General features: G+C 38.3%; 3 protein-coding genes across 3 annotated transcripts; 1 reads left to right on the forward strand and 2 right to left on the reverse strand.

Annotated features, from left to right (window-relative positions):
* Positions 1-451: 451 nt before the first annotated feature.
* LOC121725478 (transmembrane protein 164) lies at positions 452-4,101 on the reverse strand. The gene is made up of 6 exons (XM_042112484.1): positions 3,829-4,101; positions 3,486-3,668; positions 3,211-3,327; positions 2,863-2,941; positions 2,684-2,784; positions 452-1,156 (listed from the first exon to the last, which is right to left on the reverse strand). The coding sequence occupies exons 1-6, from the start codon at positions 3,961-3,963 to the stop codon at positions 926-928; spliced, it is 846 nt and encodes a 281-aa protein (XP_041968418.1). The 5' UTR covers positions 3,964-4,101; the 3' UTR covers positions 452-925.
* A 13,873-nt stretch (positions 4,102-17,974) lies between these two features.
* Positions 17,975-31,445, reverse strand: LOC121730945 (collagen alpha-1(IV) chain). The gene is made up of 12 exons (XM_042120183.1): positions 31,368-31,445; positions 31,175-31,214; positions 26,556-26,885; positions 25,839-26,081; positions 25,427-25,648; positions 25,041-25,343; positions 24,280-24,747; positions 22,986-23,369; positions 22,448-22,904; positions 20,406-21,923; positions 18,812-20,043; positions 17,975-18,525 (listed from the first exon to the last, which is right to left on the reverse strand). The coding sequence occupies exons 1-12, from the start codon at positions 31,385-31,387 to the stop codon at positions 18,265-18,267; spliced, it is 5,478 nt and encodes a 1,825-aa protein (XP_041976117.1). The 5' UTR covers positions 31,388-31,445; the 3' UTR covers positions 17,975-18,264.
* An 84-nt stretch (positions 31,446-31,529) lies between these two features.
* Positions 31,530-60,625, forward strand: LOC121730949 (collagen alpha-5(IV) chain-like). Its single transcript, XM_042120196.1, has 15 exons — positions 31,530-31,650; positions 48,674-48,859; positions 48,939-48,983; positions 49,345-49,629; positions 49,822-50,070; positions 50,805-51,588; positions 51,945-52,205; positions 52,479-52,701; positions 53,048-53,163; positions 53,574-53,974; positions 56,001-58,071; positions 58,709-58,886; positions 59,022-59,136; positions 59,778-59,998; positions 60,139-60,625. Exons 1-15 carry the CDS (start codon positions 31,558-31,560, stop codon positions 60,311-60,313), a joined length of 5,403 nt encoding a protein of 1,800 aa, XP_041976130.1. The 5' UTR covers positions 31,530-31,557; the 3' UTR covers positions 60,314-60,625.
* Positions 60,626-62,286: the final 1,661 nt, after the last annotated feature.

The raw sequence follows: 62,286 nt of genomic DNA on the forward strand, positions 1-62,286 counted from the left end.
GAATTACATTACCCATTAAGGCGGGGATTAATCTCAATCAAAAACGATAACCTTGCACACAACCAAAGACCAAGCGTATATGCATCTCAATAAGATTCATTTTAGCTTAGCATAAAACTATAGGTTCTCGGGCGGATCTTCTCTATTTTTGCTGTTTTTTTAAAATATCTTTGGAAATAAATATTAAGAAACAAAATTGTTCGGTTAAAGAATTTTTAATATAGATTTACTAACAATTTATTCAAATAAAATGTACAATTATCCTAGTTAATACTTATATTTCGATGAAATAGAGTTTTTTCGGAGGTAAGTTTGTAAATTAATTACAGCCAAAGTATTACGTTTTATTAAAATGTTTATGGTTTAAGGTATTTTGAATATTGTGCTTTATATCTCATATTTTTTAACACTTCGTTATTATATTGGAACTAGGTAAACCGGGAGTCACGGAATAACTAATTGGGGTTTATCCTCGCCTTAATAACCGACTTTAACAAGCAAAATTATTTCTGAATTATTCTGCAATCAGCCAGTAAAAGTAAAATGGGAAAAACATTTTGATACAAATATTTACTTACTTAAATGATATTTGAAATAAATTGCAGTATCATTCACCAAGATGTATACCTACTTACCAGAGGAAATTGATTCCTAGGCAGTTGACAGACCTACGTTGTTTGGTTGGCTTATGTCAATTCAATGTTAGCACAGGTATTTAACTGTGATCGGTTGGATGAGTTTGACCTAAAGCGACCAAATTACTTAGGTCCGCCATCTGCCTATGTGTCAACTTCTCTGATAGTACTACTTACTAGCTAGTTAACATAATTGATTTAGTTTGTGGGGAATGTGAAATTATAATTGTCACACATTAAAGCTAAGCTATGCATTGCTAAATTGATTATATAATGTAAGTAAACCGAATCTAATCATTTTGTATATGTGGAGCTTTGTCTAGTAAATTGTCCCTCATTTGAGGTTTAACTTTGGTAGGACCGAATTTTGTCAGACAAAAGTCTGATATAAGGCAAAACAGCTTACATAACAATGGACAAAGTAGCGCTTGATGTAAAACAGCTGCTATGCGGTACCACGGACCATCAAAAGGGTCCAAAATTGCAGGGCAGAGCATGTGGTTCAAATTAACTTGAGCAGGCTGAAATAAAAACAAAAAGGCTTTTATTATTATACCTCTATACTAAATCATTTATCTCATACGTATATTTAGATTATATGTATTTGTATAATTATTAAACTAGATGTTCCTCGCGGCTCCAATCGCGTAAATAAGGTATTTGCGGGAACCTTACATTTTCCCTTTCATCTTAGCATTTGTCCTTTCCTTTTTTTTTTTATGAAATAAGGGGGCAAACGAGCAAACGGGTCACCAGATGGAAAGCAACTTCCGTCGCCCATGGACACTCGCAGCATCAGAAGAGCTGCAAGTGCGTTGCCGGCCTTTCAAGAGGGAATAGGGTAATAAGGGAGGGTAGGGAAGGGAAGGGAATAGTTGAGGGTAGGGAAGGGAATAGGGTAGGGGTTAGGGGATTGGGCCTCCGGTAAACTCACTCACTCGGCGAAACACAGCGCAAGCGCTGTTTCACGCCGGTTTTCTGTGAGAACGTGGTATTAATCCGGTCGAGCCGGCCCATTCGTGCCGAAGCATGGCTCTCCCACGTATAAACCTGTGGTAGACCATCTATATCTGTACCTAATTACTAATATCATAAAGAAATGGTCCAGTAGTTCGTGTAATTAGCGTGTTCTAATAATTATTTTCCCTGTATATTTCACAAAATTGACCTCTGATTCTTCGCTTCTATTATTTTGATAAATCTCGTAGGGTTCAGCCTGTGTTTGCAATGTAAGCGGAAAAAATGTAATTATATACGACATCACATTAGAAACCCCAAAAATAACTGTATTTCTCCACTATCCAAAGAATGTTATTATACTTATAAACCTTCCTCTTGAATAACTCTATCTATTAAAGAAAACCGCATCAAAATCCGTTGCGTAGTTTTAAATGTTAAAGGGAACAAAGGGACATGAGGGAAAAAAGCGACTTTGTTTTATAATATGTAGTGATGTAACTGGATGACGCCCGCAACTCCGTTGCGCCAAAATTTGTTAATCGCGGAGCAAACAATTTTTTTCCAGTAGGTATAAAAACTATCCTATGACCTTTCCGTTGACTCCATGTATCTCCATGTCAAATTAAAAAAAAACGGTGCAGCGGTTTGGGCTTAAAAAGGTAACAGACAGACAGACAGAAACACTTTCGCATTTATAATATTAATAAGGAAGTATTGATGATAGGGCTAATAACATGTTATGGGGATGTAAAATAGTAAACATTCTGATAATTCTTATTTCTGATATTGATTATTTAATTATCAAATCTTAATTTTATCTGATAATTAAGGGGGAGAATTATTATAGCAGTTTAATGTGTTAATTATAGGTGATTTGGAAGCAACTTCGCATTTTTTTTCTATCGAGAAAATTGTATCCCATTGTATTTTTGAGTAACATAATCACTAGTGTTAGTCCTGAAGTTTGCTGCATCTTAACTTAACATTCAGTTTTTCATTAATATTGATATTATAGACGATCATGTAAAGCAATTTGATATTGCACGCCCTTAAATAATCAACAGTCAGGTAACAATAATTTTACTTACTATTGCTATTACTTGCAGTATAATGAAGTGATACATTAGATTCAAACAGTAGCTGAAGATGGCCCAGTTGAAATCCCAAAATGGTTCAACATTATACACACCTAAAATAAAGTTATTATAATATCACTTTCATTCTGGAATTTACAAAATTTTAGTTAGGTATTTTAAAAGTAACTTACCACCAATTCTTAACAAATAATATGGAATAACAAACATCATGCCATGCTGTATCCAGTATAGTGCAGCTTCTGCAAAAATCTGTAAAAAGTTAAAAAATATGACATTTCTCCGGAGGAAGATGAATCTGAATATAAATAAAATATTAATATTATGAATATAAAGCTATGTAACATTTGTTTTATAGTAAAGCTTCAAGGTACTTGTAGAGGTTTCCGCCTTCTAATATGGAAAGTACTACTCTATTGTCAAATAAGATAGCATAATATTATATAAAATATATAATTTTATATTAAGATGCAATGTTAAAATTGGTAACAACTCTTTTGTTATAAGTAAGGATTACTCACAGTTCTTGAAGCTGTTTCCGGAAACAAAAATGCCAGAAGAGGACCATTTAAAAGATTTAAATGTATTCTAAAAAGTGCTGTGACAGTTTTGCTAGGAGGAGCAGCTAAAAGGTAAATCTAAAACAGACATTAAAAGTATGTAATTAACCCTTAACCTACTATTAACACCTCCATCGTGGGTATCGCAGACACAATAGATATACAATTGTTACGCAGCTGCCGGCTGCCACTTGGGGATTGATGGGTTAACAATAATTATTCTAATAGTTACTTACTTGAATTAATGTTGTTACATGGCAGGGATTAAGCAAATATATTACAGTGCGTGAAGCGAATTTGAAACCAATTTCCATTCCCCATAATAATGCTAAGAGGATAACCAGAAGTCGTTTTCCACCTCTATCATTTTTTATATATGTAACTTCGTCGGAAATTCGTAATTTTAGGTATGTTTTTTTCTGAAAACAAAATCACAATGGAGTTATCAAAATTGTAACAAAGATTTTCTTGTTTTTGTAATTGAATTAGCTTCTTTATTGTTCAAGTACCCTTAGATCAAGAAAATCGTAAAACCGAAAGAAATAATTATATATTGTACAGAATAAATGAGATACTCACAATAACATATAAACAAATAGATGTAACAATAATGGTTTCAAGTATTTGTCTTTGGGGCGACAAAAAATAAGCACACTCAGGGCCGACATTTCTAGGGACGGCCTTATTAGCGCCACTATATGCCCACTCAAACATTGTATATATTTCTTGTTATTTATATATAAACCATGTTTTCGTAATTATTAATTCGCGATTAAAGCACTACATTTGCCATAAAATAGCCATCAAAATGAATAGATTTCTTTTCCCGCTAAATGACAGCCTTGGTCCATATTGACGTTTGTTCAATGACAAATGACAATTGACAAGTGAGTGTAACAAATGACCATTGCCAAAACACAGGAACATTACTGGACCGTAATACATTCCGATTTCCGTCTTGCCACTGCCCTGCGTCTTGGTGTCCCCCATGTCGTCCCCCATCAGTGTGTTTGCGGCGCGCGCGTTGACAGCTATGGTCACCACGGGTTGTGCTGCTCGCGAAGTGTCATGCCGGACGCTTTTCGCGGCATCACAGCTTGAATGACCTCATTCGTCGGGCTCTTGTCACTGCCAGCGTGCCAGCGATACTGGAGCCCTCCGGTTTGGCGCGTGACGATGGCAAGAGACCCGATGGAATGACCCTGGTCCCCTGGAATGTGGGTCGAGCCCTTGTGTGGGACGCTACTTGTGTCGACACATTCGCCTCGTCCCATATTCAGAGCACCTCGAGCTGTGCGGGCGCAGCCGCAAACCAAGCAGAGAACTTCAAGCGGCGCAAATATGAGAACCTCAGCGGAGATCTTATATTTGAACCGTTTGGGATGGAAACTCTAGGCGCATGGGGTCCGAGGGCACATAAGCTTTTTAGAGGAATATCTAAGAATCTTGTTGAAGCCACCCGAGACCCCACAGCTGGGAGCTACCTGGCACAGCGGATAGCAATTGCCATCCAACGTGGCAATGCTGTCAGCTTGCTGGGCACTCTGCCAGATGGGGATGACTTGGGCAAGTTTTTCTTTTTATAGTTTTATATTTAAAGTTTGTTTATATAATATATCTGTATATTTTAGATTGTATTTTAATGACCATTGACTTTTATATGTGGACTCGGCATAATGGTCTCTACCAAATCCAAATACTGTGGCCGGTCCGCCATTTTATGTTCCGGTTCTCCGGGGTACATAAACTGTCAAAGTGTCGTATTATAGGGATGTCGAAATTGAAAGAAAATATCGATATATCGATACATCGATATTTGAAAAAATATCAATATCGGTCTCGATATATCGCGAAAAAAATAGGCACTTGAAATGTTCACAAAATACTCAGTTGTATACATACTTACTTTAATAATAATAATAATTGATGGTAAAATTAAAATAAACTGTAAACACTTCGTGCGCGAGTACAACTAGTATTTGTCCGATTTTTTGGTAATTTTTGCCCGATATCAATAATTGCAACTTAAATAATAATTAATAAACTTAAAATAAATTAAATAGTTTTATTAAAATTAAGGAGGCTCCTATATAAAAAAACCATATTTTCCTGTTTTGTCTCTATGTACTATAATACATAGAGACAAAATAGGCAAAAATGATATTTTTTTATATAATACAAGCTGTTGCCCGCGACTTCGTCCGCGTCAGCAAAATGTGATGACGAAGATTATAAAAAAGAGAGAATTTTTCCGAACAAAATATATAAAAAAATAAAATATATCCTCCTCCTTTGTTGAAAGGCAGTTAAAAAGTAGCCTAAGTTACTCCTTATTACATCAGCTATCTGCCAAAAAAAAGTCCCGTCAAAATCGCCCAAGCCGTTTCGGAGATTAGCCGGAACAAACAGACAGACAAACAGACAGACAAAAATTGTAAAAAATGCTATTTTGGTATATGTATCGTAAGTACATTCATATGAATGTAGTAAGAAACGGTTCTTTCAATATTACAAACAGACACTTCAATTTTATTTATATGTATAGATAAAAAAAATCATTTTTGATATCAATATAATCTATACATATAAATAAAATTGAAGTGTCTGTTTGTAATATTAAAATAACCGTTTTTTTACTACATGCATATGAATATTTAGACGGTACTTACATCAAAATTACAATTTTTAGAATTTTTGTCTGTCTGTATGTCTGTCTGTTTGTTCCGGCTAATCTCCGAAATGGCTAGACCGATTTTGACGGGACATTTATTGGCAGATAGCTGATGTAATAAGGAGTAACTTAGGCTACTTTTTAACCGACTTCCAAAAAGGAGGAGGACATATTTTTACTTTTTATTTTTTACCTATGTATTTTACATTTTGTTGACGCGGACGAAGTCGCGGGTAACAGCTAGTATATAATATAACAGGACGCTCACTTATTAACATGTTAGTTTATCGATGTCCTCGACAAATATCAACCGAGTGTCCCATCACTATAGACCGCCATCTTTAGATCTTGGCAATATGGCGCCATCCACACTTTATTGTAGTTATGTCGCCTCCATCTGTTTCCTTATTCATTGCAAATGACCATTGAGGTACTATAGACTGGAGAAAGCCTTAAATAGGTGTTTAAGCGTCAAAAGCGTGTAATGTTATGTCCTACTTACTAGGACATAACAAGGAGTCGGTCTGCTTGTTTCATGCAATAAAAGTGTTAATAAAGGTTTTTAGTGAACATTTAATGCTAGATATTGTTGAGTTTTGTGGTTCCGCTAAATAATAAACCATAAGAATGGTCAAAAAATGGCTCAAGCACGTGGATTTAACATTAAATACGTAAGTTTTGGACAACGTTTTTTGGGCTTTTCAATAGGTATTTTTGTGAGCTAAAAAGATTTATATGTAATAATGTAAAGTATAATGTCACATCAATTAATAATTTGGCTATAAAAATTGCATAGCTTTTTACATGTGTTTACGGATTCTCATCACTTAAACTATAATTAATGGATATCTTGAACTAATTGACTTTCTTTCCTGTATCATATTAATGTGCTTCGAAATAATCGACAATTTATAGAAATATTCAAGAAAATAAACGCACACTACTTGTATGAAAATAAGCACAAAATGGCCACGCGATGACGGGCTAAGACTACATCTACCTATACTATAATACTTTAGCCGTGTTCGTTTCATTTTTTCGCAGTTTGACAGCTGACTGTCAACTTCATAATTGAGTGTCATCTATACTATCTATACTAATATTATAAATGCGAAAGTATCTCTGTCTGTCTGTCTGTCTCGCTTTCACGCCAAAACTACCGAACCGATTGTAATGATTTTTTTTTTACAGATAGTCTAAAGCCTGAGAAAGGACATAGGCTACTTTTTTACTGGAAAAAAGGGTTGTAAGGGGGTGAAAATACGAAAATTTGTTCAAATTAAGTTAGTTCCAAAAATTCATACTAGATGGCGCCGTGCGTCTCTTACATCGCGCTAACGCTTGCCCAACATCTTTCTTTCTATAAGAGGTGGTATCATCATCTGATTTTCGATTTTTTTCAATTGTTATTTCTTCTTTACGTTATTTAATAAGTCAGTACCTTATATTATATACAGTGACGTAACCTTAAACCTATCAATGATAAATAGTTTATGGGTAAAGTTGTGTAATTGGGGGGCTAAATGAGCTTTAAAATTTGGCATAAAATATAAAGTTTAATTTTAAAAAATTAAATATTATGTGCACACTGCATAGCTGTTTTGATTTAAGGGGTACCAAGGTTTTTTTTATAAAAGCTTTTAACACCATTTTTGTTGAAATTGCGCGCTATAAACTGAAGTCCACGCGGACGAAGTCGCGGGCAACAGCTAGTGTTCAATAAAATCCTAACTGCCGATCCACACTCGCGCGCGACAACGCGCCGCGGATCGCGCATTCTGCCAAATTTACTGATCCACACTCACAAAGTTCGCGACATATTCGCAATGTAGTCACTTTTTAATTTCTTCACTTTCTTGACGCACTATAGTTTGCGCTCTAGAGCCGTATTTATTTTACTTTATATTATAAACTAGATGTCCCGCGCGGCTTCGCTCGCGTAAATTATTAGGAATTTTACGGAAATCGTACATTTTTTCGCAACAAAATAGCTTATCTCTCTTCACGTAGTCTACTCTATATCTGTGCCAAATAACATACAAAATTGCTTTAGTAGTTCGTGAGATAAACCCTTGCTAATAATTTTTCGTTTTAACCACATTTCCTCTTTTTCTTCGGTCCTATTAGTTTGCGTGGTAAAATAACCTATAGCCTTCTTTGATAAATGAGCTATCTAACACTAAAATATTTTTTTATCGGACCAATAGTTCCTAAGATTAACGTGTTCAATCATGACTATGAAAAGTACCAATGGGTCACAATAGGCTCATAATCATGGGATGCATATAACTTTATAAGGTATAATATGGTAGTGATGATGAATGTAATTTGCATAGTAGCATATGCTTTCCGTTCTTAAAGCCATGCAAAAAAAAAGGTGAAAGTTTGTTTGGATGTATGGATGTATGGATGTATGGATGTTTGTTACTCTTTCACGCAAAAACTACTGAATGTATCTTAATGAAACTTTACAATAATATAGCTTATACATCAGAATAACACATAGGCTACAATTTTAACTGACTTTCAAAATGGGGGAGGTGTTATGTTCGTTTTTTATATTCAACGATTACTCCGCCGTTTGTGAACCGATTTTCAAAATTTTTCTTTTGGCGTACAGAATGTCATCCCAATTTGGTACTATACTCACAAAAGTGGTGATCTGATGCTGGGAGCCATGACTAATCGAGGGAACTCCTTAAAATTTATATGGAAACATGTGGTGACTTCGGTTTCATGGGAAGTAGTCTAAGCATATGCAATCAGCAAGTAAGATTTTGCACCAATGTATACCATGATCAGATTGGGAAGGTGCTGAGATCGGCATGGGCGTACCGAGCTGCCCCCCCCCCTGGATCATGTTGACTTCCCTACTAAGTATATTATCTAGTATCTATAAAAATATATTTTTTGCCATTTGTTTGCAATTTAAAATATTTTTACAACTAAAAATTATTAACTTTTTATTCTTTATAAACACCTAGCTTATAAAAAATCTAATTGCCCCCCCCTGGCCCAGAATCTGCGTAATTTACCCCCCCCCCCCTGGCCCAGAACTTGGGTAATTTGCCCCCCCTGGCCCAGAACCTGGGTACGGCTTAGAGAACTCCTTTGCATTGCTTTAAGAACGGAAAGCATATGCTACTATGCAAATTACATTCATCATCACTACCATAATATTACTATTGGTACTTTTCATAGTCATTTAGATCAAGATTCGTTTTCGTCAAGCGATTTAAAAAATATTTATTTGTTTGATTGAACACGTTAATCTTAGGAACTATTGGTCCGATAAAAAAATATTTTAGTGTTAGATAGCTCATTTATCAAAGAAGGCTATAGGTTATTTTATCACGCAAACTAATAGGACCGAAGAAACAGAGGAAATGTGGTTAAAACGGAAAATTATTAGCAAGGGTTTATCTCACGAACTACTAAAGCAATTTTGTATGTTATTTAGCACAGATATAGAGTAGACTACGTGAAGAGAGATAAGCTATTTTGTTGCGAAAAAATGTACGATTTCCGTAAAATTCCTAATAATTTACGCGAGCGAAGATAAATTTGGCTCAAGGGCGCAAACTATAGTGCGTCAAGAAAGTGAAGTAATTAAAAAGTGGCAACATTGCGAAAATGTCGCGAACTTTGCGAGTGTGGATCAGTAAATTTGGCAGAATACGCGATCCGCTGTCGCGCGCGAGTGTGGATCGGCAGACAACAATCGGGGAACGGGCCGCGAAGTGCGAAACATATGCAAAGCGGATCTCTCACTTATGTTTCGCAGGAATTTCGCGGCGCCGCGGCGTCGCGCACGGTTCGCGCGCGAGTAGGGATGCGGTCGGGGAACCAGCCGCGAAGTGCGAAAAATATGCGAACCGGATCCACACTCACGTTTCGCGGAAATTCCGCGGCGTCGCGCGTGGTTCGCGCGTGAGTGGGGATGGGGCCTAACAATTTCTGTCAGAACTGTAAGGATGTTATTGAATGTGACACTCAATTATGAAGTTGACAGTCAGCTGCCAAACTGCGAAAAAATGAAACGAACACGGCTAAAATCTATGCAAATGACAAATTAGCCAAGTGACAAATGAAATGTCATTTTTTTTTATTTAGCGCTACGGTACATGTTTATGTTTAATGGCCATTGCCTTGGATAGAAGGAAAATCAAAATTCTCGCGAATTCGCGATCAAGTCAAAGTAAATCACGCTTAGCTCAGGCTTCTAATGTTCGAGCCACACTAACGTCAAACGCCGTTAATTAACGCGTTGTTGGACGTTAGCCGTAGGTGTAGCCACAATTTAACGCGATAATTTTCAACGGCGCTTACAATGCCGTTTGCCGTTTGACGATAGCTCTAGTGGCGGTACATCAAAGAGATTAACGCAAGAATTAATGCGATGAAGCGGCCACACTACGTATCGTCACTTTGCGTTGAGAGCCCGACGGGATCACACGTGTTGGCTTAGACTTGTTTGCATTTAAATCGCACGTTTTTTAAATGTAAATACGTACTTTGGTAATGGAGTCTTCACTCCACTCTAGTTACTCCTAATGAGAAAGTAATTGCTTTATTTTGAGACTAGCTGTTGCCCGCGACTACATCCGCGTGGACTTCAGTTTATAGCGCGCGATGTCAACAAAATTGGTGTCAAAAGCTTTTATAAAAAAACCCTGGTACCCCTTAAATCAATACAGCTGTGCAGTGTGCACACAATAAGTATTTCATTTTTTTATATTAAACTTTATATTTTATGCCAAATTTTAAAGCTTATTTAGCCCTCCAATTACACAACTTTACCCATAAACTATTTATCATTGATAGATTTAAGGTTACGTCACTGCACAAATAAAGTACTGAGTTATTTAATACCGTAGAATAGATATAACAATCGAAAAAAATCGAAACTTAAATTTAAGATGATACCACGTCTTATAGGAAGACTTTTGAGCAAGCGTCAGCGCGATGTAGAAGACGCACGGCGCCATCTATTATGAGTTGTTGGAACTAACTTAATTTGAACAAATTTACGCATTTTCACCCCCTTACAACCCTTTTTTCCAGTAAAAAAGTAGCCTTTGTCCTTTCTCAGGCTTTAGACTATCTGTATACAAAATTTCATTACAATCGGTTCGGTAGTTATGGTGTTTGGCGTGAAAGCGAGACTGACAGACAGACAGACAGACAGAGATACTTTCGCATTTATAATATTAGTATAGATTATGTGCACACTGCACAGCTGTTTATGGGTATTTTGATTAATTAAGGGCCGCGCTACACCGGAATGGCAGCGGCGAGGCGAGCACTTTCAACGCTGCCATTCCGGTGTAGCGCGGCCCTAAGAGGGGTACCACTTACCAGGGTTTTAAAAAGTTTTTAAATTTGACACAAATTTTGTTGACGCCGCGCGCTATAAACTAAAGTCCACGCGGACGAAGTCGCGGGCAACAGCTAGTTATGAATAAAAACAATATTATATAGTAAAGTAGGTATGATTAGTTCTGTTACAATAATAAAGTAAAAAATAAAACGCCATCTGTTTTCATATATAATAATTAAAATGTTGATTGCATTGATATATTTTCTGGATGGAATATAGGCCAACACGGTACACTCGAACTCCTTTATTTTAGAGCGCTTTCTGTTGTCAACTTGTCACATATATTAGAAATGCAGTAGGTAGGAGTTCTATAAGATAGATAGATTATTATTATACCAAGTGATTATATTATTAAACATAATATTCTAACGTATTAAAAACTATAAACAAAAACATACTAACTAATAAGTATGATTAGTTCTATGTTACAATAAAGTAAAAAATAAAACGCCATCTGTTGAATCGTATTAGAACTAAAATGTTCATTGCATCGATATATTTCTGGATTTTTTATAATATTATACATAAATTAATACATTTAAGATTTTTGAAATATTATTTTAATACACATCCAAGACCCAGGAACATTGAAAACTTTTTGTTCCGCCTGCGGGACTCGAACCCAGGATTCCCGGGATGAGCGCTGGCCACACGCAATGCGAATTAATTTTCATCGATATTTTCATGGAAATAAGATATTTTCCCACATCAAAATGTAGCCTGTGTCCTTTCTCAGACTCTAGAATAACTGTGTACAAAATTTAATTGCAATCGGTTCAGTAGTTTTGGCGTGAATGCGAGACAGACAGACAGACAGATAGACAGACAGAGATACTTTCGCATTTATAATATTAGTATAGATTTTGCAAACCGAACCATGTTTGTGGGATCTGAAACTCAAAAGTTACAAGAATCGTGGAATGCAAAGTGATGCTTGACGACGAATAATAGAATTATTACCTTTTGAAGAAATGAATTAACATTATAAAAAGATAAAAGCAACTTCAAAATTGTACGTAATTTAGAATTAAATCGCCCTACCTCCAAAACTACTGAACCAATTTTGATGCAACTTGCACTATTCCCTAAGTTATATCTATATATATAAAACTCAAAGGTGACTGACTGATTGACATAGTGATCTATCAAGGCACAGCCCAAACCACTGGACGGATCGGGCTGAATTCATTGGCATGCAGGTAGATGCTATAACGTAGGCATCCGCTAAGAAAGGATTTTGATAAATTCCAACCCCAAGGGGTTCAAATAGATGATGAAAGTTTGTATATAATAATACTTCTTAACGGGAGCGAAGCCGCGGGCAAAAGCTCGTCTAGTATATATCTAGTACAACAAAAAAAGATTTACTGAAATCGCAATGGTAGTTCCAGAGATATACGAACACAAACATAAAAACATACATACATACATACCTACTTACATACATAAATACCTACTTTGGAAATATTTTGGCACATTTGTTCAGACGCTAATATACGAAAATTAGGCAGTTCTGGAATGTTACATACATACGCGTCGAATTGATAACCTCCTTTTTATGAAGTCGGTTAAGTAAAATCAACGCCGTTTTCAACGCCGTGTACAACGCCATTGGGCATTAAACGTTGACCGTTCAAGTGTAGCCACCCACTTTTACGCATTAAAATTATCGCAATAATTGTCGCGTTGTTGGGCATTGACGTTGGACGTTAGTGTGGCCCTAACAGTACCTACAGAAGAACGGGCAACGGCACGGGTCGACGCCCGACGGCACGCGTCGGCGGCAGTTGACGGCACTTGTCCGTGGCAGTCACTGACTTCTAAGTCAGGTCAGTCAATTTTTAACAATTAAGCTGTAATCCTCAATATATTATACAATTTGCATGATAATAAAAGCTTGTCGCGCAATTTGTAAATAAACTAGTACCAATTTGTGTTAAGTATATAACTTGTATAACTGAGTAAATTGATAAGTATTATATTTTTATTTTTATTTTATCAAGACGTACTGATAGATTGTTAAGTCTCGCGACAAGCTTTTATTATTATGCAAATTGTATAATATATTGAGGATTATAACATAATAGTTAAAATTTTTAAGAAAAAACTTAATTTCTTCTTTTTAGACTATTTAAATAAAAGCTTTTTTTCAAAAAGTTTTTGTTTATAATTTATTTTTTGTTTTTTAGTTATTCTGGCTAGATTTCTGCATGACTAAAAAGTTAAATTTTATTTGACAAAAGCGACCGGATTCAACCGGGCATTTAATGAAACCCGGCTGTCAGTCACGTCATTTTACGTCACGTCACGTTAAGTCACGATACGACACGCCACGTCACGTTACGTAATGTCACGTGACGTCACGTAAAGTCACTACACGACACGTAACGTCACGTCACGACACGACACGTGACGTCACGTCAAGACTCGACATGACACGCACGACACGACTTGAATATTATTTTTCAATTTACTCTCAATGAGCCCTTTTATGTGATACCCATATTGCAAAAGTGCTTTAAAATAACAAGTCCCCTATCTCGGCTAAGCTGCCATATTGGATATTTGGATATAGAATGCCATTACATTCCTTCCCCGATTTACTCTCAGTAAGTCCTTTCATTAAATACCCATATTGCGGAAGTGCATTAAAAATAACTATTCCCCTATATTGGATAAGCCGCCATATTGGATATAGAATGAAATTACTTTCGTTTTCGAGTTACTCTCAAAAAGCCCTTTCATTTAATATCCATATTGTAGGACTGCATAGAAAATAATTATTTCGCCATCTTGGACGGTCGGCCATATTGGATTTAGAGTGATGTCACATACCATATCGTGCATGGTCATCCAAAATAAACGCGTATGCAAAATTTCAGCTCAATCGGTTAAACATATCTACATTAAAATTATTGAGTTCCAAAATTCCGCCGTAACATACATACTTACATGCCGCCGACACGTGCCGTTCATCTGTAAGCCCTCTAAGCCACGCTTTCGGTGTAACTGATTTTACTGAGGGGCAGCAGGCTGCGGCTCCATATTATTCCAGACTTGTCCCACTCCCAGCAGTCATCTGAGTCATATCTCATAATATAATACCTATTAGTTTTATGCCCTGTTTCACTACTGTGCCGGATAGGCTATCCACAACTTTTTGACAGATTCTCCATACTCTATCTGTCAAGTTAAGTGGTGGATAGGCTATCCAGCACTTATCAGGAAGTGGTGAAACAGGCCCAGGAATTTAAACATTTTTTTTTTTATGAAATAAGGGGGCAAACGAGCAAACGGGTCACCTGATGGAAAGCCACTTCCGTCGCCCATGGTCACTCGCAGCATCAGAAGAGCTGCAAGTGCGTTGCCGACCTTTTAAGAGGAAATAGGGTAATAGGAGAGGGTAGGGAAGGGAAGGAAGGGAATAGTTGAGGGTAGGGAAGGGAATAGGGTAGGGGTTAGGGGATTGGGCCTCCGGTAAACTCACTCACTCGGCGAAACACAGCGCAAGCGCTGTTTCACGCCGGTTTTCTGTGAGAACGTGGTATTTATCCGGTCGAGTCGGCCCATTCGTGCCGAAGCATGGCTCTCCCACGTATAAACATATTTATTATTCAGTTGGGGACCACTGTGGGCTGCTGATTTATCACACTTTTTTTTGGAAATTGAAAGTTTGGAAGCTGTAAATCCATAATTTCCATAAGTATTCAGAAAAAACATTCTATGTAGTAGGCATTTATATCCTCATTGGTATTATAGTAGGCCTAGTTTTATTGACACTGGGTCTGCAACCTGTTACGAAGAAGTTGTTTTATGATGTCCAATCATGTGCGCAGTGCACAAGACGAGCACTCTAGCGTACGCAAGACGACTACTTTGTCTTCCTTTACAAAAGGGAGTGCCTCCGCTGGCGGCCGGCGCCGGCTACCAAAAATATCAGTAATGGGAACCGGCGATAAGTAAAATATAATATACTGCCTGCAGTCGAGATATAAAACAACGGCTGCTGGCGCTGGCACTCAAAATGGTAACCGGTGAAAATGTGTAAAACCCTAGGTTCCAGTGCCGATACAAAGAAAATATAATTATAATCTCCCTAAAATCTCCAATATTCGACTTCTTAACCGACTTCCAAAGGTGGATGTTATTTGTTCAGCTGTGGATATTTTAGTTTTTTTTGTGATGCATGTTCATCTACTTACTACATTTTTTCAGTTACCAAAAAGTAAGATTTTGCACCACAGCTCAGTAGATATTATACCCCATGTGGTATACTTCCGTAGGTACACTTCGGACTCCATATACATGTTATGTTCGGGCCACACTAACGTTTAACGTCAATGCCCAACAACCCGAAAATTATTGCAATAATTTTAACGCGTTAAAGTGGGTGGCTACACTTGAACGGTCAACGTTTAATGCCCAACGGCGTTGTAAACGGCGTGGAAAACGGCGTTGTAAACCGACTTCATAAAAAGGAGGTTATCAATTCGACGCGTATGTATGTAACATTCCAGAACTGCCTAATTTTCGTATAAAATGTGCCAAAATATTTCAAAAGTGTAGGCTATGTATGTTTTTATGTTTGTGTTCGCATATCTCTGGAACTACCATTGCGATTTCAGTAAATCTTTTTTTGTTGTACTAGATATATACTAGATATAACTTAGGGAATAGTGCAAGTTGCATCAAAATTGGTTCAGTAGTTTTTGGAGGTAGGGCGATTTAATTCTAAATTACATACAATTTTGAAGTTGCTTTTATCTTTTTATAATGTTAATTCATTTCTTCAAAAGGTAATAATTCTATTATTCGTCGTCAAGCATCACTTTGCATTCCACGATTCTTGTAACTTTTGAGTTTCAGATCCCACAAACATGGTTTGGTTTGCAAAAACTGAAAAAAAAGCAATTACTTTCTCATTAGGAGTAACTAGAGTGGAGTGAAGACTCCATTACCAAAGTACATTTAAATTAAAAAAAACGTGCGATTTAAATGCAAACTAGTCTAAGCCAACTGCACGTGTGATCCCGTCGGGCTCTCAACGCAAAGTGACGAAACGTAGTGTGGCCGCTTCATCGCAATAATTCTCGCGTTAATCTCTTTGATGTACCGCCACTAGAGCTATCGTCAAACGGCAAACGGCATTGTAAACGCCGTTGAAAATTATCGCGTTAAATTGTGGCGACACCTACGGCTAACGTCCAACAACGCGATAATTAACGGCGTTTGACGTTAGTGTGGCCCGAACATTAAAGAGTTTCAAATCATCATCATCACTACCATTAAAATATGCATTTTTTTTATTAAATAAGGGGGCAAACGAGCAAGCAGGTCACATGATGGTAAGTAACTACCGTCGCCCATGGACACTCGCAACATCAGAAGAGCTGCAGGTGCGTTGCCGGCCTTTTAAGAAGGAATACGCTCTTTTCTTGAAGGTTTGCAGGTCGTAGAGGCCCGGAAATACTGCTGGTGTAGGTCCGTTGCTGGTGTAGGTAGGTTTGGTACAGGTCCGGAAACATCCTCACATATTATATTTTGTAATTTTCATGGTCCTTTAGCTCAAGACACGTTTTTGATCATTATTCTGTCATTTGACAAACGATGTTTCCCGAATAGGCGCTGGCAGCCTATTCGGCAAACATCGCGTGACTTCGGCAAACTTCGGAAAACGGCGCCGGCAGCGGAGGCACTCCCCATAACAAAATGAAAATACACACATAGGACTTGCGTAGGACGAGTTAGCGAATGGCGAGAGATTTGTCGCAACTCTCAGAATATACTACCCGAAGCACCAGCCTACAGGTCATCTTTCTTATCAGGCAATCAGATAATAAAGTAGGTAGATGTTTCCTAATCATGGTACCTGATAAACTAGTTTTCATACATTATTATTAAATAACAAAAATAAATATTCCTTTAATTTTAAAATATTTATTTTAAAAACTAACATTACCTTAATTAAAATAATAATCTACATAATCTTCACCTTACAATATTATCTACATTGGCAGTGGATAGGAGGGTAGGTACCGTATAATAGGGTAGACATTGTACACTTATATTATATTTTATTGTAAGTACTAATTGGGTACCTATATTATTTAGGTACTTATGTATAAAATTGTTCAGTACCAAACATTCGACTTTTGTAAAGTTACATTAAAAAACGATAAACTGGCCATGCTGCGAAAGTTAAAAAGCTATAAAAATAAAGGTGTCTATAGTCTGTCAAGAAAGTGAAGAAATTAAAAAGTGGCAACATCGTAGTGTCTACTCTTTCAAATTCTAAGAAAAAAGGGATCTGACACTATGATGTTGCCACTTTTTAATTTCTTCACTTTCTTGACGGAGTATAAGTACGTAGTTATACCTAGATACAACGTTTAACGAAATAAGTTTTTAAAATATAACGTTATAATATATGTAATTGCTTTATGGAGCTATTTATCAGAAATACATGGATATAAAACATGTTTTTATAGTATTATAACTTGTTACGCGTGTAATTTACTTACATTTTTTTTTCATTTAACACGCATGCAATCTGATGTGACTAGCATAGCAGCGGCAATAGACAATAAATCGTAATAAATAATATGCTTATTAAAATTATTATAAATTATAATTTTTATTTTAATGCCGGCATGCTTCATATATTTTTTAACATTACACAGTATGAAGAAAGGTAGTCGTAAAAATATTATTATAAAGCATAGCATTATATAAACTTAAAATAATCTTATGGAAGGTACTTTACTTTGGTTAAATTATGTTAAAACGTTGTTTCTGTTTAAAATCAAAAAGGTAAAGACAACTTATGGCTCTTTGTATATTTTACTCATAAGTCATAATGGCACCGAATCAATATTTTATAATATTATGTTGAATTGAATATATTATTTTAACTTATCACCATAGCTTTTTCGTGGCTCCTTTGTACTAAATATTGTTACAACATTTATGTAGTATTCTTTATACATACAGCGCAACGTGAAACTCTCTCTAGAAGCTTTCCAGCTTTTAGTGTTTCACGTTCGGGCTTCGAAAATTGTTTGTTATCTTCTATGATTGTCAACCAGAAACTGAGTTTGTTGGCGAAGTGATGACACGTACCGCCCTCACCGTTACATTCTATGAACGGAGTCGCTCTAAAGTCTTCTAAACAAGATCCAGGGCTGGCCAGAGCCTGTCCACCGCCCTGTCCACCTGCTCCAGTGTGCTGAAAAATGTGTTATTTATTAATGAAAGTTCGTGCTCAAAACGAAACAATAACGTATTGTTTCTTATAAAGTCACAATTGTTTTGTTGCTAGTGCAGAAATTTCTTCTAATTGGTGCAGATTATTTTAAGGTTGTCTGGAAGACACCACTTTCAGTGGTAAGACCGCCTATTTGTACAGATTCTTTGAGTATTTTATTTCATAATGTAATTTAGTTTAGTTTTTGTACAAATAAAGAATTTTCTATCTATCTATTTACAGACATAAATAATAAAATAAATCTTACCATAATAAAACTGTATCCTATCCATAACGTACTCCAGCCACCGGGGCATGTGGGCACTTCTATCGTCTGACTATGTACAGCTATTACATTAGCGGGCACCTCACATACCACACATCTCGATATATATTTAGAAATTTCCTGATTTTCGACTGGCATCATAGGAATAGGTTCGTTAGTCGATAACCAGTAGCTTCTATCGTTTCGGCTAGCGTAGTTGCAAACGTCATTTAGATCACAGAACAAGAATGGCATTGTACTGAATTTTCTAATACAAGACCCGGCGTAACCTAAATCTTGGTTGTGGGCCCTTTCGTTGCCGTCTATGTAAAGAAGTGAATATCCATCCCACAATTTAACATGACCAGGTTCACAGTGCGGTACCATTTCCGTTTGACTATGTTTTACCAGAAGAATGCCATTCAGATAATCAGTTGTGACGCATGGCTGTCCAGGAGCTCCAGGCGAACCGGGCAATCCTTGTAAACCGGCCTCTCCTCTATCACCTTGCAAGCCGGCAAATCCTTGAAGTCCTCTAGGTCCTTGTGGTCCTCTTGGACCAGGTGGCCCCTTATCTCCTTTTGGCCCTTGGATACCATCCATACCCTTCTCACCTGGTGGTCCATCAAAGCCCGGAACTCCGTCCTGTCCTGGACGACCCGGTGGTCCTGTTTCACCCTTTCGGCCATATATAATTGCAGCCGCTTCACCTTTGTCACCCTTTGGACCTTCATACCCTCTGAAACCTTGTATACCAAACATTCCTTTATCTCCCTTATCACCTTGGACACCCATAGGTCCTTGTATACCACTGAAGCCATCGGATCCACGTTCACCCCTTTCACCTTTTTGTCCCATAATACCAGGTAACCCAGGAGGACCTTGATCTCCTCTTTCACCTGGCAAGCCAAATCCTATTGCACCTTTTTCACCTCTTTCTCCCTTTTGGCCTCGGAATCCTGGTGGTCCTGGTGTACCTGGGCTACCGTCACGTCCTGGCGGTCCAGCAAGTCCTTCAGGACCCGTGTCACCTTTCAAACCCATGGGACCTGGTAACCCAGGTCTTCCGGGTGGACCCGTAGATCCCGGCAAACCTTGTAAGCCTTGTTCTCCTTTTTCTCCTCGTGTACCCGTATTACCGGCTCGGCCATGTTTTCCTGGTAGACCAGGAAGCCCCTTTTCTCCTTTAATGGTGCGTCCCGGTATTCCACCCGGTCCCGCTGGTCCCGTGTCACCTAAAAGTTGACACCGAGTCAGTTAAGTTAATCTTTACAAATGTAGTATATAAATTATAAATATTATCATGCTAATACATGCTAATCTATTCAGTGTGTAACAAAAATAAGTGATAATACTTTAGGGTGTGTACGTATTCCAAAAAAAAATGGTCTTTCAGCGCAGCTACTTTCACAGTAAGCTCTCTACAAGGAACACGTACACACCCTACAGTATTATCACTTATTTTTGTGACACCCTGTATATATATCTGAATTTTCAATTGTGTTGTTACTTGTTAGTAACGATAGAAGTCCAAGGAAGGTATTAAAGTGACACGAAGTTCACCTGGACAGCTAGTAAACAATAAATCTATAAATACCTTTGTCACCCTGAAGGCCTTCCAAACCCTGTTCTCCTTTGAATCCCATCAATCCAATTTCTCCCTTTTGTCCTTTTATTCCTTCGATGCCATCCCGACCTCTTTCTCCTTTGTCTCCTTTAAGGCCAGGCTGGCCCGGTAAACCAGTTTCTCCTTTATCACCCTTGATGTCAATAGAAAGCCCTGGCATTCCTATATCACCTGGAGGACCTGGATATCCCAAAGGTCCAGGAGGTCCAGCTGGGCCCTGCAAACCCCTTTCTCCTTTAGTTCCATTTAACCCATCTCTTCCCGGAAAGCCTCTATCACCCTTACCACCTTTAGGACCGTCTACTCCAGGCCATCCCGCTTCACCTGGAGCACCCACAGGGCCATCCATGCCAGGAACACCAGGCACTCCATCTTGCCCAGGAAAACCTCGGTCTCCTTTAGGACCCGCTAGACCTGGGAAACCACGGGGACCTGTTTCGCCTTTGAATCCAGGAATACCATCTATTCCAGGTGGGCCAATATCTCCTTTTAAACCAGGAGCTCCAGGGCGACCGTATCCAGGTAATCCTATGTCACCTTTGTCCCCCTTATCCCCAATAAGGCCTGGTAAGCCATCCTTTCCTGGTGCACCATATAATCCAGGTTCTCCTTTAACGCCCTTTTCAGCTGCTAAGCCTGGTTCTCCCTTTGGACCTCTAGGACCAGGTAAACCTAAATCACCTTTTTCACCTAGCGCTCCCGGGAAGCCTGGTGAACCATATGGTCCAGCAATACCTTTATCACCTTTTTCTCCGAGTACTCCAGGTCTACCTTCTGGTCCGTCTAAGCCTGGTGATCCAGGCTGTCCTGAGTAGCCTCTATCTCCCTTATCTCCCTTATCTCCTGGGTTGCCAGGAACACCGGGATTACCTCGTACTCCTTTGAACCCTCTTGTTCCCGGAAATCCTTTTGGTCCTTCACGTCCAGGTGTCCCTGGTTCACCTTTTTTACCGGGAAGACCAATTACACCGGGATTACCTGGGCGTCCAGGGAATCCTTGTTGTCCTTTTTGTCCATCTCTTCCTGGGATGCCATCAAATCCAGGTCTTCCTGGGGGACCTACAGGACCATTGTCACCCTTTTCTCCTTGAAGACCTTGAAGACCCGGTCGTCCGGGAATGCCTGCATCTCCTTTCTCACCACTTAGTCCAGTAAGACCTTTAGGACCGTCAAAACCTGGCGGACCTGTTGAACCTCTTGGGCCCTCATCACCTTTGTCACCTTTCAGACCAGGTTGACCTCTCGGACCGGGCATAGATGGACCAATTTCTCCTTTATCTCCTGTATTTCCGGGAGTACCTGGGAAACCTCTAGGTCCCACCTCTCCTGTTGTTCCTGGAAAACCCATGGAACCCAATTCTCCTTTATCGCCTTTAAGTCCAGGTGTTCCGCGAGGCCCAACAGCTCCTGGCCTACCGTCTAATCCAGGTTCACCTTTAAATCCTGTAGCACCTGTACGTCCTTGGTTACCTTTGTCACCTTTAATTCCTGTTGGACAAAATATTATATTGTATAAAAATTCTAGACTTTGTATTAATTAAAGATATTTTAAACCATTGGAGATTTAGACGCGAACGCTTAAAATAACCATAGCTGTACGACAACGCCTGGGAAATGTTCGGGCATTTTAGCCATACACAGAATATAGATGGACATTTTGCCCATCTATAATCTTAAGTCAAGGGTGCTTAAAATGCGAAAAAGCCTTCTAATTAATGAATATTCAACCTCAAACACACATGGGAAAAATTATATCCAATCTACGTTATTCCGTTGATGTATGTGAGGAGGTAACTCATAGGCAGCTCGTTCAACGTAATATGGTCGGGTTATGTCAAACCCATTCGAATAACATTGATTTAATATTCCCCAACTATTTACGTAAGTCCACAGTTTGCCTATGAATAAATTTCTTGATGGTACTTTGCTGACATAATTTAGTCACCTGCAAGGTTAAAGCTTTATCTATTTTTTTACTGAATATTAATTAATACATATTAATAACACAATACCTTGGGGTCCTGGAGGCCCTTGAAAACCTTGAGATCCCTTATCACCCTTTGTGAGATCTATTAAGCTATTAGGGCAATTTCCTGGTTCACCCTTTTCTCCCATTCTTCCTGAGAACCCTCTATCACCTTTTTCTCCAGGTTCACCGAAATATCCCTTTTCTCCTTTAATAGAAGCTCCTTTTGCGCCATCTAAGCCGGGTAATCCATCTTCTCCGGGTATACCGTCTTGTCCACGTTGACCCATTCTACCTTGGTCTCCCTTTTGCCCCGGCATGCCTTGCAAGCCGCGATCTCCCCTTGGTCCGGGCGGTCCTCTTTCCCCTTTGACACCCCTAGGACCTCTTTCGCCTGTGTTACCCTTTTCTCCAGGTGGCCCTTTTATTAAATCAGAAGGTATAATGGCACTGTCTCCTCTTTCACCGGGAGGTCCTATTGGTCCTTCAGTGCCTCTCTCTCCCTAAGAAAAATGTTAAGGTGTTAAAAAACGTTGTTTATATATTATGACTTATAAAAAAAAATTAGTCGTAATTATATTTACCGGTGCACCTGGAGACCCAGGTTCTCCATCTGCTCCATCCGTGCCACGTTCTCCTGGAGCTCCATCTCGACCGGGTGGTCCACGTACTCCAGGCTCTCCTGGAGTTCCGTCTAATCCTCTATCACCTTTCCGACCTGGCTGACCAGGGAAGCATTCATTACACCGACCCCCGATGTCTCCTTTTGGACCTGGATTTCCGGGTTGACCGTCGAGACCGGAACTTCCTTTATCACCCTTTTCACCTTGCGGTCCCATTTCACCTGGGCTTCCGGGAGTACCTAATGTAGAATTACCAGATTCACCTCGTAATCCTTGGTAACCCTTTTCACCTTTTTGGCCTTTGTCGCCATCTCTTCCATGGTACCCACTAGATCCTTTAGGACCCTGCAAATAGTAAAAATAAAAGAATTTACTATTTATTATTATGTCCCCTTTTAATATAAGGTTTGCGCTTCAATCTATTACTGATATTTTGACTGTTGTATACTGAAATTTAAAACATTGACGGTCGCCGCCCGAGAGGCCGAAGCCCTATTAGATGGTCCGATCAAGTGCGCACAACTCTAGATACCGGCCTCTATGACGCTCTATATTCTGCCAAGGATCGCCACAGATGGCGTAATGTGGTCGTCACTTAACTCCAAAAGGGGAATCACGACCCTCAGTAAAAAGGAACGTGACGCGAGGAGGAGGATACTGTAATATTGCATATAATTTCCATTTTGTTTTAGGGCTCCGTGCCCAAAGCGTAGAAACGGGACCCTATTACTAAGACTTCGTTGTATGTTCGTCTATCCGTCTGTCTGTCTGTCTCCAGGCTGACTTCTGAAATTTTCACAGATTGTGTATTTCTGTTGCCGCTATAACAACAAAAAACACAATAAACTTCCCCGGTCAGGCACGACAGAATTCCTGGACCTTTGGCCGAAATGTGGTTGTTTCCCCGGACACCTCTTAAACAGTCTTTACGATAACGTCTTTGTAACCTTATCTATACAGGGTGTAACAAAAATAAGTGATAATACTTTAGGGTGTGTACGTGTTCCTTGTAGCGAGTTCACTGTGAAAGTAACAGCGCTGAAATACCAAAAAATTGTTTTCACTTTTGTATGGGGAAACTCGTGACGCTCGGGCCATTGCCCATACAAAAGTGAAAAAAAAATTTCGTCTTTCAGAGCTGCTACTTTCACAGTGAACTCTCTACAAGGAACACGTACACACCCTAAAGTATTATCACTTATTTTTGTTACACACTGTAAAGTATAACGTAAAAAGTCTATCACATAGTACATACCGGAATCGAGAATCCAGATTCACCCTTAGGGCCTCTTGGTCCCTGGGGCCCTGAGTCTCCAGGTACACCGCGCGGTCCAACATCTCCTCGTAAGCCATCTAGTCCAGCCTCTCCCTTTTGTCCTTTTAATCCAGCTGGTCCCTCGATTCCAGGAGCACCGGGTTTGCCTTGCCCTCCTCGTGGGCCCATCGGTCCCGTTTCACCTCTTTCACCGGGTCTGCCGTCTGTACCCGGAGGGCCGGCAGGTCCGTCGTATCCTCTAGGTCCTTGTGGGCCAGGTGGGCCGCTCGAACCTGTTCGACCGCCTGGTCGACCCGGCACACCTTTGATACCAGGCTGTCCTGGCATTCCGTCTCTACCAGGTTCACCTTTACTACCTGGCCTTCCTGGAAGACCTGGCAAGCCATCGTCACCTCTGTCTCCCTTCTGTCCAATAGGTCCAGCGACACCGAACTTTCCGATACGACCCTTAAAAATTTACTACATTTTAGTTTATTGTTTATGTATTATATATGTTTATGTACATACAAGAGAGAACTTACTTAGCAAGGTGAACGAATACTGTCTTTTCTGTTGTAAAAATGTTTAGGCCGATTTATCTAGTATTATATAAAATTCTAGTGTTTGTGCGCGAACTCCTCCAAAACGGTTCAACCGATTTAAATGAAATTTTGTATACAGTACACTAGTTATAAGGCCTGAGACTAGGTTTTTATCTACTTTTTATATTGATACTAGAAAAAGAAATAAATTATATATACCTGTTCTCCTGGATTGCCTCGAATACCCTTTTCTCCTTTGATACCCATTTGGCCAGGCAAACCTTGCTGTCCCATTTCCCCAGTGTCTCCCTTGTCACCGATGCGTCCTGGTTCTCCTTTGTCACCTTTAGGCCCGCTGTCCCCTTTCACGCCTTTAATGGCGTTATTGTTGTTCCCGAATACTTTAGAGGGAGGACAGCCCGAGCCTTTTTCGCCTTGATCACCGCGATCACCTTTTTCACCTCTTATCGATCGTCCTTTTATACCTTTACCTCCTTTGTCACCTTTCGGTCCAGTTAAGCCCTATAATAGAAATGAATCAATAACATCATATTTTTATTTATAATATTCATATATTTATTATTGTTTATTAAAATAGAAGTTACCAAAGCTCCAGGGTCGCCTCTAGGTCCTGCAGGTCCGGTCGGGCCGTCGCGCCCCACGGGTCCCTGCGGCCCGCGCATGCCATCAGCGCCGGGCTCTCCCTTCTGGCCTTTCTCGTACCTACCCATGTACGCAGCTTCTCCTTTGTCACCTTTGTCTCCCTTGCCTCCTTTCAACCCACGGGGACCGGGGTATCCCGGTAGACCTTGAGGACCCGGCAAGCCCTTAAGAGACACCAAAAAATGTCGTCAATTCTAAATCATCAAAATGCCAAGTAATGTAAATTGTTTTAAAAGTATTGGACTAGCACACAGAAGATTTAAAGAATTCGTATATTACGATGTAGCACATTTTTTTTACTATTACATCATATTTTTGTATTGTTTGTATTATAAGTTTCATCGGCACACTTACATCGGTTCCATTGCAACCGTCTCTTCCGTCAATACCACGCAAACCTGGTTCACCCTGAGCCCCCTGCGGTCCAGTCAACCCAACGAAACCTTGAGCCCCCGGTAGACCTCTGTCACCCTTAGGACCTCGAGGGCCTTGCGGTCCCTGCGGTCCCTGCTGCCCTTTCGGTCCTTGAGGACCCGGAGAACCTTCGGATCCTGGCGCACCACGTGGACCTTCCGGTCCAGGCATTCCTGGAATACCCTGTAAGACGTGTTTAATATTAATAAATGAAATAATTCCTCATACTTAATACCTTCATTATTCATATAAATTGCTCTGCTTTCAGTAAAAGAATTGAGTAGGTACTGAGTACAGAAGCACTGGCCAACTCTTTAACTTGTGTTTAAGGTAACGTAACTCAGGTTTCACAAGTTAAGGACTAAGGAGTCAAACCAAGTAAACCCTAAATAACCTACTTTCAGGCAGAGTTCTACGAACAACAAAATGAGATCAATTTCTCAAGTTTACGTTATGGTCTTCAAGTGTTTTAATTCTCCCTATGTAAAACAAGATAGGTACTATCAGAGAAGTTGATTCCTATGCTGACAGATCACAATTAACATTGAATTGACATATTCGACCAAATAACGTTGGTCTGTCAATTGCATAGGAATCAACTTCCTCGATGGTACATATTGGGTTACTAACTGCTGAATGCAAAGTAATAATACTTACTCGGTTTCCCTTTTCGGCGAAACATTTCGGGATGCAGGTGCCCGGTGCTGTGCAGTTTCTGTCGAAGACGGTGGTGCGTTGCCTGGTACTGGGGTCGTATACGGCGAAGTTGTGGCCGAAGGGTGGGTTCGGCCGCGGGGGGTCACCGAAGGGGGCGTTTGGCCGCGATTGGACGCCGAAGGTGGGGTTCGGCCGCGGGGGATCGAAGTCCGGCCGCCGCGATAGGCCGTACGTGTTAGCTGTGGGCTGCGGGTAGCCGGACCTCGAGCTCGTATCCCATTCCCCGGGATAAACTTGGTTTTCTTCTACATCACCACGTGGATAGTCTTGCTGCAAAGATGTATGAAATGAATATTAGCCGATACTGTACGACTTCCAAAAAGGAATAGGTTTCTACAATGCATTATAGCATCGTTTGTAACACAATCAAAAAGAAATCTTATAAAGATTTTTTACAGAAATTGAAAATTGCATTTTCTTGTAAAATCCTAATCTTGATTGACATTAATCAACTAAACGCGAGCAGAGCCGCGAGGAACATCTAGTAATAATATTATGTAGTTACGAATAGTAATTCGTGATATTATCACTGATATATTTAACCAACTTCCAAAAAGGACTTACGTTCGACTGTATAATATATTTTTATTTTTTAATTTAGCTCTACTATTCTCGGACAATATATTATTATGTACTCATATATACTACTTCGAAAAGTTTCGAGAGGGCTACGGATTGTCCATACAGACACGCGTAGTTATGTTTATTGTGCATATAGACAGGCAATAGGTATAACTGTATTATTTTTGTCTATGGCAATTATAGGCATGTCAAATTTAAGTCGTGACTCGTGGTATGTATAAGGGTGCACGGTAGTGCACCCGCCGAGACGAGCCAAGCGAATTGCAAGGGCACTACCTACCTTTTCTCGAAGTGTTTTGTCGTTTTTTTGAACCCTAATAGAGTTTGTTTTCGGTGTACCAGATAGTTCATATTCTCAGGATATGATGTCAAAAAGATATGAGATCTCATGTAGAGCCAAACTTCTGAATCTACACGGCCTAACTCTACTGGCCTATTTTTTTTTTGATGCGCAGGGGAAACTATTTATGGGTGCCCCGGGTTGGGGATGTGCCTCAGTTAGCTGAAGCACCCCGGGGGTATGTGGGACTCACGGCGAGAAGCTCCGGCCTTACCCAAAAAAAAGCACTTGCGGTTTGCCTTCAGCCGTATACGGAGGGATGTCCTGGATCTGTCTAAAACAGGACTTCCTTCACGACCGGCCGGTCTACCTCAGGGACCGGACTTCCTCCATAATATGGGAACGCTTCGGCAAACTGAAGCGTTCCCCTCGGCGCCGGGGACTCTACTGACCCTAACTTAAACAAATTTTACATATTATCAGTAAAAATGTATGACTCGGCTGTTTCGTTACTAACTTCAGATCAGAAACTTAATATTCGCATCACCCCCACGACGGTAGTGAAGCGGCGAAGCTATACATATTTACTGGTATGTAGAATTTGTTTAAGTTAGGGTCAGTAGAGTTAGGCCGTGTAGGTTCAGTAAATCAGAAGCTTGGCTCTACTCTACATGAGATCTCATATCTTTTCCACAGGGTAAACCTGCCCCTGTAGACAAGTGGCAAAACGCTAACGCTAACGCTTGCGCTAGCGCTACAAAATGTATGGATTTGACATTAGTATTCGCTAGCGAAGCGATGACTTATGTCAAATCGCATACATTTTGTAGCGCTAGCGTTAGCGTCAGCGTTAGCGTTTTGCCACTTGTCTACAGGCCCTGGTCGTCTCGGCACCATTTAATATTAAATGTTTTTGGTGGGATAACTATTTTGCAGTTATAATACTATTCATAACTTTTAACCACTGCCAAAGGCTTCGTGATTGACATTCGATATCACGCAGCTTCGAATACGTTTGCGAAAAACGATACCAGTTGGACTTAGACTCCATCACATAAACACGCGGATGCATACATATTGTAATTTAGTGTTTTGGACCAAAGTACCTAAGATAAAAAAGATTTAGTTTCTATGTAAAGTTACTTGTCCTGACGGCTGCTGAATACTTATAACTTAAAACTAGATTTTAATCATCATACCGTCACTGCCTCTTCCAAGCAAATGACAAGAGCACGGCGGACTTTATAAGCGCTTCATAATTTAAGTTCTTAATTTAAATACCATATTTTAATTTTACCCATGAGGCCTCTTAACCAGCCGTTATCACTAAAGGCGATAACAGAGATCAATGTTTTGACATCAAGCACTGAAGCGCTCTACCTAAAAGTATAGTAGGTAAGAAAAACGACTGTTGAATGAATAGTGAATATTGCAAAAACGATATTTTTTCTGAAAATACTTTCTCTATAGCTCTAGCCGTTTAAAATACTTCGATAGGTGGATTTTTAAATAAATGTGTCATTAAATTAATTGTTTTGCATTTATTATTTCGTTTTGCTGATTAGCTACATTATGCCAGATCTAAGTAAGTAGTCTAGTGCCTTCTACATAAAAACTTATTATTATTCGATTGAACTATAAATATAATATGTATTATGTAATGGAAGAATCTATACTTTTTGGAGGTTTAGGCAAAAACCACAAAAAACATAATATAACATATATCAGGGAGTTTCCATTTTACGTTGTCGCTTAAACATGAGATGATTTCGTTTAAGTAAATGCCAAGTTTTTTATGTATATTAATAAGTAGAGCCTATAGGCGGCCGTTAATTGATTTTACTACACCATGTTTAAAAGGAAGTGACTTATTCTTTGTTTTATTTGAAGTTAGCATATTAAAAAAAACTTCTGGAACAATTTTGGTGATATTTGGTATTGTTACGGACCTTCAGCGGTCATTAACTATTTTAATCACGGCAAACTGTTCCGAAAGGATATTCTCCATTTATTCTCTACACAGTGACAGTAGTTACTACAACTCGGTCAAAATATTTGTAGACCTGATTTGGTGACGTCATGGTAGCACGGTCTTTAATTGAGGTTTTATATACCAGCCGAATCTACCTTCATTTTGATCAGATTGTACAAAAATGTTTACTTTTTCAAAACTGGGAGTAGTTTTGATTTCTCAAAAGCTTAGTCAATCATTTGATTAACTCGACATGCAAGTTATTAAAACTCAGATTAAATAATACTAGAGATCGTCCAATGGTCGAAATTCGACCTTAGTTCAACGACATTAGGACTTTATCACATATTTTTCAACTCTTGTCTCTGGGACTCAGCTGATCTCAGACTGGCCGTGTAAGCATTGTCTAATAGTATTTAAGATTCAATAAAAAAAAAACTATAAGCCATTTTCAATTTGTCAACTTGTTGTAAACAGACTTCAACCATAAATAAAAGAGTATAATTCGTATGTATAGGCTTGTCATTAAAAAACCTGTCATTTTCCTAGTGTGTGTGTTGTAGTGTGTGTAATGTTTTATTTGTTATAAAATGTATGATAAAAGCATAATTTCAAAATAATATTAGCTCGATGCACTCCTTCACCATACAAACTATAACTGCGCAAAATTTCATTCACCTACGTTTCCCCATTTTTCGTCAAAAGGGTTACAAAGTTTTTGGCTCACGTATTAATATATAGATTAACAGATTTTGAAAAAAAAATTAAGCTACAATAATATTATTATCTTATGTGATATCTATTGTTCAATTATAATATTTTTATCAATGAACTCCAGCGAAATAATTTCGTAATAAGTCAGTTAATGTTTTTGTAATATATTTTAAGATGTCCACAAACTGACACTATCCCAGTGATTTGACCAGTTTGACCTAAAACTTGCGCAGGTATTAATATTTACAAACAGACCCAATGTTACATATTACAAAAATTCATTTTGATTAAATTAATGTTTAATAATTTTTAGTAGAGATAAAAAAACTAATTTAACGTCTAGTGACTAGTCCAAAATTCTGTGTAATAATTAATTAATCCTCGTTACTTGTAATAAGAGCTTTTCGTATATAGCTGTTAAGGGCATTAATTATCTGAAGTTGTATGCCGTACCTACGTATTCTTTTCTTACGGCATATTAAATTTACAAACGATAATAAAAAATAAAATAATAAAACAATATGACCAAGTATAAAATTAACACATTGTTAACATCGCTCACTGCTACATTTATATATTTTATAGGTCTGTCGTTTACGCAATCCCGACGCTTTACATCCGAACAATGATAAACTTTGTCGGTGTCAGAAATAAGTTACACACTGAATAATATGATACCACTACCGATTATGTCGCAATTTTTTGCCACTACTCAGTTTTCGATCAACTTATATTTTTACTAAAACTATAAATATCTTTACTTTAATTATATTTATTATATTATGCCTTCGGGCCATTCGTTTTTTGGGGTTCGATCGGGCGCGCGGAGTATATTTAGGAGAAATTGCAAAAGGACGAATGCAAGCGGACGGACGGGTCGACCCGCTCGCCTTCCCGACCCTCGCAAATCCCGAAAGTCCTTACACCTATTAAAGTCGACGACGATAAATCGGACGTATCGTTTCACGATAAAATATTTCTTAAAAATTATTACAAATTAAAAACGCTCACCGTATTCACTCCAATCAACGACACCAGAGCAGCCACCGACCTATAAAATAAAAGATATTTAATTTCTGAATAATCGTCGAAGCACTGATTTTGCCAAGCCACTGAATTAATATTTTTAAAACCGCCACAAAAATATAAGAAAATATTCGAGCCACTCGTGAATCGTGATTTTGCAATAAAATGGAACACTTACCAAAGTACGTGGACTGCCATGGCCCGCTAGCGCGCTGCGCTTGTCCCGTGCGCGCGCGCCGTATGTGGAGACGGGATACTAAGGAGAGGAGCATTCGGGCGGCAGGCCCACCCCGCCCCGCCGGCGGAGGCGCGCGGGCGCGGGCCGGCCGCGGTCGGCGAGGGCGCACATCCAGTAGTGAGGCGCAGCCATGTCGGGCCCGGCGCGCGCGCGCCTCTTTGTGACCAATCTCGTGCCCGCCGCTCTCCTGCTGCTGTACTGGACCGTTCCACCTGTTACCGCGGTGAGTACCATTTACCTGCCGGCTATGTTACCCAAAAAACGTGCTAATTCGTTTTACCACAAAAAGACATCAACGCGTTCGGCTCTACGCTCACCTAACCCCTTGTCATATTTTCAGCTGTAGAGCTTACGAACGACAATAAATAAGCGAACCGCTATAAGTACTATAATATATTCTGTCTGTATTATTGTAAGTTGTGGCAATTCAAACGTTTTAACACAAAAGCTCGTTGAAAAAATTGATGCATGACCGAAACAACTTTGATGGGAAATTTAGTAATTTCGTTGGCGTTTATCCGATCATATGCAAAAACATCGAATATTTTTGTAAAAGTATGACGTTACTTAGCATATTATGATATGCACATTAAGTATACCTATTTTTGATTATGAAGTTAAAGGACACCATGTATTTTTGAGGTTTATGTAGAGTACTATAAGATGCATACATTACCGAAATAATTGTAAAGTTACTTTTCTAAGTATTATAATTATATACACTGAAAAAAAAAACTCTAAAAACAAGATTTTTTATAAAATTAGTATACTAAGAAACTGTGCTAACAGGTTTAAGATAGCAAAGTCATCGATCGGTTTTAATAAGCCAGCCTTAAGGCAATTTTTATGCAAAAATGTGACTTTTAGGTTTCAGATTATCACAAACCCAAATAATTGAGAAAATAGTCGTGTCTCTACTTTTTCCGATGCGCTCTAAACGTGTTCTATTCGATTGCTCGTGAGTCGCGTAAAACGAGCAAAATGACTCGTCCATTGTTTTCAAATGTTTCCAATAACCTGTAAAAACCATCGCTTTTCTATCGAATTTTGAGTTGCGTTCAATTTTGTGAATTTGATTCTTATTTCACTATGTTCTTTTTCTATAGTCTGCATGTATCTAACTGTAATAATATTATACATTTATTTTCATACAATAAAGCATAATAATTTGATAAATCTACTTAATAACAGTAGACATATCACATAGAGATGTAAGTAAAGTTATTATTCCGTGTTTTCTAAGAAATAAATAACATTTTTTTTAAATAATAAACGGTACACCTGTCAAGCCACGTGCATTAAAACATATTGACATAATATCTTATAGTGTCGGATAGGCTATCCACAACTTTTTTTACTATCCGGCACTTATCAGGAAGTGGTGAAACGAGCCCTTAATTTTTTATTTCTGTATGTCATTCTTGACGTTTTTCACAGTTCAACATTGATTGACTTCAATGTCAAAAGTATCAGTCAGCGCTGCTGGAAACTACTAAGGGACACCTTTACACTCTAAACTCTAAAGTCTAAAGCATTATCACTTATATACATAGCATAGTATGAAATATGAATTGCCTCGCACGCACTTGGTTTTGTGTAGTAATAAACATGCACTTACGTTACGGATTGGTATAAAAGGTTCTCTAGAACAATTTTCCCTAAAACAATCAAGCTAAATTTTCGTGAGTAGTTTCATTTTGATAAGACGAACAATATTTTCCTCGACGAAAAATCTCGAAAGTGGTAGCTCTAACATAGATAGAAAGGATTTAATATTTCGATTCGATGGTCCTAAAATATGGATTGTTCTATTTGTAGGACAATGTTATTCTTAAATTATATAACTATTAACCTATCAATATACAAAAAAAATCTGCTGGTTAGAGTTCCGTTTTAAGGTTCCGTGGTCAACGAGGTCTTGTTTATTACAGAACCCTAAAACGGAAGCTTTATTAGCTTGATAGTAATAAAAAAAATGTTCTGGGAAACCTGTACTAAATTGTTTTATACAAGTAAATAATCGGCCAAGTGCGAGTCGGACTCGCACATGATGGGTTCCGTATCGAGACGAAAAATAGGCCAAAAATTTTGTTTTTGTGTGGGAGCCCCCCTTAATTTTTTTTTAATATTATTATTAATTAAAAAAGTAGACATATAACTAAGGCCTTCATAAAAAAAATTAGGTGCCTATAGCTGTTGTCATTATTGATTACGAGCAAAAACAGCCAAAAAAAAAGGTTGTTGTATGGGATACCCTTAAATAGTAATTTTATTTTGTTTTATTTGAAATACATAATCTGTGAACATTTCAAAAGTCTAGCTATAGCGGTTATTGAGTTACAGCCTGGAGACAGACATACAGACGAACAGACATCGAAGTCTCAGTAATAGGGTCCCGTTTTTACCCTTTGGGTACGGAACCCTAAAAAACAGCTAGCTTTTGGAGAGAAGTGGTAAGCTTTACGTGTAATTACTGCAACTCCATACCGCCGAAATACGTTTATAGCGTGGAAACCGTATATTTGGCGAAATAAAAACCATACTTGTCCTTTATCGGGATCCAAAGTATCTTCATAACAAAATTTTATCAAAATCAATTTAACGGTTTGAAGACGTAACAGACAGACAGAAAGAGACACTTTCGCATTTATAATTATTAGTGAAACATGGAAGTATGGATTTTTTATTTTATAATATTTTAGCGCTTTGTTGTCGTCGCTTGATCGCATGTCTCTGAAAAGTTTCATCATTCTAGCACCAGCAGTTTGGACGGTAGACCGAAGACGGATGAATGGACGGACTACTTATTAATTATTACTAGAGATCGCCCAATGGTCGAAATTCGACCTTACTTGCAATGACATTAGTACTACTAAGTATGTACCTATATTTTGTAAAAAAATATTGATCTCAGACTGGCCGTTTAAGCATTGTCTAAAATCTAAAATTAAATAAAAAAACGATAATCAAAAAAATTATATGTTCGGCTATGGATATTTTTTCTGTTAGAATAACAACCAAAATCGCAAAATAAATATATGGGGAAAGCTTATAAAACAATCATACTTGCTACTTCGGGTGTACAGTATAGAAACGAGAACGATATTCGGATTTTTAATGTTCGGCATAAAAGTTTTTATACATCGTCTTTCATTTTAAAGGAAGGTATTTCATTTTTATTGTAAAAACTAGCAACACGCGTCACGCACTACAAAACCACTTTTTTTTAACGTGCTACGAGCCGCTACAGGAAAAACATTCGATTTTTCACGCTACGAAGCTACGACGTGAAGGAGTGTTACAGCTTACGTAATTCGTAAATAAAGCGATGCATAGTATTGGTATGATAAATTGAGATGCTTCAAAAGGTTATTACTTCGTGGATGTTATTTTCATATTATATTTTACAATTTGAAGCTCAGGATACGTAAGGTATTTTTTTTAATAAGTTCTTCATTAGCGAACTAAACTTTTTTTTGTGTAAGCAGATGAATGTTATTTACATAGAGCTACTAAGATTTCACGAAATAGTCGGATTGTTATTTTAATTTCTTAACATGCTTAAGAAATCAGTACCTAACTTATGCCTGTTTTTACCAACCGCCTCCTAACGCTAAGTGGTCCCGTAGTGGCCATTAAGGGTACATATGTACATATCCTTCAAGATTTCATGAATTTTGTCACGTTCGTCCTTAGGGCGTAAGAACTTTTGAAAAACATTACTTTTTTTAAATGTGTTTGTTTTAAGAGATATTTGACCCGCAAAGATCGCTTGGGAACACTTAGCGTTAGGAGACCGTTGGTGAAAACAGGCATTATACTATGACCTAATCTGATAGTAACATTACCTAGGTCATATAATATAGTATACAAGCACGTATATTTCATTCATGCTAATTTTGATAGTATATACACAGCGGACAAGGCTGGCTGTAGGTACGCAGTTCACTTGTCGAAACTCACTGATAACTGATAACAGATGATGTACAAAGGCTATCTACATACATAAACTATTTAAAGATTTGATGTCATCAGCAAGCCAGCTTTTATTAACTACCTAATTAACACATAAATTGATTACTCAATTATTATAGATATTGTCGAACTTTAAGTTATGGAAACTTTATGGAAGGTCATAAAACTCGGAATATGCTAGTCAATTTCTGGGACTGGCTTCAGCTTTCGAATGTTTACAGTTTAAACTACTTTGTCCAAGGGTTATTTTTAAGACTCCAAAACTAATTAAAAGGGCTATAAGTAATAAGTATAATGTTTAGGTATTATTTTTACCCTCTAGTTTTAATGTTTTAATATAATATATTCGACAAGCGGCATACAAATAGGCATAACTTTTAGTGTTGCCAAATATATTCAGCGTCTTATATAACAAGAAACGATAATATTAATCATAAACTTCTACTGATAAGTACATTGGAGTACATAAGCATCAAACCGTTAGTTTTCACCAAAATGTGCTAAAAAATAGACACGTGTAGAGTTCTTAATCTGTTATTATGGTAACCTTTGCTCTATTATCTGGCATCTTTTATTTAGTACAGTATATCGACTAGCAACAACAGTCCGTTATCACTTTATAGCCTCGTGACCTAAAAAAACATTCATAAAAACCCAGCAACTAAAATTATTATACGAACCTTATTAAAATGATAAATTAGATCGATCATGAGACATAATATTGTATGCAGGATGTGTAACAAAACAAAGTGATTTAATACATTAGGGTTTGTATGTTTTGTTTATACAGAGCTGTGAAAGTAGCAGCGCCCAAAGAGTGACTTTTTTATTTATTTATATAGTTATGAGCAAGTTCATGATATTGAGTCGTTTCTCATCACTACATACCCCACGATATAGATAGGTATCCCACAATAACATTTTTGTGTCATTTACTTTTAACTACAAATAATGGCTAATTTTCGAAGGGATTTTTTTCAGTGAGTGGCATAGGCTATAACATATTTTATACCCGTGAGAAGCCGGGGCGGGTTATAACTTATAACTCTTTCATTGCCATTTTTACAGTGAACTCTATAATCTATACAATGTGTCCCGACATCGGTGTCCGATCCTTTAATGTCATGATCTATGGCATATTTTATCGACAAATTGGCTCTCAAATTTTTTCTCTGTCTCACGTGTAAGTATCCTATGAAGATCAAAAAGGTCTCGTTTAATAGCTAAACTTGTTAGTAGAGGAGGGGAGGGTGCTATTTTTGTAGTCACTCGAGCGTTATGGAGAACTAGTAGGTTTTGTACATTAGGTAAAGCTGATAAAAAATAATAAGTGCGTTTTTTTTATTTTAGCGGTGGGTTCAAAAACTGCAGCCATTTTAAAGTTTTGAAAAAGAAAATATATCCAGAATGCTTATTTAGGTAAATTATTAATATATTTTAGACAACAAGGACTAAATCATTTAGTTTAGTGCAAAATAAAATATATGCGAAGCTTAGTTAGGAAAACATGAACCTTTATTTTTTTATATTTTAAAATGTCCCTACAGGCTTACCTAACCTTTGAATCGTCAGTGCTTTATATGGAAGCTTCTTAGGGGGTATACTAAATCCCTATCTTAATCTGACAGATCCGACGACATTTCAATATTAAAAAAAAAAAATTTTACCCACCGGCCACCACCTGAGAAATCTGATTTCTATACCATGATAACCAGACACATAAGGAAAGTCGGAAAACTATGCAAACTTAATCTGACACGCTCGAGCTACTCCCAAAATCCCCTCTTCCCCTCCCCAACTATGTGGACTACACTTACACAGGCAATATTTTATAAAATTCGTGGAATTAAACATAGAAAAATCAAAGTTTAAGGAAAAAAATGAGTATTTTTTAATTTAATTGATGGTTTTTTGTGAAAAATATAGCGGATGAAACTGGTTCTTTTTTTAAGACGATAGAGGAGGTTTTCATCCTAAATAAATTTCTTTAATTCTATGCTCTAAGTCAGATAATTTAGAAGTTATAACGATTTTCATAAGAAGTATTGGTCACATTATATTAGTATGAGAGCCAAAGAAAAAAAATATTTTTGTCATAAGTTAGAATTTTAAATAACCGTAAATTTTTTAAGCCAATTTGTCAATAAAATATGCCATACATCATGACATTAAAGGATCGGACACTGGTGTCAGGACACATAACACATTGTAGGTATAATGTATATACATATGTAAGAAACACATACAAAACCTAAAGTATTCTTACACTCTGTATAATAGTAGGTAGACCGTATCATGCTGTCAAGAATTTTAAACATCGTGAGAGTAAGGTATCGTATAGATATAAACCCTTTAGGCTGCCTTCACATTAAGGGTCAATTTATACTAGCGCTGAGTCGAAGCGCATCGAAGAGAATTATCAAAACTGAACATAACAAATTCAACCTTAACTCCAAAGCGTTAACGCACTTTATTACTTTATAAAATTAATTTAAAAAGGCGCGCGCATCCGCGCGATTTCGCGTCGATGCGCTCGACCAACGCTGATTAGCCTCGTAGAAGTAATGTATGCGTTACGCTCTGGAGTTAAGGTTGAATTTTCTGTGTTCAGTTATTGGGAATTCGCTTCGACTCTGCACTATTATAAAATATAAATTGACCCTAAGTCGCGAGTAGTGCGGCAGCCGCGCGACTTCTATACAACGACGAGCCGCGCGGCTGCCGCACTACTCGCGACTTAATGTGGAGGCAGCCTTAACATCGCAGGTTCGACCTGTAAACATTATTTTCGTTTGATTTCTTAAGGTGTTAGGTACTGTATAGTACTACAGAAACATTACTGAAATGATACTGAAAAGTGAAGTTATACTAAATATTTAAAAACATGACAAAGTAAGTTAAATATTTTAAAATAAACCTAAATGTCATAAAATAATATTATAATATTATAAAATAATATTATGATATCGCTTAACGCCAGGGCGGAATCCGCCCAAGCGTCGAAATACGACATTTAGATACCTAAAATTAATAATTCGAAAAAATAAACTCTCTTGACTATTACAAGTAACTGCGTACTTTGGTAGTTTGCAACAAAACAATAAGCCCCTTAGTAGAGCTGCCCTCTTCAACATTAGAATATTATCTGTGAAATGTAATTATTTATTTTGAAATCCATACAAATAAATAATAATAACTACGTAGGTTATTCAAAATCTTCTAAACATAATATATTTTACTTATTATTGGCCTACTGGCCGGTGGTACGTAGGCCAGTACATACTACCTAGTAACATAGTTAAAATATATGTTTAATAATATTATGATATTATGACACGAGTTTTATTGTGATAATATAAATTAATATTATCTGTAATATGATTAACCAATTCTTAGTATTTTTCTGGTTGTAACCTTTGATAAGTTTGGGGACGAATGACGCAGTTACTTTGCAGAGATGTATTCTTCAATTACTTTAATTGGACCATATTTATCTATATTAACTAATCACTATAGATAATTTAATCATAAAATACAAATGCCCTAGCTTGGGTCTCATCAGAATATGCAGTTTTGACTTCAAATAATCGAGAAAAATATTTATTAGCGATGTCGCTTTTAGCATAGTTTTTGGTACATTTACATTTACGGGTAAGTACATTTAAAGTGTGTAAAAACACTACCGTTTGTATGGCTGTATTTTTGACCGACTTCCAAAAAGGAGGGGGTCATATATTTGGCTGTGAATATTTTTATTGTATATCTACTATCTATTACTATCTTTACTTATTGCTAAGATAAACTTGGTAAAAAGTTTGGGTCTCGCGCGACAAAGGAATTTGTGCCAACGAAGTCGCGGGCAACATCTAGCAGTAAATAATATCGGACAGTGATGCGTCATCCTGAAACAATAAATCAGAACATCGCTGTACATTAAAATAATTACTTTCCTGTTCCATTTTTAAGTTCCTCTGTAACACATAAAAGAGATAAAAAATAAATATTTTTTGTAAAAGCATCATAATAAGGACATACTATTAAAGTCTGTATGTGTTCGAATTTTATGTTTGACACATTATGTGGCTCGTGAGGGTGGAGAAGATTGTTAGTTAATAAATCAGAGTGGGACGAATGGATCTATAATTTAGGTCAAAATCAGCTTCCATTGACGAAGCTTTCGTAACGAGGTCGCGACATACAGCGGGCTTATCGGACGAGCAGGAAACTGTTATCAACTTGTCGTTAGATATTAAATTAATTTTTGCAATTGTTGCCGAAATAATAATAGCGTTACATGTGATTTTGAAATTATGTAAAAAAAAAACGTAAATATGAAATAGTTTGCCTGTTCGGGGTTCGAATGTAAGTGTGCATTATTATACGTAGTTCAAAACATACTTTGGGTTTACAGAAGTAACAAGTACATAATATATTATTTCCTGCCTATACCTGCAAAATACCTGTAAATACCTTGTACCTGCAAATAATTTGGCTGTCTGGAAGAAACCGCTTGAAGCGGAAGGCCGGCTATTTGCAAAATTCCTTAATTGTGTTGTTTTATTTTATTTTATTTCTTATGTGCAAATAAAGAATTTATAAATTAAAAAAAAAACTGCGTGCCTTTAAAAGTTATTGTTTTATTAAGGCGACAGATAGTCGACAGTATAAATAAAACGCTCATTATAATGAGTGCCGGTGTCAGTAGTTCAGCGAGTATATTCCGGGTTGAGTTGTCCTGTGTCCTGTCAACGGCCGGCGGGGGCGGGGGGCGCGATTCATGAGTCTTTATCACCATTCACCACGACAACCCAGAACATTGAACTCTACAGGAAGTAAGCCATATTCTTCGTTTTTATACTAAACAACAAAGTATTGAGGAAATTGTTGTTATTTTAATGAATTTGAGCTCCGCCCACTTTTCAATAGTAAGCTTCGAAAACTGTATCACCATTCACCTATAAAAGTACGGGTTCATCAGAACCAGTCACTCGTATTAAACATAGACACAAAATAATATATAAATCCATCTAAAATTATACAACCGAAATCCTGAAACTCTTACAGGAAAAGCTTATAAAAGTCTCTTTGTATTACAACAAAGCGATAACAAATTGTCCATAATCAAACACTATATTAACTTTTATAGTACTTGCTAGTTACTACCGCATTGTTATCACACCACAATGGCACCGTTATAAAGCATTTAAATAACAAAATGATAGTAAATGTCTGACTGTAAAAATGTAGAGTCTGCTACGCGGGTCTACGAAAACACCCGTGAGACATGATCTTATATTATACGTTATCAAAATATGTAATTATGTGATATTTGTACTATTCGAAACTTATTTTAGGTGTAGCTTCAGATTTATTTCCAAGCAAACTGTTATACACGTGACTCTCTTCATCTAATCAATTCTAATATATATAAATTAAATTTTCGTGTCACAGTGTTTGTGCGCGAAGTCCTCCAAAACGGCTCAACGAATTTTAATGAAGTTCTGTATGTACACTGTTAAGGCCTGAGAATAGGTTTTTATCTACTTTTTATATTGATACTAGAAATAATTTATATGGCAAAACAAAGTTTGCCGGGTCAGCTAGTTTTGCTCTATAGTTTACATAATTACAAAATTTTGGAATCACGCTATTATTAAGATTTAAACTTTTAAAGCTTTAGCAAAATTAACACATACATTAACTAATAAATAGCTAATAATGTAACAGATAAAGCTGTACAACTACTTTTAAAATCAATGCAGTAGCCCAAATACATCATAACGAATACGCTTTAGTCACAAGTAAAGTTTACGACATGTACTGAAAGTTATTGCCTCCAGTAAAATGAAATAGGTCAATAGTTTCAGTGCAACAACAACCAGTTGAATGTAACGCCGTGTTTCCCGCCTCCGGGTATATTTAGCTGTTGCTAGCAGTTCGCACGTCTCCTGTGATAATACCACACTTTCAGTAGATGTTATTGGTGTTGAATGGGTTATTTTTTGTATGTTCTTTAGTTTCGTCAGTCTGAATGAATTTAATCTGCTAAAGTTATTGTCTTCAATTTTCATAACAAATTAAGTACTTAATTTATTTTTAAGTACTTAATTTGTTATGAAAATTGAAGTTTTTATTCCTCAGAATTCGGTCGTAGGATACCACAGAAATCTTGTACCAAGCGGCTTCGACTGAAGTCAGATATGAGAAAAACGCGACTTCGTCGTCATGAAATATAAGACAGCACATGAGGTGTATCGAGAACACATTAAAGAGTCGCCGGGGTCACTAGATTCCGGCGAACCGCTCGTAAACGCGACTTTTTTTTTTACTTTTTTAACGACAACATAAATAGATTATGACGGCATGCTATACATACGTGTTATGAATTATTGACACAGGTCGATCATTTATCGCTCACATTTTAATTTACCTAAAAGGTAACTTTATGCAGACTTAACTCACACTAAAACATATTTGTACATATTATAACCTACTCCATTTTGGAAGTCGGTTAAAAACTAATTACATATTATAGTATATTTGTAGAAAATCAGGATAATGTAAAAATTATCAAGGTAACAAGAAAAAGAAAAATGAAAATCTTTAGTTTTGAAATCTCGTAGAGATTTCTATCCGCATATCGCATAAAACTTTTTTTAATGAACCTAATCTATTCTGTATAGGCACCATCGCATTCATAACTGAGAATATAAACCTAAAGAATAGAGAAAAGGAAGAATAAAAGAATATAATATAGGTACGGTCGGCAGAGTCGCAAATTCCCAGAAACCAATATCAAAATGTAGAGCTTATATTTTGATTAACACATTTTGTAGGTACCCTCAATAAAAAGAAAATTAAGAATATTGAAGTTCCTAATTAGTAACAGATGAAAAATATAGTCCGGGATGTGCGAATGGCCGTTATCACGGGGCACGCGGCCCGGGACATAGAATTGATTGTTTATCCGTCTGTTCCCTGAATCGCTACCGTGAATCATTCGCACTACAATCATATCCCTCTATGTTTTATACCGACAATTTTGTATTTATCTATATATCTACTTATATATAAAACTCAAAGGTGACTGACTGACATGGTGATCTATCAACGCACAGCCCAAACAACTGGACGGATCGGGCTGAAATTTGGCATGCAGGTAGTAGATGTTATGACGTATCACGTAGGCATCCGCTAAGAAAGGATGTTGATCAATTCCAACCCCAAAGGGTTAAAATAGGGGATGAAAGTGTGTATATAATAATACTTCTTAACACGAGCAAAGCCGCGGGCAAAAGCTCGTTCTGAAATAGATTTCATAACATAGAAAACTATATTTTTAGAATTCAGAATCCATAACTAGTGTGTAGTCTACTGTCTACAAGATGTTTGGCCCAACTTCGATGCGCCGATTTTTATTCGTCGTTGGGGAATCGTATTTTGGTATGGAATTACTTTGAGTCCCAGGAAAGGACATAGGATAGTTCCCACGCGGAAAACGAATTTTGGCGCAACGGAGTTGCGGGCGTTTTCTAGAAGTAGCAAGTACCTATAGAATTTTTTATCTAGCTCAGTAACACGCAAGGTAATACTAGTATTATTTTATGGATAGGATTACATTTTACAGTTAATGCAAGTGTGTTTACTGTTTTGGCACACCGTCACTATGTGCCGACGAGGCGAGTGGCGTTACACTCTTGCTTTTTATCTGCACATTCTTAGAATCGAATTGCACTTGCAAGTGTCAGCGTTACATAGGCGACATACACCGCGTACGACTCGGTAACATATTTTAACTTGTCAATTAAGTTATAACGATAATACATAACCTTAGGAAGACTTTTATAAAGAAATATAAGTGTTACATCCCTTATTTACTCGAACGGAGCTGCGTGAAGTATTCTTATATTTCGTTCTTTATTTTTTCCGAGGTTTCCAGTCCTAACACAATAATTTTGAAGAAGTAACATTCTAGTGCTAATGTATTGAGTGATAAAGCTTTTTCATCAAAGAAAATTGTATAAAATCAAGAAGCTGTAAATTTTCAGTTAAACAAAGAAATATTTTTCAACAATTTTCGCAAAAATAAAAAACAGATAAACCGAGGCTGAATGTAACATCATGTGCGGGTGCGTGACAAAGCGGGAAGCGCTTACGTCAAACCGGATGTAGAGCTGAACGTGCCGCCCACGCGCGCTCGCACCGGAAGCACCTTGCACTGACTTCGCGAACTAATTAAAAAATTACAAAAAAAATAATTCTTAGTAATATCTGTATTTATTATTAATCATGAAGCTGATGTTGATGGTTTATAGCCTACATTGGCGATGACCGCCAGTGTTTAAAGAAGAAACTAACAACCTTCCCGTGTAGATTATAAAATTAAGAAATTAAAAAAAACCCCCGCCAAACAACTTTAAAAAGTAATGAAATAATATTTACTGCCTTCAAGTTCAAATAATTCCTAACTTGTGTAAAGTAATATTTTAGTCCATAATTGATGTCAAGGTGTGTCGGGGGACCGCTAAATATGTAGATGTTTGATTTCTCATAACATTATAGTTTAAGGATCAGTTCACAGCGAACTGAATCGAGATAATCAGGTGCAGCGACTTGGCGGTTGTAGGTTGTAGTTTCCTTGGCGGTCCCCCGACACACCTTGACAACAATTATGGACTAAAATATTACTTTACACAAGTTAGGAATTATTTGAACTTGAATGCAGTAAATATTATTTCATTACTTTTTAAAGTTGTTTGGCGGGGGTTTTTTTAAATTTCTTAATTTAATTTTATTTCATACTTTTTAAACTTGTGTTAGTTATAGTGCAGAAAATTAATTCCTATCAACATAATCATATTCTCATGATTACCATTTATCAATGTCCTTTTCGATGAGGCCGTTAATATGAGCCCAAACATGAAAACTCCACTTTGGGTTCATACGATGCTGCAGCAGCAGCATGTAAATATTTAATGTTTATCTACTTCTTACTGGTTGTCGCAATCAAAATGAGCCCCAACACGAAACCTCTGCTCTAAGTTGGCGAGGAGTTGTATATCCTATTGATTACCAGGTGATGCTGCAATACCAGGTCAATTTTCTATTATTATGTGTATACGTATATTATATATTTACAACTAGAATGAAATATAAAACCCATCAAACGACTACAAGTTGCTAACGGCCTTTCATGAACCAGATAAACCCTGATTGTCCAGCACTGAGCAGGCTGATGATGATGAATTATAGCTAAGAACACTCTCGATCATGTCAGCTTTCAAACAAAAAAAAACTAGATCAAAATCGATCCACCCGTTTGGACGCTACGATGCCACTGACAGATACACACACAGACCAACCGACAGACAGACAGACAAACACGTCAAACTTATAACACCCCTCTTTTTTGTCGGGGGTTAAAAATCCATTTATCCGTTTTGGGGGCTACTTATGTCTATTCCACAGGCTGTCCGTCTATGAGACGCATAACAAAATTAAAGTTGCAACACCCCGTTTTTTCATCGAGGATTTTTTTAATGTAATAAGGGGGCAAACAAGCAAACGGGTCACCTGATGGAAAGCAACTTCCGTCGCCCATGAACACTTGCAACATCAAAAGAGCTCCAGGTGCGTTGCCGGCCTTTTAAGAGGGAATAGGGAAGGGAATAGGGAAGGGTAGGGACGGGAATAGGGTAGGGGATTGGGCCTCCGGTAAACTCACTTACTCGGCGAAACATAGCGCAAGCGCTGTTTCACGCCGGTTTTCTGTGAGCCCGTGGTATTTCTCCGGTCGAGCCGGCCCATTCGATCCGAAGCATGGCTGTACTACGTTATAGCAAGAATATAATAGATAGAAACCCCTAACCTAACCTAACCAAACACCCCTTGTTGTTGTAAATTAATAAACAAAACTTTACATAGAAGGTAATTCGTAAATGGATGTGCAATGTAAAGATTTTGTTCATGAATCCATATGCAAAATTAGTATTTTATAGTTTTGAATTGCGTTTGAAATAGCTATATAGTATATATACATATTCGTTAATGAATGAAGTAGGTCAACAGTGAGCTCAAAACAATAAACATACTAATAATAATAGATAGTAATACTATGATGCATTTAATAAATCATGCGCATACTGCAACAGATGTTACTATCAGTTTATCTACGTCTAGTGAGAAACGCGGGTCAGGAATTGTGGACAGTTTTCAGAAACTTGGTTTAATTTATTGGTAATTTGTATTGTGAGTATTTATAATATTATGTTAAGAGTACTTCGTTCTACCATTTATTTACTAGCTTTACAAAAGGGTTAGACTGCACTAAAGTCTGAAATACAAAATTAGAAAAGCTGCTTTTTTCTGAATTTTGAAACAAAATATGTTTTCAGAACGTCCTACGTGTAGCCTACCACCGGTTCGGGAACTTTAAACCCGGTGAGAAGAACGGGCGTAAGAAACTTGTATTTTTTATGAAATGAAATTATACGTGGGAGAGCCATGCTTCGGCACGAATGGGCCGGCTCGACCGGAGCAATACCACGTTTTCACAGAAAACCGGCGTGAAACAGCGCTTGCGCTGTGTTTCGCCGAGTGAGTGAGTTTACCAAAGGCCCAATCCCCTAACCTATTCCCTTCCCTTCCCTACCTTACCCTATTCCCTTCCCTTCCCTACTCTCCCCTATTACCCTATTCCCTCTTAAAAGGCCGGCAACGCACTTGCAGCTCTTCTGATGCTGCGAGTGTCCATGGGCGACGGATGTTGCTTTCCATCAGGTGACCCGTTTGCTCGTTTGCCCCCTAATTTCATAAAAAAAGGTAACTGTAAAACCTGTGAATTCTGTTCACAGAATACAAATTACTCACGGAGATTCTGTTGCAACTTGCAGGTTACCATTACTTCGAAAACTCGTTCTGTAGTCAAGAATCTAGGACGTGACAATTGAAAATATATTTTTAATAATTGAAATAGTAAAATTGACTACACATTGCAAGCATAACAAGCTTCTAGAAACAAGCGTAAGTCGTAACTTCGCAGCTGTAAATTGATATTGCTTCAAACGCCTTCTTAATCAAAGGAGATGGTGTCTGGTAACTCGTTCATGGAAAACTCGACCGCAAACGTTATCAAATAGACAATAATAATAATAATTGATAAATTTGCTAAATCTGAAACTCCTCATACCACCAACAACGAGGAAATAATATTATACAACTAGAGATCGCCCTCGACATTAGGACTACTACCTATATTTAAAAAAAAATGACTTTATCATATTTTTTCAACTTGTCTCTGGGGCTCAGCTGATCTCAGACTGGCCGTGTAAGCATCTAAGATTCAATAAAAAAACTATAATCCATTTTCAATTTGTCACCTTGTTGTCAACAGACTTCAACCATAAATAAAAGAGTATTATTCGTATGTATGCTTGTCACTCAAAAATCTGTCATTTTTCCTAGTGTGTGTGTTGTAGTGTGTGTAATGTTTTATTTGTTAAAAAAATGTATGATAAAAGCATAATTTCAAAATAATATTAGCTCGATGCACTCCTTCACCATATAAACCAATGATATTCTATGTTACTAACGTAACTAGATTGGAAGTTTACGGTACCAACGCGTTGCCACTTCGAAGATGCCTGCAGGCATATCTCACATACATAATGACATAACGAATATATGACTTGACATTGTCTTTTGAACAAAAAAGTGGTTACGCATTTCTGAGAATCTTTTGTAAGACATTGCTACTCTAGTATTTTAGAAACTCATTGATATAAACTATAACTGTGCAAAATTTCATTCACCTACGTTTCCCCATTTTTCGTCAAAAGAGATACAAAGTTTTTGGCTCACGTATTAATATATAGATGTGTCCCGACACCAGTGTCCAACTTTTAAATGTTACGAAATATTATGCCATTTTTTGTCGACGAAATTATTGGCGACGAAAAAAATATTTTCTCGGGGTCATAAACTAATTTGATCAATACTTCTCATGTGAATATCCTATGAACATAGAAAAGTTCGCATTTGATAGCTAAACATGTAGACTACAATTTCACATACATTATGATTTATGTTTCAATTTTCGTAGAATAAAACATATAGGAAACAAAAGTTACGATTTTTTGTGTATTTTTGGTTATTGGCGTTTTGTAAAAAATCTAACGTATTAAACTGGTTTTTTTATGTTAAATGATAAAGAGGTTTTTTAGTTAGAATAAATTCCACAAATTCTTTGCTCTTTCCTCTCAGTCAGACAGTTTAGATGTTATAACAATTTTAATTTACTGCCATTTTGTAACCGTGACAGAGAGAAACAAAATAAGAGCTTATTCGTCGACAAAAATGCCATATTTCATAACACCCGTCGATCGTGGCAAAACGAGACACAATAGAATTTCTGTTGTGTCTCGGTCACCGGTGATGGGGCTTGATGAATTAAACTTTAAAGGATCGGACTCTGTTGTTGGGAACTTGGGACACGCGTACGTACCTACACACGTAACTTGGGCGGGCGACGCGTAGCGTCCATTAATTGTGGTGTTTTATAGGACAACTTTCGGAAGCTATTTCTCAACATTTTAGTACTGAGTGAAATACGTGTATTTTTATTTTTAACAAGCATCAATATATTATCGAAATTTGGCCGGTAGGTTTAGTTGCACCCTTTATATTTCGTACATTTTGTGAAAGTTAAATCCAATGTTTTGAACATTTGTAGGTTGCCATACTTATGTTGCATATTATACTAACTTTATGAAGGAAGTTTAACGGTTATACACTTATACTGGATAAGTACTTATGTATGTCAGAGGTCCCTGTGATAAGGCACGTCCAATGTGGTACACTATTAAAAGTATTCTCGATGTAGCTAATCACTATAAAATAGTAACTTTTCAAGACTATGGTTTAAAATATTTTACATAGTAATTTCCACATTATAATGAACTTTTGAATATGTTGCATGAATCCAATAGTTAAATTTGTTAGCAAATTCCACCCGTGAATAATCACGGGTGGAATTTGCTAACAAATTTTGATAACAAAATAAATATTTTTGACTGACTTGAACTTGCCCATAAATAAGTCTGAAGCAACATGCTAACACTTCTCGTGAAAAAGTCGGGGTGGGCCCTATTTTGTTTTGAGTAGTTTAGTGTTTACAACGTTTACGTCAGAATTTTTTTGAGCTTAGATGCTAGTAAGTAGTAAGTCTAGTCTAAAAGACGCATGTTTTATGCTCAATATTTTGTTTTCGGCAGGTTGTTTGTAATCGCACCGTGTGCCTGTGCGATGGTTTCAAAGGAGACCGAGGTAACCCCGGGCCGCCTGGGCTGCAGGGGCAGCAGGGCGACTACGGCGAGGACGGACCCGAGGGCCGGGAGGGGCCCCCGGGGGAAATCGGCGACATGGGAGAGTCGGGAGACTACGGCGACAAAGGAGAAAGAGTGTGTACACAATATTTTAAACCTTCAGTATAATGTATTACTTTTACGACTGAGTAATAATTAAGATTTTATTCAACAGGGCCTAAAGGGGCATCGTGGTGCCCGCGGATTTACCGGACAGCAGGTAAATAATAATTAAGTATCATTATAATAAATAAATAAATAAAAACGCCATTTTTGACAGTTCTCCTTTACCAGCAGCGCCCCGCCCACGTTCATTTATAACCTGGCTGGACCAGCTGTCATATTATGTCAATTTCTTCGGTCAAAGTTAAGGTTAAAATTAAATTTAGCCTTAACTATAACCCTAACTTTAACCTTAACTTTAACTTTAACCACACCTCTGGTGTAACCCAACCTAAAGAAATTGTATACCGACTAAAATGTTACGACGATTAAAAGTTTTACTCAAAAATATAGATTTATGGTTTTTAATAATATTCCCACATACCAGTATTTTAATTTATTGTTGATTTTATTACAAGGGACCTCCCGGTCTAGAAGGCGTCAGAGGTGACTACGGTTTGGACGGATGTAGCGGTATTGACGGATTGCCGGGTCCCACCGGTCCGCGAGGTGTTCCCGGTGGATACGGTTTACCGGGGCCATTTGGAGATAAGGGCGAACAGGGATTAGCCGGAGAAGGAGGTGTGAATTCCAGAGGAGCCAAGGGAGAACCGGGCGAGCCCGGCCGACCGGGCATGATCGGCATGTCGGGGCCGATGGGATTCAGAGGTGCGATCGGTCCACCAGGGGAACAAGGAGATATGGTAGGTTGCCCACTGCAGTTTGTTTGATTAATATTCATTTCAGTAATTCATTTAAGACAGGACTTTGTGTTTGATTTGTTAATCATGATCAGGAATCAGGATAACGCATTTATCATCATAGCAAATTTCATAGTAGGTGTATAAAATAAATAATGTTATTTCGTAATAACGTATAAAAATAATATATTATAGGGTCCTATGGGATTTAAAGGCGAAGTGGGATATAGAGGTGATCCTGGAGAGGATGTTCTCGGTCCACCTGGTGAAAAAGGAGAGCAAGGCCCAATTGGAGAACCAGGAAAACCAGGAAATGTGATCTGGGTAGACCATGTACAAGAAAATATCACAGTACTCGCCAAAGGCAATATGGGGGACAGAGGACCTAAAGGTCACCAGGGCGAAAAGGGTAATCGAGGAGACACTGGATCGGTTGGAGCACCTGTAAGTTTCATTTTTAGTTACTTTATGCAAAAGATGGTACCTAATAATGGCTCGTAGCAATTGATGGGGCCCATCCAGTAAAAATCGTCCCGTTAAGGGGGCGACTAACCCAAAATTGACGATTTTATAATTCATTTTTAAACTTGAAAATAAGCCACGAATTGTTTTATTTTCTAAACACAGATACTACATTATTTTATTTATATTTCCAAGAATTTGATCTCAGCGAAAACACGATATCTTAAAATTTTCTCTATAGAAAAAATACCAAAGATGTATCAAATTTTCACGAATTTTTTATATATTGCCATAACCGTGCATTAAACTAAGTTAATATTTTAACACAATGTATTAAATAAAAAATTCTATTATTGAGACACTGACCTGGCGGATTTTTAAAATGTTGTATATTTATCGAGTTATTAAGAAAAAAATAAATTGGCGATGATTCCGCGTGGTCCTTTTTCACCTGACATATGAAAGGTGAGCGTGAAGAGAGAAGAAAGATGTTTGATTTTTTGGGTTAGTCATTAATAGTTAATAATATTACGCAATAGCAATAGCGCATTTATATTGCGCAATAAAACTGCTCGTCTAGGGGACCGCAAGAATTATGTGACTTTGAAATTTTCAGCGTTCAGTGCTTCAAAGCCAAAGATTATAGATAAAAAAAATATATTTATTTACAAATAATAATATGATAGGTAACATAAAAATAAATTGGCTTCCAACAGGGTCCGTTTGGATTCAATGGAGCCCAAGGATATAAGGGGGATCAAGGAGATGACGGACCTAGAGGAAAACCAGGGCGGCGCGGAGAACCAGGACCACAGGGACCTCCTGGTAACAAGGGATTTCCCGGTTACACTGGGCCCGACGGGGAAGATGGAAGAAAGGGCCCAATAGGTGAAGACGGTCGGCCGGGAACTCCTGGAAAACAAGGAGCAGAAGGAGAACCTGGTCTTTACGATGAAAGATTAAATGAGCCTCCAATACCTGGCTCCATGGGTCCACAAGGACCTATAGGGTTCCCAGGAAGAAAAGGGCAACCCGGTAGAGATGGAGCACGAGGCCTCCCGGGAATTATGGGTCCACCAGGCCCTACTGGGTTGGATGGTGATGCGGGCCCAATGGGGCCAACGGGTATTTCACCCAAGGGAGAGCCCGGAGATGTAGGTTTTAAAGGGTTGCCAGGACCACAAGGACAAAAAGGATCTCTTGGTTATCCCGGTGTAATTGGACCAAAAGGATTTCAAGGGGACGATATTCGAGGTCCCAGTGGAGAAGATGGGACTCCAGGACGTGACGGTCGACCTGGTTTACGGGGAGACAGAGGCGAATTTGGAGCAAGAGGTCCGCCTGGCTATCCGGGAAGAGGAGTCTACGGTGTAGGTCCTCCGGGTGAAGATGGCCCGCCAGGTCGTCCCGGATATGCTGGAGATCCTGGGACACCGGGACGTCCAGGTTTTCCAGGTCTAAAGGGAATTATGGGTGACAATTGTCCGTTCTGTCCATCAGGTATGTTTACGTAAGGTTCTTAAAATTTTTGAAACATAAAACATGTAACTATTGTAGCATAACAGTAATAATTATTGTACTACCGCCAATAACCTATTCTACCATTTGGTGATGTTTGATATCTCATGTAGGTAGATATATTTGTAAAAATAAATTGTGATAATATATGTGCTGTAAGTATAAAAAATATAAGTTAAAAACGGGTTAGTTAAAAAAATATCAAACTCATAAAATACACAAGGATAAAAAATATTAATCAACGATAATTTTGTAATGATTACTTATAAAGTAATATTTTGAAAGATTTTATTACGTCCCTTTTCTTTTTATTGTATATTTTAACATTTTTATTTTAGGCTTACCTGGTACTAAGGGGCAGAAGGGTGATGACGGTATTCCCGGACAAAAAGGTTTCCCAGGATATGAAGGTACACCTGGCAACCGCGGACCAGTAGGATTGTCAGGTTTTCCTGGAAGAAAAGGTTTAGATGGTGTTAAAGGAAATACAGGCCCATCTGGAATGGCAGGAAAACAAGGCCCTAAAGGTTTACCTGGGCAACTTATAAGACCACCGTATTCATTGACTAAAGCAGAACATGGGCCTACTGGAGCACCAGGTACTGCTACAAAATATTAAGTTTACAAATATTATAACTTAAAGAAATGTCCATTGTTGAAGTAGATAAAAGAAGCTGGTATAGAATATATGAAGTAGATAAAAGTAGCTGGTATATATATCATAATATTAATATATTGTGACTTAACACCCGGCAGTTATCACATTTGTGTAAAATAATTAGTTATTTTTAAGCGGATGTTTTATAGTAAGTAGCCAAACTCTAAGTAGAGTTATTTTTTGAGGTAAATTGCAATATGATTTTCAATGCCAGGTTACATCGGGGAACCCGGTCTAACTGGAGATCAAGGCTACCCGGGATTACCAGGAATAATAGGTCAAAAGGGCTTAAGAGGCTTAGAAGGCGAGGAAGGTTTTCCCGGACTACCAGGAAGAAATGGTTCTCGCGGTCGAGACGGAATGCCGGGTCGACCAGGTGCACCAGCTAGTGTGAATATCATATTCCTTACCGGACAAAAGGGAGATAAGGGAATAAAGTAAGCTTCTAACATTATATTTTTTTCAACAAAAAATACGTGTGGCACTCGGGGACTGCGGAATAAGCCGAATAATTTGATAAAAAATATCATTTTTTATCAATTTATGCAATTATAATTAGGTATCTTTCTATTTTATTTATGCAGTTTTTTTCTTTCATATTAATTATTATTCAAGTGACACTTTTAGCGTGGTGATCGCGGACAATAAATGAATAATTTTTGAATGCCTTTGATTGTTAATAAAAAAGTGAAAAATATTTTTTTTTATTTTCCCAACGGGGATCTCTTCTAAGCTCTTTTAAGATTAGCTCAAAAGAATAAAAAAATGTTATAATATTTTTAGAGGAGTGAGGGGTGAACCTGGTGAAGATGGATTGAAAGGAGAGTCTGGAGATGCTTTAGGAAGCAACGCTAATGCAAAAGGCGACCGCGGCGACATCGGTCCACCCGGACCATGGGGTGAGTTGAAACTAGAGTACCTATTCCATTCCTACTTTATTTGCTTGTCTATAGAAAAAAAAAACCTAATCGATAGCTTATTTCACGTAGCTTTCCTTTTGTGATTCGTAATTGCCACTTTAGAAAGACATCAAAAAATTAGGACTTATTCATTGTGTGAAGTGTAAGCACTAAGCAGAACACTTAGATAAATGATTGGTCTCGCGTGCGCGCGAGCGCGAGACCAATCATTCATCTAAGGCAGGACATTGTAATTTTCGTCAGTTATGCGTATTTTTTAAAATAATCCTTGCATACAAAAAAACTTAACTGTATAAACTTACAGAAACTCTAACAAAGGCTCATCGGTGTTTCTCAACTTTTTAGTAAAAAGTATGAAAAATAGCAGCTGCATTAATAAAAATTTACAGGTCTAAAAGGAATGAAAGGAGAAGAGGGAGATGTTGGATACGATGGTCTCCCGGGTCCTCGCGGAGACCAAGGAAGACAAGGAATATCACCACCTGGTGAAATGGGTGTTAGAGGATTTAAGGGTGACAAAGGTGACATAGGACCTTTCGGACAGCCCGGTAGCAGAGGGCCTCAGGGACCTGATGGAATAAGTGGGGCGAAGGGTAGGAAGGGAGCCCGGGGAGCAGCAGGTCTTCCAATTTTATACGGTGAAAGAGGTTCAGATGGCATCAGGGGAGATATTGGAGACTATGGTCAACCAGGATACGCAGGTCCCCCCGGTAGAGAAGGGCCGATGGGTGACAAGGGAGTATCCGGAGAACCAGGAGATGAAGGGGCACCAGGATTAGAGGGTCTTCGTGTAAGTATTTACAAAAAAATTGTTATCTATCTTATTATTATATATTTAAACGAGCAATTCTTGTATATAAATATATAATTGGAATTTCGGAATCGGCTCCAACAATTTTAATGAAATTTAGTATATAGGGGGTTTCGGGAGCGATAAATCGATCTAGCTAGGAATCATTTTTAGAAAATGTCCTTTTCATCGAATACCGAGCAAAGCTCGGTCAAATAGCTAGTGTCTATTTAATCATGACGTTATACGGATTGATTTTTAAAAAGAGCTCGGTAAGGTGATATCTGAAATAGGAAATATGTATATTAGATAGCGAAAAATGTTTATGGAAGGAGACGACCTCGATTATATGATAATAATCGGCCAAATGCGAGTCGGACTCGCGCACGAAGGGTTACCGTCATAGAGCCAAAATAGGCCAAAAATTGTGATTTTTGTATGGGAATATTTTATTTTCTCGCCGGTTTTCTGTGAGAACGTGGTATTTCTGATTTCTCCGGTCGAGCCGGCCCATTCCTGCCGAAGCATGGCTCTCCCACGTATGTATACGTAGATATACACAATCCGTAAAAAAATCAGAAGTCTAGCTATCGCGGTTCTTGAGATACAGCCTGGCGACAGACAGACAGACAGACGGACGGACGGACGGACGGACGGACGGACGGACGGACGGACGGACGGACGGACGGACGGACGGACGGACGGACGGACGGACGGACAGACAGACAGACAGACAGACAGACAGCAAATTATGGAAACTAATATGTCAAGTAAGCTAGTATAAAAAATCGACCAAGTGAGAGTCGCACTCGCGCACTAATATTAGGGGTTCCGTACCGTGGCAAAAATAAGCCATATATTGTATGATTTTCTATGGGAATATTAATTTTATTTTATTTTCATTATTAATTATTATTAAATTTTATACTATCTATTATCTATATAATTTTATATAATATTAGAATATTATAGAGCGGAAGAGTTTGTTTGTTTGTTTGAACCATAAAGTTAATATAGGTACCTAGCGGAATAGAGAAACTAAGGCCTGAGCAAGCGATCTCGCAGTTTTACTGATAGTGCCATCTGGCACTATCAGTAATACTGCGTGGTAAAAAGAGACGTGTGACACATGACAACAGAACTCTTTTTTGACGTCCAGTCGGCACTTATCGGCACGTTGACAATTTAATCTCATACAATTCATGTTCAATCATGCTTGTGTAAAGATGCTGATCTATCATTTGTTACAAAGAAGATCGAGTCCATTAGTCCACGACCGAGCTGCAGCAGTCTATCTATTCGACTGACTTGCCTGTTCTGTGTGTGTTCAATAGGGGCAAGCGGCAGACTTGTCCCAGACCGGGCGGCCCGTGGGCAGCTCGGTAGTGAATTCCCCGCTTAAGTGTATACGTACACACATTTTTACACACAGATGTAAACCAATTTCGGTTTCGTTTGACAGCTCTATTCCGCTAGGTATATTAACTTTATAGTTTGAACGCGCTAATCTCAGAAACTACTGGTCCGATTTGAAAAATTATTTCAGTGTTAGATAGCTTATTTATCGAGGTAGGCTTTATAAGACTAATAAGAGCAAAGAAATACAGGAAATGTGGAAAAAACCGCGAAAATTATTTGAAATTATTTGAAAACTCTCACGAACTACTGGAGCAATTTTTAATGTTATTTGGCACAGATAAAAAGTAGACCACGTGAAGGATATTTTTTGTGGGCTAATAACATAAAAAAGCTTTTAATAAAAATTGCATTTGTTTGTGAAATTTCTAATTTACGCAGGCGAAGCCGCGTGGCGTGGAACGTCTAGTTTAAAATAAAAAGTTGATTTTGACATGTTGTTTTATCTTTTTGTTGCCATTTTCTATTACCAATATAATCCCGGAACTATCCCAGGATCCCGAGATTCACTGTAGATAATTGCAAAATCCCGAGATTAGAAAACTCGGCTGGGTTGAATCCTCTAGTTATTACTCACTACTCTTGTACTTACTACAAATGCAATTTACAGGGTCGAAAAGGCATACAAGGAAACATTATACCAGGACCACAAGGTAGACCAGGAGCCCCAGGTTTCAATGGTGTAGACGGCGTTATTGGTGACGCAGGAATGCAAGGAGAACATGGAGTACAAGGGGAAATGGGCCCAACAGGAATGAAGGGAGCAGAAGGACGTACTGGTCCTCGTGGTTGGAGTGGTGAACGAGGTGCTATCGGCTTACAGGGATATCAAGGACAGATGGGAATACCAGGTTCACCCGGGCCGTTAGGAGATCGTGGTGATACAGGCTTTCCAGGCTTAAACGGAACTATTGGAAGAGTTGGCCCCCCTGGGCCACGAGGATTAAAAGGAGAAATTGGAGAACCCGGTGATAGGGGAAATTCTGGTATCCCCGGCTGGCCAGGTAAAAAGGGTGAACGAGGAGACCAAGGGTTCATTGGTGCTCCAGGAGAAACCGGTGAAGATGCTTTAAGTGGTGGAAAGGGTGATGCCGGTGAAGCTGGCTTACCAGGAAGGGATGGCGCGCCAGGATTTGATGGGCTTAAAGGACCAAAAGGTGATCAAGGTGATATAGGCTTTAGTATACCAGGTTTTAATGGTACGAAAGGTATGATAGGTATGAGGGGAAGGCCAGGTGCCATCGGTATTAAGGGAGAGTATGGTTCAATGGGTATTTATGGCGAAGATGGTGCCAAAGGTGCTAAAGGTGATGAGGGCTTCCCTGGAAGATCAGGAATACCAGGAGCAAACGGACGCAAAGGTGGCCAGGGATACAGAGGTCCATCAGGACTACCCGGCAAAAGCGGGGATAAAGGTGATATGGGAGAATCAGGAGAACCAGGACTAATGGGCATGCCTGGGTTGCCCGGAGACATTGGGCCCATAGGTTTTGAAGGTTACAAGGGAGAACCAGGTCCAAAAGGCAGAAAAGGTGAAAGGGGAAGGACTGTAAGATTGCCGGCTACAAAAGGTGATATGGGTGACATTGGTATACAAGGCTTTCAAGGAATAATTGGAGACCAAGGAGATGAAGGTTATCCTGGATTTAGAGGTATTAAAGGAGATCGAGGAGAGCAAGGCCTTCAGGGAGAAATAGGAATGTATGGCGTTAGAGGAATAAAAGGTATTCGTGGCACTCAAGGACCACCAGGTTTACCTGGTCTTGATGGGATAAATGCGGAACCAGGTGAACCAGGGAGAGACGGTATTGACGGTTTACCAGGATGGCCTGGAAATATGGGTCAAAAAGGCTTTCCAGGAGAATTTGGAATTGATGGGCCGATTGGACAACAGGGTCCCCCAGGGGTTACTTTCGAAGGACCAAAAGGCGTCACCGGAATGCAAGGACGACAAGGCCGGCAAGGAACTCCAGGTACTCCAGGTAGACCGGGTATGGAGGGCCAACCAGGTATGATGGGTGAAAAGGGTGATGTAGGAGAGCCTGGATATGCTATAAGCCCAAAGGGTGAAAGAGGCCCCATTGGATTTACAGGTAGGCCTGGTATTAAAGGTGAAAAGGGGGAAATTGGAGAATCAGGTTATGATGGACGCCCAGGATTACCAGGCGATAAAGGTATGAAAGGATTTAAAGGAGACGATGGTGATCAAGGAATTACAGGTCCACCTGGATTAAAAGGAATAAAAGGAGATATAGGTGACACAATTTTGCCAGACATAACGATTGATGGTGCACCTGGGGATATCGGTCCTGCTGGTTATGACGGTCGTCCGGGTCGACCTGGCGCACCTGGACGTTTTGGATTTGCTGGACTTCCTGGACCGAAAGGCTATCCAGGAGACTACGGTGACGAAGGCCCGCCTGGTTTTGAAGGTGAACGTGGAGTAGAAGGCGTTAAAGGTTCTAGAGGTTTAACTGGCTATGTAGGTCGTCCTGGTCTTTCTGGACCTCCAGGCCTACCAGCACCACCCCCACCGCCACCGAAAGCTAGAGGATTCTATATTACAGTCCATTCACAAAATAGCATGACTCCCAGTTGTCCGTCCGGAACAACGCCCTTATGGAATGGTTTCTCTCTGCTTCACATCGTTGCTAATGGCAAAGCACATGGACAGGATTTAGGTATGTTTCTTAATTTTTTTTTATTCATTAATAACTATTATTTTAACTATCATTACATTTGTTTACATAATATTAATACCAATATGCCTAAAACGTAAACTCGTGGACATGTGTATCTTGCCTATTCTGACCTACGGTGCCCAGTCCTGGTCTTTGACAGCTTCACAGAAGTCCCGACTCGGAGTTTGCCAACGAGCTATGGAACGCAGCATTCTAGGTATAAAAAGGATTAACCGCGTCCGGAATACCACCCTGCGTTCCCAAACGAAGCTCGTTGACGTAGGCAGAAAGGCAGCTAGCCTTAAGTGGAGCTGGGCAGGGCACGTTTCCCGTATGCACCCGGACAGGTGGGCGCGTCTACTTTCGGAGTGGCTACCGAATGGTTGGCGTAACAGAGGCCGACCCAAGAAAAGGTGGCGCGACGAACTAGATGCGTTTGATAAAGAGTGGCCAACAACTTCACAGGATCGTGAACTTTGGAAAGAGAGAGGGGAGGCCTTTGCCCGGCAGTGGGACACTGTAGGCTGATAATAATAATAATAATAATAATAATATTAAAATTGTTTCTAACCGATGTTTTTATCAAGCTATAAATTTATACTGACATCAAATATAAACAAGAATAAAATTATTTAAGGTGCTGCTGGAAGCTGTCTACGCAAATTTTCAACCATGCCATACATGTTCTGCAATTTAAACAACGTGTGCGACTTCGCCCAAAGGGAAGATTACAGTTTTTGGCTTTCTACACCCGAGCCGATGCCAATGGCAATGACTCCGATTCAAGCTAGAGATGTTGGATCTTATATCTCCAGGTAAAAGCTCGCCCTGTGATAAAGTATAATAACCACGGACCATCTTCTCTTAGGAAGTTAGTTGTTAGTGGTTAGTGAAATTATAATAAAAAAAAAATTCGCTACTTAAATAATGTGTTTTCTTTTTTTTTCTAGATGTCAAGTTTGTGAAACACCGGCTAGAACTATTGCTATACATAGTCAAAGCGAATCCGTACCAAGTTGTCCAAATGGATGGGAGGAACTCTGGATAGGATATAGTTTTCTAATGGTAAGGATGAAATGGATGACTTCCGTACTAAACACGTTATATTGATTTTTAACAATCAAACAAAGACATTAGACATCGTAAAATTCGAACGGAACTACAGAAAGGAGAAGGGGATTTTTTGTATGGAACCCGTACCCAAGCATAAATATAAAGTAGAACATCCACACATAAATATAAAATGAAAGGGCTTAAAAAGTTGAGCATTTTATAGTAGGACGAAAAATCACGTAGTGATTATATTCTCTTTGGAAAAATCTCTAAACCATGGGAGAAAAAAGTTAACGAGGGTAGAAGGTAAAAAAAAGTCACAAAAAACACCCTGTATTATTGCATCAATTTATAGTGTTGCTAGTAATGAATCACTTCTGGAAAGTAATCGTACATGGTAAACTTAAGAAAAGTGTTTTATTTTATAAAATATATCATAAACATAACATAAAATAAAATGTTCAACTTTTCAAACCCTTTCATAATATGGCTTACGTCTCAAAGTGCTACAATGGTGGGTACGATTTGCCCCTACTTCTTTATTGGAATATATCCAATAACTTGGGATGCTTAATCAGTGTGAACATAAGAGTAAACAAATGCTTCCACATTTTCCTTTTTACTAGTAGAGATAAAAATACCCGTATTTGCAGCACGCGGCTGGACCGGAGGGCGCCGGCCAGAGCCTTATATCTCCGGGGTCCTGTCTCCGGGACTTCCGCACCAGGCCCTTCATAGAGTGCAACGGCCTCGGCCGCTGCAATTTCTTCGCCTCCGCCACCTCCTACTGGCTCTCCACCATCGATGACAACAGGATGTTCTTGAAACCTGAGCAGCAAACTCTTAAAGCGGATCATGTATCTAAAGTCAGCAGGTAAGACTGACAGGAGCCGTTGGTATTCCAAATTCCGAAATATAAATAATTGAAATAATTGAAGAATTACTATCTCGGTTTCAAGATAAGAACTACTCGAGTGTTTTAGACTTCTAAATATTTATTTACTATTTTTTTAGATGTGCTGTATGTATGAGACGGCAGCCGACTCCGGGTCCCTCTGTGGAGTACATACCGAGTGCGCAGGAGCGGCGGCCGCCACCGCAGTCGCGACCGCGCTTCCCTGGCCGCGCCGTCCGCCCGGGAACGCGGTACAACCGCGGAAGACGCCGTTACCGCACTAATTCACAATAAAATATGTGATAAATAAATTATTATCTTTGCAGTATAAAACGATTTAACTTGTAATATTACCTCCTTATATAGTAGTCAAAATAAAAACTAAATCTATACTTGAGCCACTGCCACATGTTTTAAGATTATAAAAATTATAATACTATAAAATTTAATATAATGTTAATAGTGTAAGTATTTTAAAGTCTTTACATATATCTATTTGAATTTGTAACATGACCTATTCAAGTAGATATATTAAAAGAGTCTTAAAAAGTTTAAGTTTGTAAATAATGTCACATTATAGAAGAATAAAGTTTATTTTAGAACTTACATGACCTTTTTCTTATGCCCATTAGGGCCGCGCATTATAATTGTTTTTTTTTTTAATTTTAATTAAATACATAGTATCGCTTGAATAATCTACGGCCGCCCGTGGCCGCTCGTGGCCGCTGGCGGCCGCGAATTCTCAAGCGATACTATGTATTGCAATAATGAAAATAAAGTTTAAAATCATATGACACTGAAAGTGCTCGCCTCGCCGCTGCCATTCCGGTGTAGCGCAGCCCTTGTTACACTAGCGATCCGCAAGTCCGCAACGGATCAGGCGCGGTCGCAGCCTGAAATTTTGGGGGTCACTTACTATACTAATTTTTTTTTTTTATCTGCGCCCTCGGACGGTTCTGGGTTGACAACTGTCTAAGGTCGGACGCAGTGGTGGTTATGGGATAGCTAGAAATTTCCTTTTATTATTTGGCAAGATTTTGAGATTTTTCAATTTCACCTTACATTTTGGGGGGGGGGGGGGTCATGTCCCCTGTGACACCCCCCACCCCCTTCCGACCGCGGAATGGGGGTCTGCTTGGAAAAGTCGAAAGCAGAAATTTTAACTTTGGTACTTTGTTAAGAGTAGTTAAGTAGAGAGTAGTTAAGTAATTCTGTACAACTTCGTCCTTTAGGCTGCGTTTCCACTGAAGCGGAGCGGGGCTTAGCGGTGCCGAATTGACCAATCACCATGCTCGAAATCTTCGCTGTCATGCCGCTGGAATAGCACGATTGGTCTATCTGTCCTTCTGTATGTCCGTCTGTCTATCTCCAGGCTGTAACTCAAGAACGATAATAGCTAGAGAGTTGAAATTTTCAGAGATTATGTATTTCTGTTGTCGCTATAACAATAAATACTAAAAAATAAATTAAATATTTTAGGGGGGCTCTCATACAACAAACTTAAATTTTTTTGCAATTTTTTGCTCGATATCTATCATGGCATAAGGTAGGCTGAAATGTTTACAAAATACTTAGTTATATTTATACTTTAACTAGATGTCCCGCGCGGCTTCGCCCGCGTAAATTAGAAATTTTACAGAATCCGTAGGTACATTTTCCCATAAAAAATATTTCCCCCGTTTTTCCCACATTTTCCTGAGTTTCTTCTGTCGTATTAGTCTTAGAGTAATAATATAATATAACCTTCTCGATAAATGATGAGTCTTACTCGATAAATGATCTATCTAACACTGAGATAAGTTTTTAAATCGGACCTGTAGTTTCTGAGATTGACGCGTTCAAGCAAACATACTCTTCAGGTTTATAATATTAGGTAGATATAGATTTTTTTTAATTATCGCTTGACAAACTCGAGTCTCGATCTAAAAGACTATGATATGGTAGTGATGATGATGATGATGAAGAATGTAATTTGCATAGTAGCATATGCTTTCTGTTCTTAAAACAACGCCGAAACTCCCAAACTTGTATCTATAAAGAATCAGGAATTCTCTCAGCACCTTCCGAACCACAGTATACCAGGTATATCTCGGTGCAAAATCTTACTTGTTGGTAGCATATGCTTAGAATACTTCTCACGAAACCGAAGTCACCATATGTTTCCCTATAAGTTTTGAGGAGTTCCCTCGATTACTTATGGATCCTTCATCAGATCATCACTTTTCTGAATATAATACCAAATTGGGATGATACCCTATATACCAAAA

The sequence above is a fragment of the Aricia agestis genome, chromosome 1 (assembly GCF_905147365.1).
Source record: "Aricia agestis chromosome 1, ilAriAges1.1, whole genome shotgun sequence".
NCBI classification, from domain to species: Eukaryota; Metazoa; Arthropoda; class Insecta; order Lepidoptera; family Lycaenidae; genus Aricia; species Aricia agestis.

Bases quoted from the DNA above. Each gene is read 5' to 3' on its own strand.
- LOC121725478 (XM_042112484.1), bottom strand. From the start codon at position 3,963: ATGTTTGAGTGGGCATATAGTGGCGCTAATAAGGCCGTCCCTAGAAAT. The intron at 3,669-3,828 runs GTGAGTATCTCA...TTTTGTTTTCAG, and splicing joins CTATTTGTTTATATGTTATT to AAAAAAACATACCTAAAATT. The intron at 2,785-2,862 runs GTAAGTTACTTT...ACTTTATTTTAG, and splicing joins TTATTTGTTAAGAATTGGTG to GTGTGTATAATGTTGAACCA.
- LOC121730949 (XM_042120196.1), top strand. From the start codon at position 31,558: ATGTCGGGCCCGGCGCGCGCGCGCCTCTTTGTGACCAATCTCGTGCCC. The intron at 53,975-56,000 runs GTAAGTATTTAC...TGCAATTTACAG, and splicing joins CAGGATTAGAGGGTCTTCGT to GGTCGAAAAGGCATACAAGG. The intron at 59,999-60,138 runs GTAAGACTGACA...CTATTTTTTTAG, and splicing joins CATGTATCTAAAGTCAGCAG to ATGTGCTGTATGTATGAGAC.
- LOC121730945 (XM_042120183.1), bottom strand. From the start codon at position 31,387: ATGGCAGTCCACGTACTTTG. The intron at 26,082-26,555 runs GTAAGTATTATT...CACGTCTTACAG, and splicing joins TCGCCGAAAAGGGAAACCGA to GGTATTCCAGGAATGCCTGG. The intron at 20,044-20,405 runs GTATTTATAGAT...GTCAACTTTTAG, and splicing joins AGGCCTTCAGGGTGACAAAG to GTGACACGGGACCAGCGGGA.